Below are 67,166 nucleotides of genomic sequence, written 5' to 3'. Positions count from 1 at the left end.
GGCAGCAACAAAAACCATCCCAATGAAAAAGAAATGCAAGAAAGCAAAGTGGCTGTCCAACGAGGCCTTACAAATAGCGGGGGAGAGAAGGCAAGCAAAATGCGAGGGAGATAGTGAAAGATACAGGAAATTGAATGCAGATTTCCAAAAAATAGCAAGGAGAGACAAGAAGGCCTTCTTAAACGAGCAATGCAAAGAAATATAGGAAAACAACAGAATGGGAAGAACCAGAGATCTGTTCAAGAAAATTGGAGATATGAAAGGAACATTTCGTACAAAGACTACCATAATGAAGGACAAAAGTGGTAAGGACCTAACAGAAGCAGAAGACATCAAGAAGAGGTGGCAAGAATGCACAGAGGAATTATACCAGAAAGAAATGGATGTCTCTTACACCCCAGGTAGTGTGGTTGCTGACCTTGAGCCAGACATCCTGGAGAGTGAAGTCAAATGGGCCTTAGAAAGCACTGCTAATAACAAGGCCAGTGGAAGTGATAATAGTCCAGCTGAACTATTTAAAATTTTAAAAGATGGTCTGTTAAGGTGCTACACTCAATATGCCAGCAAATTTGGAAAACTTAGCAGTGGCCAGAGGATTGGAGAAGATCAGTCTACATCGCAATCGCAAAGAAGGACCAAAGAATGCTCCAACTACTGCACAATTGCACTCCTTTCACACGCTAGCAAGGTTATACTTAAAATTCTACAAGGCAGGCTTAAGCAGTATGTGGACCGAGAACTCTCAGAAGTGCAAGCTGGATTTAGAAGAGGCAGAGGAACCAGAGACCAAATTGCAAACATGCGCTGGATTATGGAGAAAGCTAGAGAGTTCCAGAAAGACATTTACTTCTGCTTTATTGACTATGCAAAAGCCTCTGACTGTGTCGACCACAGCAAACTGTGGCAAGTTCTTAAAGAAATGGGAGTGCCTGATCACCTCATCTGTCTCCTGAGAAATCTCTATGTGGGACAAGAAGCTACAGTTAGAACTGGGTATGGAACAACTGATTGATTCAAAATTGGGAAAGGCGTACGACAAGGCTGTTTATTTATTGTCTCCCTGTTTATTTAACTTATATGCAGAATTCATCATGCGAAAGGCTGGGCTGGATGAATCCCAAGCCGGAATTAAGCTCTCTGGAAGAAATATCAACAACCTCAGATATGCAGATGACACAACCTTGATGGCAGAAAGTGAGGAGGAATTAAAGAACCTTTTAATGAGGGTGAAAGAGGAGAGCACAAAATATGGTCTGAAGCTCAACATCAAAAAAACAAAGATCATGGCCACTGGTCCCATCACCTCCTGGCAAATAGAAGGGGAAGAAATGGAGGCAGTGTGAGATTTTACTTTCTTGGGCTCCATGATCACTGCAGATGGTGACAGCAGTCACGAAATTAAAAGACGCCTACTTCTTGGGAGGAAAGCAATGACAAACCTAGACAGCATCTTAAAAAGCAGAGACCTCACCTTGCCAACAAAGGTCCGTATAGTTAAAGCTATAGTTTTCCCAGTAGTGATGTATGGAAGTGACAGCTGGACCATAAAGAAGGCTGATCGCCGAAGAATTGATGCTTTTGAATTATGGTGTTGGAGGAGACTCTTGAGAGTCCTGTGGACTGCAAGAAGATCAAACCTCTCTATTCTTAAGGAAATCAGCCCTGAGCGGTCACTGGAAGGATAGATCCTGAAGCTGAGGCTCCAATACTTTGGCCATGAGAAGAGAAGACTCCCTGGAAAAGACCCTGATGTTGGGAAAGATTGAGGGCAAAAGGAGAAGGGGATGACAGAGGACGAGATGGCTGGATAGTGTTCTCGAGGCTACCAGCATGAGTTTGAGCAGACTGTAGGAGGCAGTGGAAGACAGGAGTGCCTGGCGTGCTCTGGTCCATGGGTTCACGAACAGTCGGACACGACTAAATGACTAAACAACAGCAAACAACAACAACAACAAAGGTTAATCAGGGGCCATGTATGTATGTTGATTTCCATTAACCTCATTATTATTTAATAAGTACAAATCCTGATGTGCTTTCTAATTTTGCATCACATGTTTTTTGGCCCCGGGAGATAGTACCGTATTTTTCACTCTATAAGACACACTTTTCCCCCTTCAAAAATTAAGGGGAAATGTGTGAGCTTCATATGGAGCGAATACAGGCTCCTTGGTTTCAGCGATAGCAACGCGAAGCCTCCAAAGTGCAGAGGGAGCGCTTCCTCCGCGCTCCGGAGGCTATGTGTTGCTTTCACTGAAGCCTGGAGAGCAAGAGGGGTCGGTGCGCACCGACCCCTCTCGCTCTCCAGGCTTCAGGGATAGGCACCTGAAGCCTTTGGAGCGCAGCAGGACCTTGTGCTGCGCTCCAAAGGCTTCGGGTTCCTTTTGGTGAAGCTGGGAGAGCAAGACTCTCCTGGCTTCAGCAGAGAGGGAGAGCTGTGCAGCGCCCCATCAGACAAGCGGGAGGAGAAATGGAAGGGGCTCCATTTCTCCTGCCGCTTCGCTGAAGGGGTGCTGAGCAGAGAGGGGGAGATTTTTTTTCCTTGTTCTCCCCCACTAAAACAAGGTGCGTCCTGTGATCGGGTGTGTCCTATAGAGCGAAAAATACGGTAATTGAAAAACACCTTAAATATCAACCAAATGCAATTTTAAAATACGTAAAAAGTCAAAGTGTTCATCTACTGGCAATGCAATAAGGAAATCTATCCTTCCCCATCTGAAAGAGGAACACAAAGAAGAGAACAGAGCTGGTCCACCCATGAGGCAAGGTGAGGTGACTGCCTCAGGCGGCAGGATGTACTGAGGCAGCAGGGGTCAATATTTCTTCCTCCCTTGTCCCTGATGTACATCTTCCTTCACCCATTCTTCCCTGGTGGAAATGGGGGGGCTGCTATTCTGAGGCACACCTCAGATGCCAAAATGTCTCAGGCCGTGAAACATGATGACCAGCACAAACACCATGAACACATGGTATCACTGTTAAAAGACCTCCACCGACTTTGCATCAGCCACGGGCTTGGTTCAGAGTTGTTATACTCAAGGTTCTTGTACTCGTGTACAAATCCCTGAATACTTTACATCCAGAATACCTCAGAGATAGCCTGAGGTATCCCTGAGGTCACTGGGGGAAGCATGATTAATGCTTCTCTATGGACCACAATCGTGTCTCGTGTCAAAAAGGAGTTGTGCTTTCAGTTTTGTGGGCCCAACTCTATGGAACTGCTACAAGAAGTTAGGCAGACACTCACCCTACTGACTTTCAGAGGTGTCATCAAAGCTGTTTTATTTCAGAGGGCCTTTGCTTCCTGAATGCTTCTCAGAAGGTTTGCTTGCAAAGAGAAGCTCTTTGTACCTCTCCCTTGTTCAGGATATACAAGAGAGTGGGCCTTCAGTACTCAAGCCCCATTAAATGGAGAGGCTGAGCCAGTGAATTTCAAGGGGATATTTACTGAGGCCTTTTGTGAGCACCATACGAGGGCACCCAGGCACTCATGAGTGCCATGCTGGTAACTGCTGTTCTAATTAATTTCCTATCTCAGCTGTGATGGGAGGAGACTGCCTAACAGCTCAGAATATCTTGGAAAGAGGAGCAAAATTCAGATCTGAAGCTGCTTATCTCATTGTGTGCATAAACTGACACCATCCTTTCACCCATACAGCACTGGAAGGGGCAGATAAACTTGTGTGCATGAACCGACACCACCCGTTCTCCCATACAGCAATGGAAGGGACAGATAAACTTACTTGCCTACCCTCAACCTCAGTACAGCAACTACAGCAATAGTACTATAGTGCCAGACTGTTGAGCTTCAGAGCTAGGAGAGGATGGAAGGACACATCCATGGGGGCTGTGGGGGAAGAGAAGAGATTCCCCAATTCTTTATTCCTCCTCATATTTTCTTGTGGCGTCTGATTTGTTCCTTCTAACACCAACGTGTCCAGGAGGTGCAGATTGTTAAGACTAGATGAGCATCCCTGCTTGGGATTGCCATGCTGTAAGATCTGTACCCCCTCCATGCAGACTGAAGGTTTAAATATGTGTATAAATCATATTTCTTAAAGCTACAACAGTCTCTACCATGTCTTCAATTTTCCAAAGGAGCACTGGGTGAGTCCCTGGAACACCTTGGGATCTTGCTACAGCTCGGCAGAGAAAAGTGTTCTTGAATATGCATGAATGTCATTTTTAAATTCAAACTCAGCTGCTGGAATACGTGGTTTGTTTTAGTAGAATGGTTGTTGTATTATTAAAAGGAACTTCATTTAACTTGTACTGTTATTGCTTAAATAAAAACCTTAGAGTGACGTATACATCCTGTGTTCTTGGGTCTCTTCCTCACTCTGCACAAGGAGGGCTGGTAGTCTGATCAGCCACTAAATTCCACCTTTTGGGTGTTTTTGATTCAGGAATATAAAAATAGGGGCATAATAGAAGTTTATAAGATTATGCGTGACACTAAAGAAGTGGCTATTCCTCACTCCCTCTTCTGGTGCCATAACTCTAGAGCTCAAGAGCTCAAGAGGACTCAGCCTGACAGCAGAGTCAGTGATAGGCAAAAGAAGATACATTTCCACACAATGCAAAACCACTTTATGAAATAAATTATCACAAAGCATTGAGATAGGCATGGTCTCCTGGTGACTATATGCAGCCGTACACCTTGCTATTCAAGAAACACCCAGTTTGTATAGGATTGCACTCTGAAAGAGATCTGGAGGTAGGGATGGATTTTCCTAATATAAGAAATACTTTATAAACTATTTACAAAAGAAATGTTCCAGGGAGCTCTGGCTTCTCTGTTGCTGAATCCTTCCCCTACCCAGAGGCCCCTTCCAGTCCCATCTGCGTTCTCAAAGATACCCATGGGCCCCTTCCAAACCCAAGATGTTGCATATGAGTTCAGAATCTGGTAGGAATGGGGATTCTGCCTCTGGATCACATCATGATCTCATCCTGCAAGGTGTTTCATGACATTTAGAGGAGACTGAGTAAATGAAGGGAGTTCTGGTTGCTGGAGGGACCAGAGATACCAATCCCTAAAGCCTTTGGGAAGCCAGTGGCGAAGGAAGGAGAACAGGCACCCAGGGTAGGGGGGCAGGGCAAACTGCTCATCGGCACATGCGCAGGTGCCGCTACGTACCACGTGTGCGCTGCTATGTACCATGCATGTGCGCACACCGTATGTATGGCAGCGGGATCCTCTGCTCGCAGCTGCAGCGGAGTCAGTGGGATCCTTCGCTCGTGGCTGCAGCAGTGGTGGAGGGTTAGGGCACACTGTATGGCACTTGAGCGGTGCTGCGCATGCGCCACTGGTCGGTTTGCCGATGGCACCGCTCAAGCGGAGGAGAGTGCAGCTGTGAGCACAGGATCCTCCACATGCGTCTGCGGCAGCACGATGGCGGTGCGTGCCTGGGGGTGGCAGGGCGAGACCCCTGAGGTGTGCCTTCTTGTCACACCTCCTGAGAGATGGCACCCGGGGGGCCCGCCCCCCTTCCTCCGCCACTGGGGAAGGCCCCATGTCACTTCAATATCACACAGGGATCCTTCGCTCGCAGCAGCAGCAGTGGTGGAGGGTTAAGGTACACTGTATGGCGCTTGAGCGGCGCCACACATGCACCACTGGTCGGTTTGCCGATGGCACCACTCGAGCGCTGTACGGACGGCGGAGGAGGGTGCAGCCGCGAGCAGAGGATCCTCCACACGCGTCTGCCGCAGCACAATGACGGTGTAACTGGTGTACCTTGAGGTGGTCACACTATATTTAATTGAGGGCTGGCCCAATGTGAGGTTGAGAAAGTGCTGTTGCACTGTCGCTCACTGCTGGTGGTTGTTTTTCTTTTCTGAGAGAGATATGTTAAATTCTTGAGGTTTTAGATTTTGGAAGTTAAATTGATGTTTTAAATTGTGTATATGGTACATTTTATTGTTAAAGACAACCTGAGGCCTATGATGTGGAAAGTGGGATATTATTTCTTAAAATAAATAAATAAAAGGAATGGATAAAGATTGCATTGATTCAAAGAATCAGAAGCCAGGAGAAAAATGTATTTGCCTGGCATTCAAAAGCTAATAACATCAGCGGTGGGCAAGCCTGATGAGGGAGAGCACTACACAACCAGGGGCTACCACTGGCAAGGCCTCCTCTCTTGCTGCCCCCCTCAGCACCTCCGTTGGAGGGGGTACACAGAGAAGGGCTTCAAGTGATCACTGCAGAGCTCAGGTAGGTTGATATGGGAAGGGGAGGTCCTTGAGGTACTGAGAGTCTGAACCACGTAAGTCGAAACCAGCATTTGAATTGGGGCTAGTAATCAATTGGTAACCAGAGTAAAGAGAATGTTCCTTCTTGTGCCTCTAGGACAGGGTGGGGGCGGGGTTAAAAGAGCTATTGCTTTTAGCAATAAGGGCACATTCACCTTAGGCATCCTTCCAGGACCAGCATGTCATTGGTGAGTGACCCAAAGTGGCTGTGGTCACCTCACACTCTCACACCTGTGAACACAGGACACATGCATAAATCTCTCTGACCACCTGAACACTGTGTCTGATCTTTAGATTTGTTTTGCTGCCGCTGAATTAGTGGGATCTTGGGTTGGGAAGGGGACATAAAAAGTTGCTGAGGGGGCCTGGATTAGGCCCCTGGACCCTCCCCTGCCCTAGGCCAACCCTCAAATCTTCTGGAAAAGGAAGAAGGTATTTGTGTCTTCTGGAAAATATATGTTGAAAATCATTTTGTTCACAAGTGTGAAAAGTGCACGGAACACATTTTTAAACCATTGATTCTTCATTTTATTTGATTTGTATAACAACAGTGGGACAGGTTGCAGAGTTCAGCAAATACAAAGCAAAATGAAGGAAGAAATTTAGCAAAGGGATTTATAGCTTATAAATAGTACCTCATCCAGAAGTCATTCAGCCTGGGTCACCTGCATTGTGCACAAACTAGGACAGGGGTAGGCAAACTAAGGCCCGGGGGCCGGATCTGGCCCTATCGCCTTCTCAATCCGGCTGGCAGACGGTCCGGGAATCAGTGTGTTTTTACAAGGATAGAATGTGTCCTTTTATTTAAAATGCATCTCTGGGTTATTTCTGGGGCATAGGAATTTGTTCACGCCCCCCCAATGTAGCCCTGCCCACCACATGGTCTGAGGGACGGTGGACCGGCCCTAGGCTGAAAAAGGTTGCTGACCCCTGAACTAGGATATGCTTTTCTAGCTGTAGCCTAAGGAGTTTTGCATAAACTTGGACAAGTATATCTATGTAGCCTATCAAGATGTATATGTGTATATGAGAGTATATAATATGTCTAATAATCATTAATCTCACTTGGTCTTTAGCTTTTGCATCTCTAGTGACATAGCTGTCAACGTTTCCCTTTTCTTGCGAGGAATCCTATTCGGAATAAGGGAAAGGTTGACAGCTATGCTCAGCGAATTCCCCCTTAGCTCAGGAGAGCTCTATATTTTCTAAATATAGTAATCAATAGTAATCAATCATAGTAATCAATCAGATTTTATAATAGAGAGGAAGCGTTTGAGGGTGCCTTTCGGTCTAACATTTTTCACTTATCAGAAGGTGGTAAAGGAATATCTGTAGGTGGAGTAGAATTATCACTAAATTTCATATCGCGGCAGAACAAGACCGCTTCCTTGCCCAAGCCCATCTCAAACTGCCATATGTACATCTTCTCATTGGGCTGCACAGTTACACTAATAGCTTCTTCGATCTCAGTGGCTTCATTCCAGTTTTCCTGCTCTGTGTTGACCCTCTTCCCACCATACTCAGCAGTGAGAGAGAACTGATACTTGGCAATGGCTTCAGTGAGCGCACCTGACTGATATGAGGCAGTCATGGAAACCTTCCAGTTGTGCTCCACACTGGTCATCTTCTGCTTGTTGTATCCCACTTTCTTGGTGATCTTCTTATTCCATACAATGGGAGTGCTGGAGTCATTGGAGATGGTCTTGATAGGTTCCCATCTACCATAAGCTGGACCATAGGTAATAGCCATTCCTCCAGGGAGCATGTTCACAACATCCCTATGGAAGGAGTATGTAACAGCATCCACATTTTCATGGAGGTTGGTGCATCTATAGTACTGGACCCCCCATTCATCATGGGGTTTTACAAAGTAATAGTAATCCTTGATGCCCCAGTAATAGAGACCATCCTTGCAAGCTGGGTGTAGTGTGTATTCAACTGCATCTGTATCTTCATGCATATTACTGACCCGACGGTAAACACCTCTTTTCTGGAAAATGATATAGAAGGATCCAAAGGCTGAGAGGTAATGGTCCCCTCCGCGGCAGTTGGGATGGAGGCTGTATACTACAGCACCTAAGTCTTTATTCATGTTGCTGACACGGCGATAGTTGTCTCCTTTGATGATGTAGAATAGGTCATCCTCATGGGCTAAGTAGTGTTCTCCTCCTGTGCAGGAACTGTGCAGGCTAAACACTTCAAGGTCTTTGCCCTCATGGAAATTGGTGGACCTCATGTAGCAGCCCAGGTCTGAGCGGACAATGTAGTAATATTCATCTACCCCACAGAAATCAACCCCTGGGGCTTTGTTCTTAGGGACTATCTCTGGCATGGTGCTTGATTCTAGGAAAAGAAAGCAATGTATTCAGTTAGATCAGAAGATTTCACAAATTGATCATTTATTTACTCTATTTACTTATTTTATTGTTTATGAAAATGAAATAATTAGCAGAATTTGCTGACGTCTTGGAAAATTGTCTCAATGCTTTAACACAATATACCTGCCAGTGCCAAATATAATTCCAAAGGTAAATGATTACTAATTAATTGTGAGGTGCTTTAAAGACAAAGCAAACACCTTCTCGTTGTGAAGACATATTTCTCTATCTATTTCTCTCTCCATTTGATAGGAGACCCACCCACCCCTTCTAAGGAATATAAATTGCGTTTGACAGGCTGGCCAGTTTTAAAAGTAGTTTGCCTTGTGATTTTAGGGAATGGCTGTTTAGGAAATGAAAGATCCAGATTTTGCTGGAAATCAATGCTTTTTTGAAGGCTCAGTGTGGCAAAAACATCGACATCCATCACTGCTGTGCTTGCTCACAAAGAGAAGCTCTTTGCACCTCTCCCTTGTTCAGAACATCTGAGAGAGTGGGCCTTCAGTACTCAAGCCCCATTAAATGGAGAGGCTGAGCCAGTGGATTTTGTTTGTTTTTTGGTTTTGTTTTTTTTTATAATATTTTATTAATTTTACAATACAAAATTATAAGAACATAACACGTTTTTTCACAAATACATTCTTTTATGGACTTCCCTCAGCTCTTCTGACAATCCTCCGTTTTGATTCTTTTTTACGCATTTCCTAATTTTATATTGTCTTATAATGATAACCTTCCTCCTCCCTACTCCCTTTTTTACAATATTTTTAATATTAATTCTTCACTTGAGCCTCTTGCAAAGCAACAAACGTTATTTGTTCATCGCATCTACTTTTCAAATAATCTACAAATTTACTCCAGTCCTCGGTGAACCTATGGTTCCGTCGGTTTCAGATCTTTCCTGTTAATTTGTCGAGTTCTGCATAGTCCATTAATTTCATTCTCCATTCTTCCATCATTGGTATCTCTTATTGTTTCCATTTTTTGGGCCAATAATGTCCTTGCAGCTGTTACCAAGTATAAAAAAAGCTTACGTTCTTTTCTATTTCTTTCACTTCCAACCATGCCTAACACAAATGCCTCTGGTTTCTTTACAAATGTATATTTCAACATTTTTTTCAATTCATTATATATGATTTCCCAGAAGCATTTCACCTTTTTACACTCCCGCCACATATGATAAAATGTTCCCTCTTTTTCTTTACATTTCCAACATTTGTTACACACTTTGTACAGAGCCAGTGGATTTTGAGGGGATATTTACTGAGGCCTTTTGTGGGCACCATACGAGGGCACCCAGGCACTCATGAGTGCCATGCTGGTAACTGCTGTTCTAATTAATTACCTATGTCAGCTGTGCTGGGAAGAGACTGCCTAACAGCTCAGAATATCTTGGAAAGTGCAGCAAAATTCAGATCTGAAGCTGCTTATCTCATTGTGTGCATAAACTGACACCACCCTTTCACCCATACAGCACTGGAAGGGGCAGATAAACTTACTTGCCTACCCTCAAGCTCGGTAGTTAATGCTCTACAGCAATAGTACTATAGTGCCAGACTGCTGAGGTTCAGAGCTAGGAGAGGATGGAAGGACACATCTATGGGGGCTGTGGGGGAAGAGAAGAGATTCCCCAATTCTTTATTCCCCCTCATATTTTCTTGTGGTGTCTGATTTGTTCCTTCTAACACCAACGTGTCCAGGAGGTGCAGATTGTTAAGACTAGATGAGCCTCCCTGCTTGGGATTGCCATGCTGTAAGATCTGCACCCCCTCCATGCAGACTGAAGGTTTAAATATGTGTATAAATCATATTTCTTAAAGCTACAACAGTCTCTACCATGTCTTCAATTTTCCAAAGGAGCACTGGGTGAGTCCCTGGAACACCTTGGGATCTTGCTACAGCTCGGCAGAGGAAAGTGTTCTTGAATATGCATGAATGTCATTTTTAAATTCAAACTCAGCTGCTGGAATACGTGGTTTGTTTTAGTAGAATGGTTGTTGTATTATTAAAAGGAACTTCATTTAACTTGTACTGTTATTGCTTAAATAAAAACCTTAGAGTGACGTATACATCCTGTGTTCTTGGGTCTCTTCCTCACTCTGCACAAGGAGGGCTGGTAGTCTGATCAGCCACTAAATTCCACCTTTTGGGTGTTTTTGATTCAGGAATATAAAAATAGGGGCATAATAGAAGTTTATAAGATTATGCGTGACACTAAAGAAGTGGCTATTCCTCACTCCCTCTTCTGGTGCCATAACTCTAGAGCTCAAGAGCTCAAGAGGACTCAGCCTGACAGCAGAGTCAGTGATAGGCAAAAGAAGATACATTTCCACACAATGCAAAACCACTTTATGAAATAAATTATCACAAAGCATTGAGATAGGCATGGTCTCCTGGTGACTATATGCAGCCGTACACCTTGCTATTCAAGAAACACCCAGTTTGTATAGGATTGCACTCTGAAAGAGATCTGGAGGTAGGGATGGATTTTCCTAATATAAGAAATACTTTATAAACTATTTACAAAAGAAATGTTCCAGGGAGCTCTGGCTTCTCTGTTGCTGAATCCTTCCCCTACCCAGAGGCCCCTTCCAGTCCCATCTGTGTTCTCAAAGATACCCATGGGCCCCTTCCAAACCCAAGATGTTGCATATGAGTTCAGAATCTGGTAGGAATGGGGATTCTGCCTCTGGATCACATCATGATCTCATCCTGCAAGGTGTTTCATGACGTTTAGAGGAGACTGAGTAAATGAAGGGAGTTCTGGTTGCTGGAGGGACCAGAGATACCAATCCCTAAAGCCTTTGGGAAGCCAGTGGCGAAGGAAGGAGAACAGGCACCCAGGGTAGGGGGGCAGGGCAAACTGCTCATCGGCACATGCGCAGGTGCCGCTACGTACCACGTGTGCGCTGCTATGTACCATGCATGTGCGCACACCGTATGTATGGCAGCGGGATCCTCTGCTCGCAGCTGCAGCGGAGTCAGTGGGATCCTTCGCTCGTGGCTGCAGCAGTGGTGGAGGGTTAGGGCACACTGTATGGCACTTGAGCGGTGCTGCGCATGCGCCACTGGTCGGTTTGCCGATGGCACCGCTCAAGCGGAGGAGAGTGCAGCTGTGAGCACAGGATCCTCCACATGCGTCTGCGGCAGCACGATGGCGGTGCGTGCCTGGGGGTGGCAGGGCGAGACCCCTGAGGTGTGCCTTCTTGTCACACCTCCTGAGAGATGGCACCCGGGGGGCCCGCCCCCCTTCCTCCGCCACTGGGGAAGGCCCCATGTCACTTCAATATCACACAGGGATCCTTCGCTCGCAGCAGCAGCAGTGGTGGAGGGTTAAGGTACACTGTATGGCGCTTGAGCGGCGCCACACATGCACCACTGGTCGGTTTGCCGATGGCACCACTCGAGCGCTGTACGGACGGCGGAGGAGGGTGCAGCCGCGAGCAGAGGATCCTCCACACGCGTCTGCCGCAGCACAATGACGGTGTAACTGGTGTACCTTGAGGTGGTCACACTATATTTAATTGAGGGCTGGCCCAATGTGAGGTTGAGAAAGTGCTGTTGCACTGTCGCTCACTGCTGGTGGTTGTTTTTCTTTTCTGAGAGAGATATGTTAAATTCTTGAGGTTTTAGATTTTGGAAGTTAAATTGATGTTTTAAATTGTGTATATGGTACATTTTATTGTTAAAGACAACCTGAGGCCTATGATGTGGAAAGTGGGATATTATTTCTTAAAATAAATAAATAAAAGGAATGGATAAAGATTGCATTGATTCAAAGAATCAGAAGCCAGGAGAAAAATGTATTTGCCTGGCATTCAAAAGCTAATAACATCAGCGGTGGGCAAGCCTGATGAGGGAGAGCACTACACAACCAGGGGCTACCACTGGCAAGGCCTCCTCTCTTGCTGCCCCCCTCAGCACCTCCGTTGGAGGGGGTACACAGAGAAGGGCTTCAAGTGATCACTGCAGAGCTCAGGTAGGTTGATATGGGAAGGGGAGGTCCTTGAGGTACTGAGAGTCTGAACCACGTAAGTCGAAACCAGCATTTGAATTGGGGCTAGTAATCAATTGGTAACCAGAGTAAAGAGAATGTTCCTTCTTGTGCCTCTAGGACAGGGTGGGGGCGGGGTTAAAAGAGCTATTGCTTTTAGCAATAAGGGCACATTCACCTTAGGCATCCTTCCAGGACCAGCATGTCATTGGTGAGTGACCCAAAGTGGCTGTGGTCACCTCACACTCTCACACCTGTGAACACAGGACACATGCATAAATCTCTCTGACCACCTGAACACTGTGTCTGATCTTTAGATTTGTTTTGCTGCCGCTGAATTAGTGGGATCTTGGGTTGGGAAGGGGACATAAAAAGTTGCTGAGGGGGCCTGGATTAGGCCCCTGGACCCTCCCCTGCCCTAGGCCAACCCTCAAATCTTCTGGAAAAGGAAGAAGGTATTTGTGTCTTCTGGAAAATATATGTTGAAAATCATTTTGTTCACAAGTGTGAAAAGTGCACGGAACACATTTTTAAACCATTGATTCTTCATTTTATTTGATTTGTATAACAACAGTGGGACAGGTTGCAGAGTTCAGCAAATACAAAGCAAAATGAAGGAAGAAATTTAGCAAAGGGATTTATAGCTTATAAATAGTACCTCATCCAGAAGTCATTCAGCCTGGGTCACCTGCATTGTGCACAAACTAGGACAGGGGTAGGCAAACTAAGGCCCGGGGGCCGGATCTGGCCCTATCGCCTTCTCAATCCGGCTGGCAGACGGTCCGGGAATCAGTGTGTTTTTACAAGGATAGAATGTGTCCTTTTATTTAAAATGCATCTCTGGGTTATTTCTGGGGCATAGGAATTTGTTCACGCCCCCCCAATGTAGCCCTGCCCACCACATGGTCTGAGGGACGGTGGACCGGCCCTAGGCTGAAAAAGGTTGCTGACCCCTGAACTAGGATATGCTTTTCTAGCTGTAGCCTAAGGAGTTTTGCATAAACTTGGACAAGTATATCTATGTAGCCTATCAAGATGTATATGTGTATATGAGAGTATATAATATGTCTAATAATCATTAATCTCACTTGGTCTTTAGCTTTTGCATCTCTAGTGACATAGCTGTCAACGTTTCCCTTTTCTTGCGAGGAATCCTATTCGGAATAAGGGAAAGGTTGACAGCTATGCTCAGCGAATTCCCCCTTAGCTCAGGAGAGCTCTATATTTTCTAAATATAGTAATCAATAGTAATCAATCATAGTAATCAATCAGATTTTATAATAGAGAGGAAGCGTTTGAGGGTGCCTTTCGGTCTAACATTTTTCACTTATCAGAAGGTGGTAAAGGAATATCTGTAGGTGGAGTAGAATTATCACTAAATTTCATATCACGGCAGAACAAGACCGCTTCCTTGCCCAAGCCCATCTCAAACTGCCATATGTACATCTTCTCATTGGGCTGCACAGTTACACTAATAGCTTCTTCGATCTCAGTGGCTTCATTCCAGTTTTCCTGCTCTGTGTTGACCCTCTTCCCACCATACTCAGCAGTGAGAGAGAACTGATACTTGGCAATGGCTTCAGTGAGCGCACCCGACTGATATGTGGCAGTCATGGAAATCTTCCAGTTGTGCTCCACACTGGTCATCTTCTGCTTGTTGTATCCCACTTTCTTGGTGATCTTCTTATTCCATACAATGGGAGTGCTGGACTCATTGGAGATGGTCTTGATAGGTTCCCATCTACCATAAGCTGGACCATAGGTAATAGCCATTCCTCCAGGGAGCATGTTCACAACATCACTATGGAAGGAGTATGTAACAGCATCCACATTTTCATGGAGGTTGGTGCATCTATAGTACTGGACCCCCCATTCATCATGGGGTTTTACAAAGTAATAGTAATCCTTGATGCCCCAGTAATAGAGACCATCCTTGCAAGCTGGGTGAAGTGTGTATTCAACTGCATCTGTATCTTCATGCATATTACTGACCCGACGGTAAACACCTCTTTTCTGGAAAATGATATAGAAGGATCCAAAGGCTGAGAGGTAATGGTCCCCTCCACGGCAGTTGGGATGGAGGCTGTATACTACAGCACCTAAGTCTTTATTCATGTTGCTGACACGGCGATAGTTGTCTCCTTTGATGATGTAGAATAGGTCATCCTCATGGGCTAAGTAGTGTTCTCCTCCTGTGCAGGAACTGTGCAGGCTAAACACTTCGAGGTCTTTGCCCTCATGGAAATTGGTGGACCTCATGTAGCAGCCCAGGTCTGAGCGGACAATGTAGTAATATTCATCTACCCCACAGAAATCAACCCCTGGGGCTTTGTTCTTAGGGACTATCTCTGGCATGGTGCTTGATTCTAGGAAAAGAAAGCAATGTATTCAGTTAGATCAGAAGATTTCACAAATTGATCATTTATTTACTCTATTTACTTATTTTATTGTTTATGAAAATGAAATAATTAGCAGAATTTGCTGACGTCTTGGAAAATTGTCTCAATGCTTTAACACAATATACCTGCCAGTGCCAAATATAATTCCAAAGGTAAATGATTACTAATTAATTGTGAGGTGCTTTAAAGACAAAGCAAACACCTTCTCCTTGTGAAGACATATTTCTCTATCTATTTCTCTCTCCATTTGATAGGAGACCCACCCACCCCTTCTAAGGAATATAAATTGCGTTTGACAGGCTGGCCAGTTTTAAAAGTAGTTTGCCTTGTTATTTTAGGGAATGGCTGTTTAGGAAATGAAAGATCCAGATTTTGCTGGAAATCAATGCTTTTTTGAAGGCTCAGTGTGGCTAAAACACCTGTATCCATCACTGCTGTGCTTGCTCACAAAGAGAAGCTCTTTGCACCTCTCCCTTGTTCAGAACATATGAGAGAGTGGGCCTTCAGTACTCAAGCCCCATTACTTGGAGAAGGTGAGCCAGTGGATTTTTTTTTTTGGTTTTGTTTTTTTTAAATAATATTTTATTAATTTTACAATACAAAATTATAAGAACATAACACACATTTTTTCACAAATACATTCTTTTTTGGACTTCCCTCAGCTCTTCTGACAATCCTCTGTTTTGATTCTTTTTTACGCATTTCCTAATTTTATATTGTCTTATAATGATAACCTTCCTCCTCCCTACTCCCTTTTTTACAATATTTTTAATATTAATTCTTCACAGAGCCTCTTGCAAACCAACAAACGTTATTTGTTCATCGCATCTACTTTTCAAATAATCTACAAATTTACTCCAGTCCTCGGTGAACCTATGGTTCCGTCGGTTTCAGATCTTTCCTGTTAATTTGTCGAGTTCTGCATAGTCCATTAATTTCATTCTCCATTCTTCCATCATTGGTATCTCTTATTGTTTCCATTTTTGGGCCAATAATGTCCTTGCAGCTGTTACCACGTATAAAAAAAGCTTACGTTCTTTTCTATTTCTTTCACTTCCAACCATGCCTAACACAAATGCCTCTGGTTTCTTTACAAATGTATATTTCAACATTTTTTTCAATTCATTATATATGATTTCCCAGAAGCATTTCACCTTTTTACACTCCCGCCACATATGATAAAATGTTCCCTCTTTTTCTTTACATTTCCAACATTTGTTACACACTTTGTACAGAGCCAGTGGATTTTGAGGGGATATTTACTGAGGCCTTTTGTGGGCACCATACGAGGGCACCCAGGCACTCATGAGTGCCATGCTGGTAACTGCTGTTCTAATTAATTACCTATGTCAGCTGTGCTGGGAAGAGACTGCCTAACAGCTCAGAATATCTTGGAAAGTGCAGCAAAATTCAGATCTGAAGCTGCTTATCTCATTGTGTGCATAAACTGACACCACCCTTTCACCCATACAGCACTGGAAGGGGCAGATAAACTTACTTGCCTGCCCTCAAGCTCGGTAGTTAATGCTCTACAGCAATAGTACTGTAGTGCCAGACTGCTGAGGTTCAGAGCTAGGAGAGGATGGAAGGACACATCTACGGGGCTGTGGGGGAAGAGAAGAGATTCCCTAATTCTTTATTCCCCCTCGTATTTTCTTGTGGCGTCTGATTTGTTCCTTCTAACACCAACGTGTCCAGGAGGTGCAGATTGTTAAGACTAGATGAGCCTCCCTGCTTGGGATTGCCATGCTGTAAGATCTGCACCCCCTCCATGCAGACTGAAGGTTTAAATATGTGTATAAATCATATTTTTTAAAGGTACGACAGTCTCTACCATGTCTTCAATTTTCCAAAGGAGCACTGGGTGAGTCCCTGGAACACCTTGGGATCTTGCTACAGCTCGGCAGAGGAAAGTGTTCTTGAATATGCATGAATGTCATTTTTAAATTCAAACTCAGCTGCTGGAATACGTGGTTTGTTTTAGTAGAATGGTTGTTGTATTATTAAAAGGAGCTTCATTTAACTTGTACTGTTATTGCTTAAATAAAAACCTTAGAGTGAGGTATACATCCTGTGTTCTTGGGTCTCTTCCTCACTCTGCACAAGGAGGGCTGGTAGTCTGATCAGCCACTAAACTCCACCTTTTGGGTGTTTTTGATTCAGGAATATAAAAATAGGGGCATAACAGAAGTTTATAAGATTATGCGTGACACTAAAGAAGTGGCTATTCCTCTCTCCCTCTTCTGGTGCCATAACTCTAGAGCTCAAGAGGTCCTTTTAAAATAGCCTGACAGCAGTCAGTGATAGGCAAAAGAAGATACATTTCCACACAATGCAAAACCACTTTATGAAATAAATTATCACAAAGCATTGAGATAGGCATAGTCTCCTGGTGACTATATGCAGCCGTACACCTTGCTATTCAAGAAACACTCAGTTTGTATAGGATTGCATTCTGAAAGAGATCTGGAGGTAGGGATGGATTTTCCTAATATAAGATATACTTTATAAACTATTTACAAAAGAAATGTTCCAGGGAGCTCTAGCTTCTCTGTTGCTGAATCCTTCCCCTACTCAGAGGTCCCTTCCAGTCCTATCTGCGTTCTCAAAGATACCCATGGGCCCCTTCCAAACCCAAGATGTTGCATATGAGTTCAGAATCTGGTAGGAATGGGGATTCTGCCTCTGGATCACACCATGATCTCATCCTGCAAGGTGTTTCATGACGTTTAGAGGAGACTGAGTAAATGAAGGGAGTTCTGGTTGCTGGAGGGACCAGAGATACCAATCCCTAAAGCCTTTGGGAAGGCAGTGGTGAACGAAGAAGAACAGGCACCCAGGGTAGGGGGGCAGGGCAAACTGCTCATTGGCGCATGCGCAGGTGCCGCTACGTACCACGTGTGCGCTGCTATGTACCATGCATGTGCGCACACTGTATGTATGGCAGCGGGATCCTCTGCTCGCAGCTGCAGCGGAGTCAGTGGGATCCTTCGCTCGTGGCTGCAGCAGTGGTGGAGGGTTAGGGCACACTGTATGGCACTTGAGCGGTGCTGCACATGCGCCACTGGTCGGTTTGCCGATGGCACCGCTCAAGCGGAGGAGAGTGCAGCTGTGAGCACAGGATCCTCCACATGCGTCTGCGGCAGCACGATGGCGGTGCGTGCCTGGGGGTGGCAGGGCGAGACCCCTGAGGTGTGCCTTCTTGTCACACCTCCTCAGAGATGGCACCCGGGGGGCCTGCCCCCTTCCTCTGCCACTGGGGAAGGCTCCATGTCACTTCAATATCACACAGGGAATTTCATTGGCACTCAATAATTATAAACAAGTAGTTAGACTACAGGTCCACAAAGAAGCACCACCTGGAACCCCCTGGGATTTTTCTTCAGCTGTGCAAAGAGAGATTCTCCTTGAATATGCATTAATGTCATTTTTAGATTCAAGATTTTTTGCTAGAATACATGGTCTGTTTTAGTAGACTGGTTCGATTATTAAAAGGAACTTCATTTAACTTGTACTGTTATTGCTGAAATAAACACCTTAGAGTTTATGATTATATCCTTTATAATTATAAAGAGGTAGTTAGACTGCAGGTCCACAAAAAGCATTCCCTCCCTTATGCCCCAAATTCTAAAGTTATCTCTCTCCACTCCTGCCCAGTAGCCCTCCAAGACTTACCAGTATTTGCACAAAAACTTTTGTAATAGGTGGCAGCTGCTTCTCTTGGTGGAGAATGAGGGAAATGTGTGAACACTTGCTGCTTAAATAGGATAGAAGAGGCTATGGGTTAATGAGAAACTACGTACCGCTCCTCCTACATTGGAACTAAAAAAAAATTTATTGATAAGCAGAGACACAACCACAAGAAAACCCTCCCACTCCCCTTCTCAGCGTGCAGAGTCTTCCAGGAACAAAATATAGCATCAGCGGAACTTAGAATATCTATCATTTTCTAGTGCTGTGAGAGCTCTATATTTTCTAAACTTTAGCCCACAATAATCATCCAAATTTAATAAAAGATCCCTAAATTGGGAGGAAGCCTTTGAGCGTTCCTGTTGACCTACCATACAGTGGTACCTCAGGTTTCATACGCTTCAGGTTACAGACTCCACTAACCCAGAAATATTACCTCGGGTTAAGAACTTTGCTTCAGGATGAGAGCAGAAATCTGGCTCTGCCAGCGCAGCAGCATCAGGAGGCCCCATTAGCTAAAGTGGTGCTTCAGGTTAAGAACAGTTTCAGGTTAAGAACAGACCTCCAGAATGAATTAAGTACTTAACCCGAGGTACCACTGTATTTCATTTATTAGAATGTGGCAAAGGAATATCTGTAGGTGGAGTAGAATCACCTGTAAATTTCATACCATGGCAGAACAAGACCGTTTCCTTGCCCAAGCCCAGCTGGTATTGCCATATGTACATCTTCTAATTGGGCTGCAGGGTCACATAAAGAGACTCTTCAATCTCAGTGGCTTCATTCCAGTTTTCCTGCTCTGTGTTGACCCTCTTCCCACCATACTCAGCAGTGAGAGAGAACTGGTACTTGGCAATGGCCTTAGTGAGCGCACCTGCCTGATATGAGGCAGTCATGGAAATCTTCCAGTTGTGCTCCACACTGGGCATCTTCTGCTTGTTGCATCCCACTTTCTTGGTGATCTTATTCCATACAATGGGAGTGTTGCGAGTCATTGGAGATGGTCTTGATAGCTTCCCACTTACCATAAGATGGGCCTCGGCTAATAGCCATTCCTCCAGGGAGCATGTTCACAACATCCCTATGGAAGGAGTATGTAACAGCATCCATATTTTGGCAGAAGTCAGTGCATCTATAGTACTGGATGCTCCACTCATTAATGGGTTTTACAAAGTACAGTGGTACCTCAGGTTAGAGATGCTTCAGGTTACAGACGCTTCAGGTTACAGACTCCGCTAACCCAGAAATAGTACCTCGGGTTAAGAACTTTGCTTCAGGATGAGAACAGAAATCGGGCGGCGGCAGTGGGAGGCCCCATTAGCTAAAGTGGTACCTCAGGTTAAGAACGGTTTCAGGTTAAGAACAGACCTCCAGAACGAATTAAGTTCTTAACCCAAGGTACCACTGTAATAGTAATCCTTGATGCCCCAGTAATAGAGACCACCCTTGCAAGCTGGGTGAAGTTTAATTCAGTTGCATCTTCATCAGTATTGATATTCTTGTTCCGATGGTAAACACCTTTTCCTGGAAAATGATATAGGTATGCTGGACCAAGGCAACTTCCTGGGTGGGGGGTGGGGGGAAGCACCATTGCTGGCCACCTTTGCATTGGTGTGCTGTTCAAATATTAAAATATGCCTTAGTATATTTGGTGTGTGAAACATGATAGTACATTTGAGCTCATTGCTATTAATAGCACTAGCAGCAATACATGCTTTATAAAGGGTCAGCAAACCCTTCTGCTAAAAAATAAAATAAAATACCAGTTACACTCACTCAATGACAGCACTCACAAATAAAAACATTTTTGGGGCCAGCCTGAATAATACTGGTCAAAGTTTAACTAAGATTTATCAAGACTGGTTCACACACATGGATGATTTGAACACTATGGATGCTTTAGTTGAGATTCCTGCATTGCAGGGGATTGGACTAGATGACCACTGGGATCCTTCCCAACTCTACAATTCTTTGATTCTATGTGATGTCTTGTGTGTCTGAATGGGATCACTGTGAATAAAACCACCAAAGAACTCTCGTCCCACTTCAAAGGTAGTGCTTTAGAATTAATGACTCCTTTAGAACACTTACACCCCACTTCAAAGTCCCAAGCCACTCTCAAAATAAGTTACAAAAAAACTACACTCAAATCTGGTACCAGAAACAGAACTGACATTGTTTCTTTGTATTGCCATGATTATTCTGGTGTTGATCTTTGGTCTCCGTCATTCCTTTAGCGCATAGCACCTGCACTGGGGGAATGATTGGTGCTAGTCTGGACTTTCAAGTTCAAGTTCAAGTTTATTGCGGCCAAAGCCAGTGACACTAAACACCACAAGATCAGACAACAAGAAATCAGCAACAACTTCAGAAAAGAAAAAAGGTTACACAAGGGAACTTCGCAGTGTGCCATTCAACAGAAGAGATTTACGCTTCTTAATTACTAAAGTGCAAAATTTAGTCACCTCATATGATATTGAGCTTGAGGAATCTTCCAGGAGGTATTTTCGAAGAATTTCAGGGGAGGATTCCAAATAATATTGAAGGGGTATAAATTTTGATAGAAGCGGTAAAATAAGTTGAACTCGTTCTTCACTATAAAATTCTCAAGATAGAAGAATGTGTGTGACAGATTCTACCTTATTAGACATACAAGGGCAGAGACGCGCATGCATTGGAACCCGCGTGAATTTGCCGTACAGCACTGCTGAGGGCATTGTCTCAAAGCGGGCTCTAGAGAAAGCCCATCTATAGGCTTCGTTAGTGATGTTAGTTAAGTAAGGGGCAGCTGCAAAATTAGGCCAAGCTTTTAAACATCTATACGTCTCTGGGAGTAGGGCGCCTTCTTGTTGTAATTCGATATCATAAAGTCTCCGAGTGATAGTAGCCTTTGCCTTGTTCAGAGTTCCAATAAAAAGATTTTCAGGGTTTAGGCCAATTTGTTTGATCTTGTTAGTTATTTGCATAAGCCAAGGAGGATAGGGAACTGCGGCCAGGAAGCAAGGTAATAGACCCTTAGGATTGTAATGGATTTTCAGCCAGAGGGATATTGCTTGTTCCCAGACTCTGGGCAGTCCTGCCTCTTGCCTTAAGACTGCATTAGGTGTACACTTAGGGGTAGCAAATAATGATCTTAAGAATTTAGATTGTACTGTTTCAAGGGTCTTAAGGTTGGCAGAGGGGCTAATTTGAGAGCCATATAGAAGTTGGGCTAAAGATTTTGCCTGAAAGACTGTTAGGGCCATCGGGAGGAAGCCAGCTCCTTTCCTTCTGAATAATCTAAGGATAGCATTTGCACTTCTTTCTGCTGATATAGCTGATGTGGTCAAGTGTGTTGAGAATTTAGCATTATAAGAGAAAGTAATGCCTAAGTATTGGAAGGTCTTAGTCTGTTCAATGGCGTTTCCCTTTACGCTCCAATTATCCTTCCTGAAGGAGCGGTTAAAATGTACAATTTTGGTTTTGGCAAAGTTAATTGTTAACAGTTCAGTGTTACATTGGTCACTAAACTTTCCTAAGGCACGTTTCAGACCCACTTTGGTTTGAGAGAGAAGAACAGCGTCATCCGCATACATTAAAATTGGTACTTTTCTGCCATTAGAGAACACAGGGGGGTGGGTTTCAATTTCATGGCAGCATGTGACCAGGGAGTTAACATAGATGTTAAATAGGAATGGGGCTAATAGGCATCCTTGTCTAACTCCTCTTTGGACTGGGATTTCTCTAGAGAGTCTGCCGTCCTGTGCAAGTCTTATCTGGAGGGTATTGTTCTCATGAAGCTTAATCATCAGAAGTAATAACCTTCTGTTAATACCCATATTGGCCAATTTGGCCCAGAGCCTGCTCCTGGATACAGAATCAAATGCTGCCTTTAGGTCCACAAAGGCCGCATATAATGACTTTTTCCAATATTTCGCATACTTATAGACAAAGTAATCTAACACTAAGCAGTGATCAATGGTGGAACGTCCGGATGTAAACCCTGCTTGTTCAATTTCTAGCAAGTTATTAGTCTGGACTTTATAGATGGTTTATATTTGTAGAGCATGGCATTAGTACAGATGACACAACTTTAGTATAAAACATACCCCTCAAATTGGTTCATGGAGGAGATTGCAAGCCTTGTTGCTTTAATCCCAACAGGAACACAATATAGTCTCCTGAGGAAACACTCCCGCCCCCGCGCTGCCCAAACTGCTTCATTTTACAAAAGGAAGAAAGGAAATCTAGTCACAGGCCACATCTATTACATCTGTCATTTTGTATATGAAAAATGTGAAAAATATTTTGCTATGAAGAAATCCGTTAAAGATTCGCCTAATTCTCTTTGAACAGAACAAGCTCTTCTGATTTCCTGCTTTTACTCATAAATAGCTTGTAAACCATCAGAACCAGTGAAGGCTGTGAAGGTCCGGTGTGAGTGCCTGAAGGCGGTTGGAGGATGGATGGGGCGGCTAACAGATTCAGGTTAAATCCTGACAAGACAGAAGTACTGTTTTTGGGGGACAGGGGGCAGGTAGGTGTGGGGGATTCCCTGGTCCTGAATGGGGTAACTGTGCCCCTGAAGGACCAGGTGCGCAGCCTGGGAGTCATTCTGGACTCACAGCTGTACATGGAGGCGCAGGTTAATTCTGTGTCCAGGGCAGCTTTCTACCAGCTCCACCTGGTATGCAGGCTAAGACCCTACCTGCCCGTGGACTGTCTCACCAGAGTGGTGTATGCTCTAGTTATCTCCCGTTTGGACTACTGCAACGCACTCTACGTGGGGCTACCTTTGAAGGTGACCCGGAAACTGCAATTAATCCAGAATGCGGCAGCTAGACTGGTGACTGGGAGTGGACCACATAACACCAGTTCTGAGAGATCTGCATTGGCTCCCAGTATGTTTCCGAGCACAATTCAAAGTGTTGGTGCTGACCTTTAAAGCTCTAAATGGCCTTGGTCCTGTATACCTGAAGGAGCGTCTCCACCCCCATCGTTCAGCCAGGACACTGAGATCCAGCGCCGAGGGCCTTCTGGTGGTTCCCTCACTGCGAGAAGTAAGGTTACAGGGAACCAGACAGAGGGCCTTCTCAGTAGTGGCGCCCACCCTGTGGAACGCCCTCCCTTCAGATGTGAAGGAAATAAGTGGCTATCCTATCTTTAAAAGACATTTGAAGGCAGCCCTGTTCAGGGAAGCTTTTAACATTTAACGCTGTATTGTTTTTAATAATTGATTGGGAGCCACCCAGAGTGGCTGGGGAAACTCAGCCAGATGTGTGGGGTATAAATAATAAATTATTTATTATCCAGCCTGGGGGCTGGATCTGGCCCAATCGCCTTCTAAATCCAGCCTGCGGACAGTCTGAGAATCAGTTTGTTTTTACATGAGTAGAATGTGTGTTTTTATTTCAAATGCATCTCTGGATTATTTGTGGGGCACAGGAATTCTTTCATTCCCCCCCCCTCAAAATATAGTCCAGCCCCCCACAAGGTCTGAGACACAGTGCACCAGCCCCCTGCTGAAAAAGTTTGCTGACCCCTGTTGTAAACTGTTCATAGACATAATGTAGGTACAGAGCCACACTTTTTTTGCTTCTGATAGAATGAGCTTGATTGAGAGAATAATCATTAAGAGAAACCAACCGAATACTTAGTTAGAAGCTTGGCGTCATTGCTCTTAGAGCCACAGCTCCCAAGGTCCCCTGGAAAGGGCAAATGACTGTTAAACTAGGAAAAGCCAATAATGTGGATGTGTTGCAGGTAGAAATGGCCAAATGAGCATTCTGGCTTCAATGGGCAGAGCGTGGCTTGCGTGGTTTTCTGCCTATCACAGCAGCTTTGCCAGATGAACGGGCTTCTTGTTTTCGCAGGTGACACGAATGCGTCTGGAGGTAACTGTGCCTTTGTATTTGCAGTCATTAGGAGGTTTACCATTGATGAACCTGCAGATGGTCATGGAGAACGGATTGTTGCTGTCATATAATTTATCCTTGAACTGCTTCCCGCCATTGCCACAGACATCTTGGACAGAATCCGTGGGGTTGTTGATGAAGGTATTGGTGAATTTGCACACCGCTGGATTCAGCTTCCTCTGCACCATCATGAGGTTGCAGTAGGCATTGAGGTTGGGGGCTGAGGTTTTGGGGTAATTGATGTGCTTGTTTTGAAAAGCAGCCCAAGACTGCCCTTCGCAGGACTGCACCAGGAGGACACTGAGAAGGATGGCCAGACGAACCAGCAGGCAGTGAGAGACCAGCATGGCAGCGTCTAAGAATCTACTGGGAGGAAAAGGAAGAGGAAGAAAAAAAGGAAACGTTGAAGAGATGCCTATTTCTTAAGGGAGGGACGACAAGAACCTTTATACACCTTACAGATAATGTAGTGGTAGAATTTGGAGTGTTTGTGGGAAGCTTCTATGGAAACAAAATTAAATATGATTGGCACGAATGGGAGGTCCTGCCCCCTTTGACTCAAATATCAGGTGTGTTATGTCACGGCTAAAAATTGGCCGCTGTTTCTTTAATGCGAAAAGAACTAAGTAAGCGACCTACAATGACTCATGCAACCTTTGACATAATTGTACCTGTATATATAGAGTGGTCAATGTTAGTGTTGGGTGTGGGTTGGTTGGTTAGAGAAAGCTGGTGGTGTTGATGTCTGTACAGTTGGTTGGTCGTTTTTCAGATAAAAGACTTCTAAGAATTCTGCAAAGTACTCTGCAAAGTACTCTTTTTCAAGGACTCTTTGTGCTGACTAGGGTCCGAGGACCAAAGAAAGGAGGTCAGAACATTTGCTTTTTTCTAACACTGACCTGTTATGCGTGTGAGCGAGATTTGGACCAGGACCAGACTGGAGGAGGGAGAGATAAAGAGCCCCCTGCCTCTGCTACCATGATCACAGTCCAGATACCCCCCCCCCCAATGCCTAATTTTTATAAACCAATTTACTTGATTCTGAGCTCAATTCAAAATATTCGTGCTGACCTTTAAAGCCCTAAATGGCCTCGGCCCAGCATACCTGAAGGAGCATCTCCATCCCCATCATTCACTGAGGTCCAGCTCCGAGGGCCTTCTGGCGGTTCCCTCACTGTGAGAAGTGAGGTTACAGGGAACCAGGCAGAGGGCCTTCTCGGTGGTGGTGCCTGCCCTGTGGAACACCCTTCCATCAGCTGTCAAGGAAATAAACAACTATCTGACTTTTCGAAGACATCTGAAGGCAGCCCTGTTTAGGGAAGTTTTTAATGTTTGATGTTTTATCGCTTTTATTATTATTAATAATAATATTCTGTTGGGAGGCACTCAAAGTAGCTGAGGAAACCCAGCCAGATGGGTGGGGTATAAATAATAAATTATTATTCTTATTTGCTAATTACAGAGCCAATGTGGTGCAGTGATTGCTGTTAACTTCAAGTGAGCAACTGTGATGTTAACATATGAGAGTGCTGGAGGTGAAATAGTTAAACAGGTGACCCAATCAGGACCCAGTGGTGGAGTCAGAGGGACTATAAAACCAGCTTTGGGAGGGGTAAAGGGAGGAGTTAGTTGGGAGTTGGGTGGTTGGTTGGAGTGGGAGTGAATTGGGATAGAGTTTGTGGGTAGGTTGAGTAAGTGTAGCAAAATAAGCTGAGTCAGGAATATTTAGGGGCTAGGAAGACAAGTAAATATCTGAGAGGTGGGTTAGTGAGTGAGAGCAGGTAGTGGAAGTTATAGGTCTGGATAGGCACCCCGTGTTTGTAATTGACTGATACTGTTTATGAAACCACACGCTTGTTAAACTGCAATAAATAAACAAAAGTTTATGTTCCAATTTAACCCTGACTGGACTCAGTATTATACCAGGTAGGGCCTGGGTGGTGGCAGCGAGAAATAAAGTGGTGGCACAGGGATCAATAGATGGTGAAACATCTGGGGACCATGTGTGATCGCCACAACAACATGCATGGGGGTCCTGATCACACATCTCCCACATCTCATTTGGCCCCATGTAGTTCACCTCTTACCCTATATCACCTTACAATCTGGCCTTTACCCTGAGACATTCCTGCCTCCTTCAAATTTCATGCTATGCCCATCAGCTGCATGCACATATTAATGGATGTCCCTCCCTCATTCTCTTACAATGGCGATGGTGCCCAGCAGCAGTCGAGGAGGATGCAGCAAGGCAGACAAACATCCAGTTGGACTGATTGGAAGGGTGCATGCCTGTTGCGTCTTCCTGCCACCCTGCCAGTCTCACCCTGTCCATGCTACGCCTCTGGTGTCCACCTGAAAGGTGCCGGAACTGAGTTATGGCTGGAAAAAGCCCTGGATGTAGCACTGGGCAAGGTTTCACTTACCTGCCACTGGGTTCAGCTCCACGTCAAAGAAATGGATCACACTCCGGTTGGAAGGAGCTAGTTGCCTCTGACTCTGGTCAACAAGGAGCTTTCTATACAGTAAGCAGCTAGGCAGGGCAAAGAGGGCAGAGGGAAGAGACCAGGAAGTGATTTGTGTCGAAATCAATGCCTATCCCAATGCTTCCCAGTAATTACTGACAAGCGACAGTCTCATATTCAAAGTAGTAGGGCATGTTGAAACGTGAAATCCCATTGTCTTAGAGCTGTGTTTTCCAAAACAACACAATGAGATGGTGGCCTCATCTTAATTGTTGCCTCAGATAGAAAGAGCTGTGTTCCCTTTTGTAGTACGACTCATGCAACACATTGGTGACTAATATACACACAATACAGTGGTACCTCTGGTTACGTACTTAATTCATTCCGGAGGTCCATTCTTAACCTGAAACTGTTCTTAACCTGAAGCACCACTTTAGCTAATGGGGCCTCCCGCTGCTGCTGTGCCGCCGCACGATTTCTGTTCTCATCCTGAAGCAAAGTTCTTAACCCGAGGTACTATTTCTGGGTTAGCGGAGTCTGTAACCTGAAGCGTAAGCAACCTGAAGCGTATGTAACCCGAGGTACCACTGTAATTACCAAAATGATTATGCATTCTTTATCAATCTTCTTTTTTTAAAAAAATATAATTTTTATTAACAGGCCAATCAAATCACATTATTTCCAAATCACATTAGTTCCAAATTATACAGCCAGATTTTTAATTTTTTGTTGGGGGTACCCCTACTTCAAGCTCCGAAAAGGGGTCCAAACATCACTTATATTGCTGCTTTAATTAGACAGTTCTATCCAGTTCTGTCCAGATAGTCTCTTTGTTACTTTCCTCATCTTCTTGTTCTTATAATATATTCCTTTCTTTGTGATCTCCAATAATCTTCACAAGCGGGTTAAAACAAACATCCTTGGGATTCCTACTGTGGAGGGGCAAGGGAGGTATGGCGGTGGGGGCAGATGTCATAGGCGAAGGGGATCGAGATACGGATATGCTCGTACCCCTTCCAATCTGCGTCCCATCCCGAGAGACGAGGGTAGGGTGAGCAAGGCTTACTCACCTCCATCACTGGTGTTGTGCAATGCCAGGTCTATAGGCAACAAAACCGCCTATCTCGCAGGGGGTCGACCTGGCTTGTGTGACGGAGACCTGGGTGCGCGAAGGGGATACTGTTACCTTACAAGAGATGACGCCCCCGGGTTTCTCCGTCCTCCACCAGTCGCGGACTGTGGGCCGGGGGGAGGGGTGGCATTATTGATCCGGGAAGATTGTTCTTTCAGGGCTCTACCATCGCCATCGATCCCCGGCATTGAATGTGTTGGCCTAGTGTGGGGCTCCGAGGTGAGCTTGGCTGTCTGGCTGGTGTACCGGCCACCTAGCGCACCAGCAGCCACCCTGTCAGGCCTGCTGGAGGCGGTGGCCGGCTGGGCCTTGGAGTTCCCTAACCTATTGGTATTGGGGGACTTCAACATCCATGCTGATGCCACTCCCTCCTCACAGGCTCTGGACCTGGTGTCTTCCATGGCGACACTAGGGCTCTCCCAGCTTGTTTCGGGCCCCACACATCAAGCAGGCCACACGCTGGATTTGATCTTCGGTATAGATGTGATCATGTTTCCTTTGATGAAGGTGCCATGGTCTGACCACTACGCTCGGAAAGCCAGGATTGACGTTCCACCCCCACCCTGCTTAGGTGGCGAGCCGATTTGGGCTCGCCCGCAGAGGCTGATGGACCCTGATAGATTCCATCAAGCCTTGCGGGACCTTTCTCCCCCTGGCGACTCATTGACTGAGCTTGTTGAGGGCTGGAATACCCAGCTCCTGGCAGCCATCAATGAGATCGCACCTAAGCGCCCTCTGCGACCCCGCAGAAACCGGGCTCCCTGGTTTACCGAGGAGCTCCGGAAAATGAAGCAGGACCTCAGACGGCTAGAGCGAGTATGGCGGGGTGCCCATGACGGAGCCTCAAGAACATCTTATAGGGCTTTTATGAAAACCTATGAGATGGCAGTGAAGGCCATTAAGAGGTCCTACTTCTCGGCCTCCATTGCATCCGCTAGCTCTCGCCCGGCGCAATTATTTAGTATAATTCGGTCTTTAACGTCCCTCGAAGGACAGCCAAATTTAAATAACAATTTGACACACAGCTGTGAGGCATTTGCAAGCTTTTTTGCGGAGAAGGTCCTGTTGCTCCGCCATGACCTCCCTGCCAATTTGGATACAATAAAGGAACTGGAGGCCCCTCGACTGTCCTCGGGTCCAGTATTGGACCACTTTGACCGGATATCCCCAGCCGATGTGGACAGACTCCTCCGAGCTGGAAAGCCCACCACTTGTCCTCTCAACCCCTTGGCCGTCCTGGCTGATTAGAGCGTGTCCAGACGAGGTGCGGGCCCCCCTGGGGGATATCATCAATTTGTCCCTTGGCACCGGGACATTCCCAGGGGAACTGAAGGAGACAGTGGTGCGCCCGCTTTTAAAGAAAACATCATTAGATCCCTTAGATCTATCCAATTACCGCCCGGTTTCGAATATTCCATTCCAGGGTAAGGTGATTGAGAGAGCGCTTGCTGAACAGCTTGGTAGGTTTCTGGATGAAACATCGGCTCTGGATCCATTCCAGTCCAGCTTCCGCACCGGTCATGGGACCGAGACGGCTCTGGTCGCCCTAACAGATGATCTCTGCAGGCAGCTGGATCGAAGCGGGTTGGGGCTGCTGATTCTTCTAGACCTGTCAGCAGCCTTCGACATGGTCGATCACAAACTCCTGGACCACCGCCTTGCCAACGTGGGGATGCCGGGCACAGTCCTTCAATGGCTGCACTCGTTTCTCGCTGGTCGGGGACAGAGGGTGGCGCTTGGGGGGGGAATTGTCATCCTGCTACTCCTTAGTGTGTGGAGTGCCCCAGGGTGCGATACTCTCCCTGATGCTTTTTAACATCTTTATGCGCCCCCTCGTCCAGCTTGTCTGGAGTTTTGGGCTGGGCTGCCATCAGTATGCTGATGACACCCAACTCTATCTGTTGATGGATGTTGATGGCCATCCTGACTCGGCCCCAGACAGACTAATCAGATGCTTGGAAGCTGTGGCTGGATGGTTACGTGGGAGCCGGTTGAAGTTAAATCCTTTGAAGACAGAGGTCCTCTGGCTGGGACGGGATGATATGGGATTGAGGGGGCAACTCTCATCTCTTGCGGGGGTGCAATTAGTGCCAGCACCGTCCGTTAAGAGTTTGGGTGTAATCTTCGATACCTCCCTCTCCATGGAGGCGCAGATTGCAGCTATAACAAAGGCGGCATTTTTTAATCTCCGCCAAGCTAAGCAGTTGGCTCCTTACCTCTCTCACCCTGACCTAGCCACTGTGATCCACGCAACGGTCACCTCCAGACTGGTTTATTGTAACTCGCTCTACGTGGGGCTGCCCTTGAGACTGACCCAGAAACTCCAGCGGGTGCAGAATGCCGCAGCGAGACTCCTTACGGGGTCTTCGCTGCGAGATCACATTCATCCGGTGCTATACCAGCTGCACTGGCTCCCGGTGGAGTACAGGATCAGGTTTAAGGTGCTGGTTTTAACCTTCAAAGCCCTATACGGCCTAGGACCCTCGTACCTACGGGACCGCCTCTCCTTGTATGCCCCACAGAGGAACTTACAGTCTTCAAATAAAAACATATTGAAGGTCCCAGGCCACAGAGAGGTTAGGCTGGCCTCAACTAGAGCCAGGGCTTTTTCGGCTGCGGCTCCAACCTGGTGGAACGCTCTGTCACAAGAGACAAGGGCCCTGCAGGACTTGACATCTTTCCGCAGGGCCTGCAAGACAGAGCTGTTCCACCAGGCCTTTGGTCAGGGCGCAGCCTGACTCCCTCCTTTGGCAATCTTTACAAAACTTTAATTTTTTATTTTAATTAATTTTTATAATGTTTTTATAATGTTGCACTATTTTAGTGTTGTTTGCCACTCTGATCCCGGCTTTGGCTGGGGAGGGCGGGATATAAATAAAATTTATTATTATTATTATTATTATTATTATTATTATTATTATTATCCTCTGTGTGGGTTTTACACTCTCCAAAAATCATATCACATAAGGACAGACGCCATTTCCACACCTCCGTAAAGAACTTTCCCTCAGTCTGTCCGTTGATTTTCCCAGGCTTGCCAAACATATCTCAGAGGGCTTTGCCAGGTCTAGATCACATTCCGATAACCATTCGCATTCCGATGACCCTGGTCCTCCTCCCCCCGTCCTTCTTAGGCAAGCCTGTCTTGGCGAGACGCCATTTGAAACTGTGTCATAAAACTTTCCTCCGTTCTCCGATGTTTACCAATCCTCTCTTTGATCAGTAATTCACTCCACACAGTTCTTGAATTCCTGCTTGTGATTAATAAATTGCAACGATTCTTCTCTCTGGGGTGGAGGGTTATTAATACTCACATAAGGCAAAAAAAGGAAGTTTTTTCCTCCACCCCCTTTCCGTTTCACTCCAAACATACCAGTCTTTTTATGCTGATTCATCACTTGATTTATTTGTCCCGCCCGTCACTCCGCTCACAGAGATCCATTAATCAGCAATCTTTACTCCCGATCTTCGCTTGATGTATGTGCTTTAGCTTCTTTCCAATTATGTATTTCCAATTATATATTTCGAGCCAAAGCGAACCAGTGCGCTGATTGGAGACAGCGTCAGGAAGAGCTGACTTCACACGAGGGCTTGTGCCAAGTGTCCACACCCCCTTCTTTCAAATCCGGGGGTGAATTATGGACACTGCTGGCAAGGCAGTCCCCCCCCCATCCCCTTGGGGGGCCCGGGAAGGCTGCATACTTCCCATAGCAGCCTCTTAATTACCTCATGTGGGTCGGAGAGATGTTATTGTCAGCCATCTTCCAATGCGCCCCCTGGTGGCCCCCCATTCTTTATCAATCTTCTGAGAAAAATACAAAAACTGATGCAAAGCCAAAGAGACTTACGAACTACCCAACCTAAGATGAATTTATAATATCTTATTTCAATGGATTTTTCAAGTACTTAGCTCAGTCTTTTGTTTTCTTTATCTTTTTGGGTAAGTTCATGAAGATACCAACAAAAGGTAATTTCAATGTTGTTCACAATACCGAGAGATGCTAGTGAAGTTGTAGATGGATGTTAATAAAGTTGTAGACAAGGTGCCGGCATTTTGCACCTGTTTCACTCTGGCAGTCCAAGTAATCAAGAGGCCGCTGTTCGCCCCCAATGGGGCCCTTTTACTGGGGCTTGCAGGTAACACACTCCCAAGGTATTTTTCTGGGTTTCTTCAGTGGTCTAAACTCAAAGCCTTGATACGTATATTGATATTGAATTTCATAGAGAATACTATTTCTTGGTTTAAGCTTAAGAGACTGAATTGCTTAGATTCACTGGCATCTCCAGGTATGGATGGGAGAAACCTTAGTCAGAAACCCTCGAGAATGACTTCCACTTGGTGCAGACAATACTAAACTAGATAGACCAGAGTTCTGACTCAGCCTAATGCAACTTCCTGTGTTGTTGCTTTTTATGGGATGGGCCCTGTCTCTTATTAAGCCCTGGATTTTTTCAAAATCCCTCTTGGTTTCTCACTTTCTCCCTGTCATTCAGGAATTCTGAACCCTTTGATGTGAATTTGAGGAATTTGCAGCACATTCGTTCAAATATTCGTCATTGAGTGATGTGCTGCTAGCTTGTCCCATGTTCTCATATAGTAGGGGGCCAGGAATCAATATTCTTTCAATAGCAACAGTGCCCAAGGGCTCTGACTAATTGTTTTGAACCTCCTTGGAATGCTTGGATGCAACTTCCAAATAGGAATAGGGAATTCCAACACAGTTTGGCTTTGTTGGCTTGTCAGCCTCAGGGAGAACTGCTTCCTGGGAGCAAGGAGACTGCAATCAAGCCATCTGCCAAGTTTGCATCACTTTTCCACGAAGTCAGCCTTCTCCTAACTTGCTGCTCTTTGGATGTTGTTGGACTCCAACTCCCATCAGCCCCAGCCAGAATGACCAATGGCCAAAGATTGTGGGAGCTGTAGTCCTGCAATATCTGGAAGGCCAGTTGTGTCCCATCTGTACTAAGATGAATGGATGGAAAAGAAAAGCTAAAAAGGATTTGTGCATTATTATTATTATTATTATTATTATTATTATTATTATTATTACTATTATTATTACTATTATTTGTATACCGCCCTTCATCTGAAGATAGCAGGGCGGTTTACAACATAAAGATACAAAATGAGAACACAAAATACATAATAAAACAAACAAAACAAAACAATAACCCCCCTTACCACAAACACATTTAAAAGGACATAGAATGTTAATCTGCCTAAAGCCTGGTTATAGAAAAATGTTTAAATTAAGATTTCTTAAACTAGTATGCCTAAATCCGAGAGGGAGCAGGAGTGTTTAAGAACATTGAAAGATGGGAAGAAGGTCGAGAGTTCTCCAGCACAGAAAAAGTGGATTTGATGATAGCAGATTTCTGTGACTTGAAACCTGACTGATGCCTGTCCTGAATGTCATCAACTAAGAAAAACTAGATCTGGGTGAAAATACATGCCACAAAATGAATGATTAAGAAACAAACTTGAGAGCCTTTAATTTGTTCATATGCAATGTTTTATTCACTTCTAATTTAAAGATAATGAATAAAAAAGGTTTGTAAGGTTTTTAATGTGTATTTATATAGTCCTTACTTTTCTTTTTACATGTGCAGCCAATATATGTGTAGCATATATATACTGTGAGCAGTGGCTCACAATAATCACAACAGCGTTGAAAATAAAACATCACAATCATTATAACACCAAACACAAAAGCACAGAAATAAAGCAAACAGCAGCAAGAAATTCTTCAAAGCGATACGATTCAATAATGTCATGGTAACTCGTAGCGCTGCCAGGATACTTCCCAATCACATGTGCTGAATAACAGTATATTCCAGCACATTGTCACTTATTTCTGTAAAATGATATTACAGTGGTACCTTGGTTTTCGAACGTCATCTGTTCCAGAAGATGGTTTGAGTTCTGAAACGTTCGAAAACCAAAAACTCAATAGCTGACAGCTAGGCCACAGGATCTTGCATTCAGTGGAAGCTGTGTTGCATGTTCGACTTCCAAGGCATATCCGAAAACTGAAGCATTTCGAAAATCGAAATGTTCATCAACGGAGACGTTCAAAAACAGAGGTACCACTGTGTAAACTTGTTGGATCAGATTCAGTCTCATTCATATTTAGGGTAGTCTCCTTACTGTTTGGAATACCAGTGATGACTCAGTGAAGCCCTATTGATTTCAGTGGGCCTAATCTGCATATGATTCAATCTTGATCCCATGGTGGTGGCCATGATTAACAATGACAATATTAGCGTTGAAACAGTGTCATCCGTATACACAGCACTTTGCAGAGCAACAAACATTAAAGGCAACTCCTTGCCCCAGTGAGCTTACAATCTATTTGAGAATGGGGGAGGTGAGAAATAAAGAGGGAAGGAAAAGTCGAGGCAAGGGAAGGTTTCAATGGATTAATGTGAACACAGCTATTTCATGTACTTGGGCTTTGTTTTGACTGGGATACTGGGATACAGAATTTGATGAATACACAGGGAAGAGAGATTCCTTCAGGTCTACTAATGGTGCTTCAAAGAGAGGTCACAATCTGGCTTTCGTCATAGTGCACCGGCCAGCCGCCTTCGCAGCCAATGACGATGTACCTGGGCGAAATGTTCTCCTTGTATTCGCATGGTGGGCGAGTGGAGCCCCCCCGGAGCGTGCAAGTGGTGACTCTGAAGTGCTGCCGGCTCTTCCGCAGCTCTCCCGAGGGAAGCCCTCCTTCGGCACACACGGCCCGGATCTGCCGCTTGGAGCCGTGGATGAAAGTGTTCACCTCCTTGCACTCGGGTTTGGTCAGGCCACGGCTGCCCATGAGGGTGTTGCAGTATCGGCCGTGGAAGCGGCTCCTGGGCTCATCTCGGTGCTGGTTCAGGAACTTCTCATAGCGGGGGTTGTTGCCGCAGGATGACTCAGGGAGTAGATCAACCAGCAGGACTGCAAGGAATAGGCAAAAGACGTCTTCGGACAGCCTCATTCTTCCTAGCACCTAGGATTGTAATATAAATTATAATGCATAATATAATACATAATACATATTATAATGCATAAAATAAGTTATGGCAGCAGATAAAGAAACAACAAAACAACAACAACACCACAAACTGGCTTATAAGCAGAAAACCAAATTTACTAGAATAATAGCTAGAATAGAGATAGACTTATAACCATTCAAAAAACAAACATACTAAGGTGCCATGTGCAAGACAAAGCCTGGAGATAATGTAAACATGGAGTGGATAAGTGTACAACTTTATCTTAACAAATTACATGTACACTAAACGTTATACGGACTGGATAAATGAACCATTCAACAAGTATAAGTCCAATCACAGAACGGCAACCCCATACTGCCACAACGGCAAGGGTAGCACTCTGGAGAATATGAAAAAGTTTTTCAAAGCTGTTTTTCAAAGATTGAGCTGGGTGAGATGTTCTTCAATGGGTCTTGAGTTGGAAACACAAAGCCGGGTACATGGATCAATCACGGGAAGGCAAATCAAAGCCACCACCCTGGTGAGAATAACGCAAGTGGGCAAAAAGAGACCTGTTCTCCGGATTTATTACAGGTTTCGCTACACGCTTCACCAGTCTGAAAAGCTGCATGATACAAAATAGCACTCCAATTACAATGTGTGGTAAACCATAAAAATTAGAAAAGATCAGTCTTATACTATACCTTACCCAATCATACAAAATGGTTTGCTCAGGATAAAGAAAGTATTCACAGGCACAACTAATGTTCAGCAGTTAAATACAATACAGGAGTATAGAATCAATCATCACATGATTACATGGTTAAAGCTGCAGCATCACTTTTCTGTTACAACCAAACAACAGTACACTCATATATAGCATTCTAGATCGAATTCAGTATTCAAACCCTTTGCATATAAGGTTCCTAATTGAAATATTAATTTATACTCTTTCTGTAACAAGGCTCTTCGTATATCTACAGTTCTAAAAGGTTGTTTTTTTAAAGGTCCACAAGATTAAAAAAACTCAGATTATTCTCTGTATGGGCTGCTTGCTGGAAATGCTGGACTAATGGGGCGTCTAAACATATGTTATGTATTTTGGACCTATGCTCAGAGATTCTGGTCCTAATTGCACGAGTGGTACTGCCTACATATAACAGCCCACAAGCGCAGCGGATACAGTATACACAGTTTTTAGTAGAACAATTTGTGTGTCCTTATTTTTGCCACAAGAGGGCAGCGCGGTGACAGAATTGCTAACCTGGCATTTGCACAGTGAACACAACCTCTCCCTCTGTGCCCAGAACAGATGTGATGTGCAAATTCTAATAAGCATTCATATAAATCGGACATAGACATGGAGAAGAGAGGGGTACTGCTTTGATAACTGAACACGTCATTCCCCTTCCCCCTGCAGTAAGGCTATAGGTGATTCAGAGGAGGATGGGCATGTGATGCAGGAGGAAGGAGTCTGGTGCTCCAATGGCAGCCCTGAGTTTCAGATATGAATAGGGGTCTCACACCATGGGCTCTTCCAGATGAGCTGTTTATTGAGAATCCATCCTGATTTGCTGGCACAATGCTTAGACCAAGACTGTGGCCACGTTCCCGATCACTGCATTCACTGTATTACCAGTGTCATGTTTTTATTGTGTTTTCACAGGACGTTACCCAAAATGCATTGTGTATCCTGCACTTTGTTATAAATTGAGGTGTTGTTTCTCAACCCAGCTTCATGCCAAAAGGAGTCCTTAAGTCACTCCTAATTTTTCTCTAGCAAAAATGTGAACATGTTTGCCAAGGGAATCACATCCCTCACCCCCATCAATAATAAAAAAGGTAAAGGTAAAGGAGCCCTGGACGGTTAAGGTGACTATGGGGTTGCTCATCTCGCTTTAGGTCGACGGAGCCGGCGTTTGCCCACAGACAGCCTTCCGGGTCATGTGGCCAGCAGGACTAAACCCCTTCTGGCACAACGGGACACCATGACAGTAACCAGAGCGCGTGGAAACGCCGTTTACCTTCCCGCCGCAGTGGTACCTATTTATCTACTTGCACTGGCATGCTTTCGAACTGCTAGGTTGGCAGGAGCTGGGACAGAGCAAAGGGAGCTCACATCGCATGGATTCGAAATGCCGACCTTCCAATCAGCAAGCCCAAGAGGCCCCGTGGTTTAGAGCACAGCGCCACCCGCTCCCTACCCCCATCAATACCCCCTGGTTAGTACAGAAACAGAAATGAACAGCCTATGTGAACATCAAGGAGGAGGTGGCAGAACTGTGAAATGTAGTAGTGAAAAAAATAACTTCACTGTTCTCTAAGGTGGTAATGGGAACACTATGCCTGAACTTTACTGAGCATTTGTTCTGATTTATTTGGAGGGGGTTATATGGCAAAGAGCATTCCTCCTGAATCCACCCTAATTCACAACTTCCCATAAAGTCCATTATTGTGTTTGAAGTAGATTTGCAGCACCATGGTTGCAGTGTGCCTTGTATGAATTTAATTGTGCTGACATTCTGGAGGCAACCAAAATTATGTTTTGCATATCACCGCATAAGGATCGCTAATTGGACCGGGCAGGATGACAGGCTGGTGAGTGGAAATGGATTGATCTGCTCTTTCAACATTTGAACAAAAGCCAAAATCTGCATATGAAGTGTTTTTAGGCATGGGGTTAAACAGTTCACGTGCAGATATTTCTTACAGGCACAGCTGCAGCAGCTGGTTGAAAAACTGGCAGCCCTACCGCCATCCTGGTTGCTCCATGCCTGACCCACACCCATTTCTGTAGGTTAGGAATGTGAATTTGAAGTCCATTGCAGGAAAACTAGAAAACAGTGGGATCAGCTTTGGTCTACTTGCTACACGGTGTGTTTAAATCGAATCACATGGTATTCCTGGTGCTCTGATGAAAATAGGCAGAGGGGTTGAAAGTTAGTGCTGTTCCTGGAATCCTTATGGCAGTCTCACCCTCCATTTTCTCTTTCACCAGTTAGGAAAGAAAACAGCAGCAACTGGGTGTGGCAGGAGACAGGAATCCAAGAACTGGTCCACACGACAATGGAAGAAAGATGCAAATCAGGTTCCTTCAGATAATGAGGAAAAGACAAAACAGCAGAGGGAAGGAGAGAAATGAATGCAAAAAGGACTCACTTTTTCCAGGGGGACCGTATTGGATTCAGCTCCACACAGATCAAGCTGCTGATTTACCACTCTGTTGTGCTTTTGAGCCAATGAAAAGTTTGCCAAAAGTTTCATAACTTTTTCCTAGGAAGAAATCCATGGATTGTGCCAGACTGGGTTTTATATAAACCATGCCTCTCCCTTCTGGCTATCATATTGCTTTTTTGGCACTCTCTCTCTCTCTCTCTCTCACACACACACACACACTTACATAACAAACCTGTTTTTACTCTGTTTCAACTAAGGAAGGAAGGATCTGTCAATTTTTGTTCTTTCAGTTCTCATTCTCTCCTTCTTTAATGTCGTTCCCCACATTTCTTAGCCTTTTTCATCTCATGAAAATTCACTAGCATTTCAATGTAGATTTATTTTAATCAATAAATTTTTGACGGGAGCCAGAGTGCACGGAAACACCATTTACCTTCCCACCAGAGTGGTACCTATTTATCTACTTGCACTTTGATGTGCTTTTGAACTGCTAGGCTGGCAGGAGCTGGGGCAAAACAATGGGAACTCACCCCGTTGCAGGGATTCAAACTGCAGACCTTCCGATTGGCAAGCCCAAGAGGCTCAGTGATTTAGAGCACAGCGCCACCCGCTGTTTATAGTGCTATAAACAAAGTTTATAGTGTTGCCCACACGACACACACCCACAGGCTTCCATTCGTGTGAGGGAAGAGAAGCTTGTGGAGTCCATAAGTCACTGGACTCCCATCAGCATAGCTAATAATAATAATAATAATAATAATAATAATAATAATAATAATAATAATTTATTTATACCCCGCCCATCTGGCTGGGCTTCCCTAACCACTCTGGGCGGCTTCCAAAAAAATATTAAAATACTGTAATACATCAAACATAAAAAGCTTCCCTAAACAGGGCTGCCTTCAGATGTCTTCTAAAAGTCTGGTAGTTATTGTTTTCTTTGACATCTGGTGGGAGGGTGTTCCGCAGGGTGGGTGCCACTACTGAGAAGGCCCTCTGCCTGGTTCCCTGTAACTTGGCTTCTCGCAGTGAGGGAACTGCCAGAAGGCCCTCAGTGCTGGACCGCAGAGTCTGGGTAGAACGATGGGGGTAGAGACGCTCCTTCAGATATATGGTCAGGGATGCGGCCAGCAAATTGTTACTGCCAATTACATTGTGCATGTTAAATGCATTTATTGCTTAGATCAGACAGGCTTTATTCCCAAATGGAATATTGCTGACTTGATCCAAAGGGCATTCAGTATGATATACTGTGACTTCAGAAAAATGTGGTATCTCTAGACACAGACAAAACTTTTAATGGTGTGTTGTGGGCATTTTTAAAAATGTTGTTTAAATACATGGCATTTGGAAAATGATTTTTGCACTATACATGAGGTTGTTGGCAATAATAGTGATGAATGGGTTGTCTTCTCTGAGGCTACACCTTAAGAGAGGAATGAAGGAGGGCTCTCCCTTGTTGCATTTGCAATGGACACTGAAACTTTGAAGAATAAAATTAGACCCAATTTTAATATCAAGGGGGTCTGCATTTTGGGGGTGGAACATTCCATCAATTTATTTGCCAAGAACATCCTTTTAATATTTTCGAATCCTGAGCAAGCAGTGTCTCTGTTTTGTGAAACAGTTGCCTGCCTTGAAATAACTTGCTCTGAAACTATTATGTGCTTCAGTCTTGCCACAGGAGAACAAAAACATATCTTTGCTTATACAGGGTTTTGTTCTGAAGAATCCTGGGAATTATAGTTTATTAAGAGTGCTGGGAATTATAGCTTTGTGTAGGGTAAACTACAGCTCCCAGAATTATTCGCTTTAAATCATGTGCTTTAAATCTATAGTATGTACACAGCTCTTTGTCTTCTGAAATATGCTCCCTCCGTTTGTAAAGGCCTCCCTGAATTTCCTGCAACTCAGAAAAGGGGAAGCACACAATACTTTACACGTCACCTAAAGCATGCTTATCTATTTCTCTCTGCCAAATGCTGGTGACTTTATAATATACTGTGCTGCAAAGAACAAGGATGTCTCTATTAAGGGTACTCGTCTCATTACTTTCTCTGAGTGGCCACTTGTGGCTGTAGAGGGCTAATATTGCTCACCTGTAGTATTCGCAGAAGACCTCTTGCCTCACAAAACTATAAGTGTCCTCCTGAGATTTCTCATGTGCAAAAATAGTCATCTGGGAGTGAGATCCTGCAAGGGCTACCCAGGCCTTGGGCAGCTTCATCCCTGTTTTGTTCACCACCCTATCCAATTCCAAACCTACTTTCCAGTTGTTCTTCACCTCCTTGGCCATTGAATTCGCGACATCCATATCCAAATTCTCAATGGAACTGCTGACACCCTGATGATATGTATGAAGTACTTGCCAGTCCGTGCCAGCTAAAAGGAGTTTCTGCAGCTGACCCTTCCTCAAGGGATTCTGGCAGAGTTTGCACGTCCCGTCTGGGTGCTGCCATTGGCTGGTGTCCACCACAAATGCTCCTTTTCTCTTCAGGGTACTAATGTCAACTCCCTAGCCAATGAAGTACCATAATGGCCAGGCACAAAAGTGTCCTGCTTCTTGCAGATAGAGCTGTGGAACCAATGGCATTGGCTTAGATGTTGTTGGAGGAAGTTGGAAGAGAAATGAGAGGAAGGCTGCTAGGAAGAGGCGCTGTTTGGACATGATTGATCTGATGGGATCCTTCATTCCAGAGGGGCTGGCAGCTTGTAAATTACCCTGGGAAACAAAACAGAGAGGGCTTGTTTGTACCATCTAGGCATGTAGGTGTCATTAGGACTGTAAAGTGAGGTATAAATTCACTCAGAATGAATCATCAGCAGCAACCTTACCTGCTTCCTCCTTTCCAAGCCTTTTCTATTTCTTCTCAGTGTATTACTACTTTGGCTCTCATCCATGAAATATTGCTAATTGGACACGGTAGGATCAGAGGATGCTGAGTGGAAATGGACTTACCTGCTCTTTCAGCTTTTAAACAAAACCCAAAATCTGCACATGGAGTGTTTTATGGTCTGGGGAGAAACAGTTCACATGCAAATATCTATAGAACAAGCATCTTTTGCAGGCATCGCTATAACCCCTGGCTGAAAAGTCGACAGCCCTACATCCAACCTGGTTGCTCCCACACCCATTTCGGCAGCCATGTAAAGTCAAAGGACCTTGATAGATTTGTCTTTAAATGAGTACAGAATTGAACTTCTGTCGCATTTCTAGTCAACTGAAGTTTGCATGGGCAACTTGAAAGCATGCACTCCACCAGAAAAAAATGCCTTGCCTCCCTGGAGCCATTTTGTTTCCTTAATTCCTAGCCAGTAGAAGAGCACTGTGTCACCCAAAAGCTTGTATAACATGCTGTGGTTTTTTTCTAGCTTGTCATTTATGTTTGGCAACCGATTAAGAGCTGGAGAAGCCTCCTGGTCTGCTGCCTGCTACATTTAGAACTGATACATTTAGAAGTGCCACAGAAAGTTCATTTCACATTTGCAAGGTTTGGGTGCTTTTAATGTGGAAGCACCTATGTATTTTCTGGAACTCTACATCATTGATCGTAGGCAGGTCTACTTTATATTGGTATGTGTAAGAAAATGCCAAAATTGATTGATCACTTAATAACCCACCGTTCCACAGCAGCTTTAAGTATAAAATAGTATATTATTTTATGTAAACTGTTCACAGAGCTTTCTCTCTCTCTCTCTCTCTCTCTCTCTGTGTGTGTGTGTGTGTGTGTGGGCTGTCTGTGAATTTTATTTATTTATTTCATAAAATTTACACGCCACTTGACTGTAGAAAAAACCTCAGTTTTCAAAAAAGTTTCTTTTTTGTTAGATAAAATAAATAAATAAATGTAATCCTAGAAAGGTGGGCCATAAAAGCTCAAATATACATATACAACAAATAAGGCCACCCCATCTCTGTCCTTGTTTGTGAAATTCCCCTGGTGAAACATTGCAGGATGAGGCCCCCTCTCCTGTGCTGTGGTAACAGGTCTTTGAGGTTATTATCCCCTCTACATGTGTGTCTCAATCTATTAGTCAGTTGGTGGTTTGGAAGCACATACAGAAGACAGTTACAAAATACGATTGCAGGACCAAGGAGATCATGGCCATTTGCTCAACAGGAAAGATCGGGAAACTGGAGGCGGTTCGGACAAGTTGGTGCATCTCCTTTTTTGGAAGCTTGTTCCAGCAAGAGCCTTGATCTGTTGAAGAAACCCAGACTGTCTTCACCCACCCCATTCAACAGCATTATATTATATTATACCGCATTGGCCCGAGTATAAGCTGCACCTGAATAAAAGTCGCAACTTTAAAATTGAGGAGGGAGAGGAAAAAAAGAAAAAAATATGCAAATATAAGCCGCTGTTCCTGGCTGCATACTGGGGTGGGGGTGGGGGGTGGGATCCGCATTGCTGACAGCATATTCCCCTTCCTCGCTCTCCCCCTTCCGGCCTTGGGGGAGAGGATGGGGGACTACGCATGGGGCGGGCGTCACTTTGCCGCTCTCCTAGCACTGTTTGCCCCACGCTCCTGGCTGCATACCGTAAGGTCGCGAATATAAGCCACACTTGAACTTTCTATGGTCAGAATTTGGGGGGATAGTGAGGCTTATATTCAGGCCAATACGTTATTAGCTTCCCCTGCTCCGTGTGGTATTGGGCCCAAAGAAAGTCAATTTGTACTTCTGCCAAATGCCAAGTGCTACAAGCACCACCTCTGGCAATAGCTGCTCCAGTTTTAAACTTCGTGACTGGAAGAAATTCAGCTGTGGAACATTTTGTGGGGATGAAATGAGGAGAAAAGCATGGCCAGTCTAACTTCTGAATTTTGGCTTCCCACATCCTAGTCTGAAACTCTAACCAATTCACCACACCAGCCCTCTCTTTGTCTTTCTTTTAAAAGAAGCAGCAACTGTGTGCAGGTAGAATTAGATCAGGGGCACAGTAAGGGGAGATTAACATCAGGGATGGCAGCCTGAGGTGGTTGCCTCAGGTGGCAGGATCCCAGTAGAGTCTAGGAGCAGCAAATCCTGCCACTGCACCTGCCAGTTACCGAGGCTGCTACACTGCCACAGCAGCTGCCATGGCAACCTACAAAGATGGCACTGAGGTTGCTTTCTGCCTCCCTCCCTCAGCTAATGTTGCCATGCACAACAGCAAGGCAGCCTCCAACACTCCTCTCTCATCTTCTCCCCCACCCACAGAATGCTACCTTGCACAGTTGGATGTGGGTGGCGCTGTGGTCTAAACCACTAAGCCTCTTGGGCTTGCTGATTGGAAGGTTGGCAGTTCGAATCAGTGTGACGGGGTGAGCTCCCGTTGCTCTGTCCCAGCTTCTGCCAACCTAGCAGTTTGAAAGCACGCCAGTGCAAGTAGATAAATAGGTACCACTGTGGCAGAAAGATAAACGGTGTTTCTGTGCACTCTGGCACTTGCCACAGTTCTCCGTGCACCAGTAGCAGTTTAGTCATGCTGGTCACATGACCTGGGAAACTGTCTGTGGACAAGCACCGGCTCCCTTGGCCTGAAAGCAAGATGAGCGCCGCAACCCCATAGTTGTCTTTGACTGAACCTATCCGTCCAGGGGTCCTTTACCTTTTACCTTTTTTACCTTGCACAGTAAGGCAACACCCAACCTTTATCTCATTTCTTTTTCATGTTTACACATAGGCTTGCAGACCCTCGAAATGTCCCTATTTTCAGATTTGACCCCAGAATGTCCCAATTTTCTTTGGGATGTCTCTATTTCCATCAGAGAATATGGAGTTATACGACCCCTGAGCCAAGGAGATAAGTAACTATACAACCTTAAAAAAAAGAAAAAAAAAGGTAAAGGACCCCTGGATGGTTAAGCCCAATCAAAGGCAGCTATGGGGTTGCAGTGCTCATCTCACTTTCAGGCCAAAGGAGCCGGCGTTTGTCCACAGACAGCTTTACAGGTCATGTGGCCAGCTAGGTTTCGAACTGCTATGTTGGCAGGAGCTGGGACAGAGCAACAGGAGCTCACCCCATCACAGGGATTCGAACCGCCAACCCTCTGATCGGCAAGCCCAAGAGGCTTAGTGGTTTAGACCACAGCGTCACCCGTGTGCCAACCTAGCAGTTTGAAAGCACACCAGTGCAAGTAGATAAATATGTACCAATGCAGTGGGAAGGTAAATGGCATTTTTATGTGCTCTGGTTTCTGTCATGGTGTTCCATTGTGCCAGAAGCATTTTAGTCATACTTATGGGCTTCCCAGGAAAACAGATCCTGGGTCTAAATCCTGGTGGTGATTGCCTGAAGTCAGGCACTGATCATAATGAAGAAGGGCTGAACACATTCGTTTCCAAAGATGGCGGTGTAGGTTGTCCACCTAATTTCATGCTATATAACTCAGCAACCTTCTGCCAGAAAGTTGCTATGTGCAGGATTACTTAAACAGGGAACTCATAGGACAGCTTAAACTTCTTAATATGACAACAGGCTTGCAAGCTCTATATAACAGGAACTCTGAGAAGAGGAAGGTTGTTCCTGCTGGAGTCCTCAGCCCTGTTGACAGCTGCATTCATTCATCTAGGAGGAAGCCAAAAAGGGAGACGCTTGACAGGTTGGGTAAGTTTTCAGTAATGGATCGTGCCTCGTTTCCCCAGAAGGCTACAACCATCAGGGATGCATGGAGTTTAGGAATGGAATGGATGAGTCTGTGTGACTGAGAAAGCGCTTTAGATTTAGATGCACATGTGTCCCTCTAGCCAGAACTCCTGGTTTCTGCCCATGAGTAGTGCTCAGAGGTGAAACACAACTGAAGATGTCAAAGGACTCGAGTCATCTGGTTTGAAATATAAAATAGGGACATTAAAAGGTCTGAGCTGATTTGGCTTGCCTTGGATTAAGCCAAGCTATTTCCTAATGTTTTCACAGAAATAGTCCTGCTTAATCACCTCAGTCACTCTGAACTGAGCCTGTGGAAGCTCACTTGTCACTAGATGCAAATATTGTTTTGTATGAATTACTCAGTCCCTAAAAAGGTAGCCCTTCTGGTTTAGTATGCTCACCTTTTTATTGCTGGAAAATTCATTTCTTCACAGCACGACTTGCCAAAATCTAGTAAGACAAGTTCTTTCCAGCACATTATCTCCACGCAAGGAAGCTTGTCACCTGCTAAATTTCCACACATTAAAGGTTCGGTGTTCCTGCCAGGAATAAAACTAGCAACGCTTATGCAGGCATTCATATTCCGAATCACCGGGATCCTCAAGGGACCCACAAGAATACTGCAAGTTTACGGGGAAGAATACTGCAAGTTTAGACACTATAAATGTGACTATGAAAGGGCAGTGAACGAATGTTATGAGGTAAAGATGGATGGATCTGTCAGTATTGGTTCTCTCAGTTTCTTATTTTTTTAACCTTAAATTTAGTTCTCCACATTTCCACAGCAATTTGTAGGTTAATAAAATAAAATTAAATAAATAAAATAAAATTCACCAGCAATTTAGTTAGGAGTAAATAGTCCATGTTTCTGCTGTGCTTTGAGGGGATTGGAAATGGAAAGGGATGATAGAGACAGCAATGGGGTGAGAGGGACATGGCAGCAGTGGTCTCTCAGCAGCGACAATATGACATTTGCCAGGATGGGGTTAGGATGCTCACTCTGCGGCCTCGGCTCATCCCCTTCCTGTCTTTCTAGCATGAGCCATAGCTCAATGCAAGAGCATGTGCTTCAAGGAACTGTGCTTAGTCCCCAGAATCAGATACTCCAATTACAGCTGCAGGAGTCTCCTGCCTGAAGCACTGGAGTACAGTTACTAGTCAGTGTGGACAGAACTGAACTAGATGGACTGATGGTCTCGTTTGGTCTAAGGCAACTTCCTTTAGTGCACTGATGGGGAACCCTCCATCCCACAGCCTTTCGACAAAATAATATTTTATACAAACGAGTCAGCTAGTATACTGTAGGTTTAGGAGACACACAAGATGACAACAGCTTGGTGACAGTTCAATGTGGTGATCATAATGGTCACACAGACTTCTTGGGACACTCCTGTCATCCTCAGTGGAAAAATACCTTGACAGAAAATATAATGTCTGTGATCTCTTTTCTGGAATTCACAAGTTTAAAAGGAACAACCTGCCACTCTCCAAACGGTCACAGATGCACAAAGACAGACCAAAAATGGGTATATTATTGTCAGGCAAGGATCACAATGGAATATAAAACCCTATTTTAAAAACAAATCTTGCAGGGGAAATCTTTCCAATGGCCAATTCCACAGCCAAAAAGGCACTGCCATTTCCCCCACAAGTAGTGCCCCATCCATTGTGGGGCAGATAGCAAAGGAGCTCCCTGGCAAAGGGATTGTCAGGTGACTGACAGCTGGGCTGCCCTGCCCACCTGTCAAAGTGACCAGCTTTGGCTGGGGTTGCTCAGGATCTGGTCCACACTAGGCAAAAAATGTTCCTCACTCCTGCTTTAGCATATAGTGCTTAGCATGTGTGTTGCTTTATTATTGCTTGCCTTTGCAGATACCCAGCACAAAAGGACGCTGCCATGTCTCCCAGGAGCCCTCACCGTAGGGCCCTTCTTCTCCTGCTCGTCGTCATGGCCACCACCCTTCTCCCATGGAGCCAGGCTACATCTTACACTGACTTCCTGAAGAGGCACCAGGACAACCCGAAATCTGACTTGCAGAGTGACAGCACCTACTGCAACCTGATGATGCAACGGAGACACCTGAACTGCCAGCGAGGCAACACCTTCATCCATGCCAGCGAACAGCAGCTGACTTCCATCTGCAATTCCAGAGGGAAGATCCTGGATGGGAACCAGACCAGCAAGACCCTCTTCCCGATCACCATCTGCACCCGGGGGAAAGGCCTCCGAAGAGTCTTCTGCAGGTACAAGGGGAAAAGCAAAATCAAGAGGATCCGGGTCACCTGCAAGAAGGGTCTCCCTGTCCACTACATTTCTCATGCTTAAGCCTAGCAATTGGAACAGGCCAGGCTGCTGAAAGAATCCTGCTTTGCCTTGGCCTTCAAGCTCATCTACCCAGAGCAATTTACAAAGCTGGGCCCCATCTTGGCTGCTCCCTCCTGCGTGCTATGCAAATTACACCCTTCCTGATGTGTCCTGTTTCTCTTTATTCTGCACAGCACATCACACAACTTTAATTCTCAGTTTAAAACAACAGCAGTGGTGTTTCTTTAAAACTCCAGAACGTGTCGATCCAAAAGAGTCTGCAGCTTGCTTGCTAGTTTCCATTATACTAGTTTCCAAATCAAGGGAAGGAACCCCCACTGCCACCTGCCTATGCAGGGTGGTTCAAGAAGGAAGGAAGGAAGGAAGGAATGGAGGAAAAAAGGAACAGAAAAGAAGAGAGGAGAGGAGAGAGAAAACACACACACACACACACAGAGAGAGAGAGAGAGAGAGAGAGAGAGAGAGAGAGGGAGAGGAAACAGACACTATATTCATAAATCCGTATCAGAATGTAGCAAAGCTTGGGAGAGCTCAATATTTGAAGGGTTCACCAGCGTTTGCCAAACCCTTAATGCTTTGAGTAATAGAATAATAGAACTGTAGAACCCTGAGGATCCAGTCCATCTTCGACAATGAAGGAATCTCAACTAAAGCATCCGTGACAGATGACCATCCAACCTCTGTTTAAAAGCCTCCAGTGAAGGACTGTCCATCACCTTACAAGGTAGTCTGTTCCACTGTCAAATAGCTCTTACTATCAGAAAGTTCTACCTAATGATTAACCAGAACCTCTTTTCTTGTACTTTGAATCCATTGGTTTGGGTTCTACCCTCTGGAGCAGCAGAAAACAAACTTGCTGCATCTTCCATGTGACAGCTCTTCAGTTGTTTAAATATAGTTCTCTTCCCTTCTCCAGGCTTCTGTTGAAACTTTTTAGCCAGCTAGCTTTTAATTAGGTTTTGATAAGGTGACAGGCACATATTCTGGATTATCTTCTTCCATGCCTGAATTTACAGCTTTGCTAAAATAAAACTGGGCTTCATTCAAGCATGAAACTGAGTCCTTGGTTATTTAGAAAGCTCAATCTAAGTATACACAAGATCTCCTGTGTTGCTGGGTGGGCAAGGGAGGAATTAAGGGATGGATGAGAACCTACATTTTTCTTCCGTGACAGTGACTATATTACATTGATTTTTTCCACCTCTCTGCTATGGTTTTTTTTAAAAAAATAACTACCCAAAGAATAAGAATAATAATTTAATATTTATACCCCGCCCATCTGGCTGGGTTTTCCCAGCCACTCTGGGCTGCTTCCAACAAAATATTAAAATACAATATTCTATTAAACATTAAAAGCTTCCCTAAACACGGCTGCTTTCAGATGTCTTCTAAAAGTCTGGTAGTTGTTTTTCTCTTTGACATCTAGTGGGAGGGCTTTCCACAGAGCGGGTGCCACTACCGAGAAGGCCCTCTGTCTGGTTCCCTGTAACTTGGCTTCTCACAACGAGGAAACCACCAGAAGGCCCTCGGCACTGGACCTCAGTGTCCGGGCAGAACGATGGGGGTGGAGACGCTCCTTCAGGTATACTTATGTATACAAAGAAAGGTATACAAAGAAAACTGATGTATCCGGGAAGATTGATTGCAAGGAGCTTCCAAAGGATTACTCCAAATTGGTTGAATGGGCAATAAAATGGCAATTGCAATACACCATTACCAAGCGTGAAGTGATGCACATTGGATTCAAATATCCCGATTTCACATGTGTGCTATTAGGCTCTGAACTGGTGGTGGTTGATCTGGTACAAAAGCTTGGGGTTGTGGTGGAGAGCTCAATAAAGATGTTGACACAGCACATGGCAGCCATAAATGATGAATTTCATGTTAGGAACTTTATGTCATGTCTCAGAAATGACTGGACTTACCAATCAAGGCACTGAGTACCAAATCACTGATTCATAGCAATCATAACCATACAGTGGTGCCTCGCAAGACGAAATTAATCCATTCTGCGAGTCTCTTCGTCTAGCGGTTTTTTCGTCTTGCGAAGCAACCCTATTAGCGGCTTAGTGGATTAGCTCTATTAGCGGTTTAGCGGCTAGTAAAGGCTTAGCGGCTATTAAAGGCTTAGCGGATTAGCGGCTAAAAGGCTATTAGCGGCTTAGCATCTTAGAAAAAGGGGGGGAGCGAAAAAAAATCGGAACACTCGCAAGACGTTTTCGTCTTGCAAAGCAAGCCCATAGGGAAAATCGTCTTGCGAAGCAGCTCAAAAATGGAAAACCCTTTCGTCTAGCGGGTTTTCCGTCTTGCGAGGCATTCGTCTTGCGGGGCACCACTGTACTGGAAGGAAATCCACCATGTGTTTTGTATTGGGCACTAATTCCCATCAATGGCTTCCCAGAACACTCATGTAAATCACAAAACTGGCTTCAGTTTTGGAGGGCTAGCACTGTTTATTTGTTTAGCAGCAGGCCAGACATAATTTCAAGTGTACCCCTTTATAGTAGAACTGATGTAAGACAGCAGAAAGACAAATTATCTGCCTGAGAGCCAGAAACACACTCATTCGTAAATTGCTGACATGCTCTTAAGCCCCATTCTGTGCCCAGGAAGCACAGGATGCCTTTTCCCAGAGGCTCTGTGGCCCATAGACTGCAGCACAATGCTGGGCAAGGTTTTGCCCAGTATACCCTCTTTGTGTTATGGGCTCATGGGAAAAATCTGTCCCATGAGCCCTTGCTGCAGGGGGGAGGGGAAAGCCCCGTCTATGTCCAGCGTGGGTGGGCTAGGGCAGAGTGACAGATGCCACTGTCAATATCTGATTCACCGACTATGAATGCCTAAACTGGGCAGTGCATGTTGGCAAGAGCTGCTACTGCCACCTAGTTAAACATGAAAATTTCCTGAAGGCAGATCTTGAAAAGGAGCCCAGGATAGCATTTCTGAGCCTCCAACCTATGCTCAAAGCGTAGTTAGACCCACCCCAAAGCAATGTGCAATTGGTTCCCTGCCCCATGCTGACCTTCTCTGCCGTGATTAGAATCCCCACAGGCGGCATTTCAAGAATGAGTCCATGATGCGGCTACGACTAGCTATACTATCTCAGAATACAGTGATCTCTTGGGCCGATAGGGAGCAACAGGTATGATTGCTACTTTCTCTTGTCGCTCCTTTTTCGGCACTCAAACCAGAAAAGGAGTTGGAAGGAAAGAGTAGAGGAGACCTGCTGGCCACGATCTGTTCAGCACATCCATGCCTTCCACCAACTGTGAGGTATAAAGCCTTCAGCATCCCCTTGTAGTCTCCTGAATCAATTATGTGGGTGCCTTTTTCAGGAAACATTACTCCATGATGCCTCTTCAGCAACAGACACACATTTCTCCTCTTCAAGCTGGATCACTAAGCAATGGCATAGACCAGGCATAGGCAAACTCCGGCCCTCCAGTTGTTTGGGACTACAACTCCCATCATCCCTAGCTAACAGGACCAGTGGTCAGGGATTATGGGAATTGTAGTCCCAAACATCTGGAGGGCCGGAGCTTGCCTATGCCTGGCATAGACTGCTGGGCCAGCCTCAGTTGGCCTCTTGGAACATTATATGGAACTGGGGAGAAATGCACCTGAGCAGAGATAAAGTAAGACACAGGAACTCACTGAGCAGAAAGAACAGGATTTTGGACTAGTTGGCCCTTTAGGCTGATCCAGTGGGGCTTATTTTATGTTCTTAATGTTTCTGGGAAAGGCTAAAGATTGGATCTCCCAAATAAGGAAATGACATTCTCTTGTCGTTGCAGCAATCAGACTGCCCCAGCTCCCATTTGTTACCTGAAAAACTGGCTCTTTACTTTTATGGAGGGATGTTACTAGAATGCCATAGCTTTTTCAGCATTCATCTTGATCCCAATCTTTGATTTGCACAAACACACATAGATGGACACACAACTGAACAAATGTCACCTCCTACCCTCAAGGCCTCGATCAAGCACAAGGAAGAAGCTGTAGCTCTCCAGACATCTCCAAAGGCTGAAACTCGGAATAAATATGCTGTATTTTTCCGTATATTAGACAAGGTTTATTTTACTCAAAAATCATGTAAAAAAACTGTGGTCATCCTATACATGGATAAGTGGGGGTGGGGGATCCGTGTGCCGCCATCCAGCTGGTTGGCAGGCTCACAACTCCCCCCCCCCATGCCTCTGTGGGAGGCGTGCACTCTAGGGAGCATTTCCCGCAGTGGCATAGGGGGAGCGGCTGCCCACTTTGCCAACCCCCAGCAATGGCCCTGCTGGGGTGATGGCGCATGTGCAATTCCCCCTAAAAAAAGCTCAACAAATTTGGGCACCCTTCCTTATTTTCATTAAATTTAGTCCCCCAAAATAGGGGGCGTCTTATACCTGGGGGGCATCTTATACATGGAAAAATACGGTATTTACCGCAGGAAGATCGCATGAATAGCGGAAGGGTAACCTTGCAAAGAAACCCAAGAAACTCACGGTAAAAGGGTAAGTATTTGTGGTTATGGGTGTCCTATCAATTAGTCAAGTATTGTACCATGATGAAATACCCTTTACTTGAAACGAAGCAGGAGGTTAAACTACCTAATTAGGCCTCAGACTTCTGTGAAGGTTATTTGTTCACAACTTATAATGAACACTGGTACAAGCTGTCAATTGCTTGTGTGAAAGAGTGTACACTTGTTGATTTGCACGGTTTCACCATAAACTCATCAAACATTGTATATGAATACAGGGCTTTTTTTCATCTGGAACTCGCCGGAACTCAATTCTGGCACCTCTCAGGTGTGTGCCATTGCCATTATAAGAGAACAGGGGAGGTGTTCATGATGAGTTAGGTAGGAAGGTAAACGGTGTTTTTGTGCGCTCTGGTTTCCATCACTGTGTTCCATTGCACCAGAAGCAGTTTAGTCATGCTGGCCACATAATCCAGATGCTGTCTGTGGACAAATACCACCTCCCTCAGCCGGAAAGCAAGATGGGCGTCGCAAACCCCATAGCCGCCTTTGACTGGACTTAACCATCCAGGGGTCCTTTACCTGTACCTTACGCAACCTCTAGGTTAGATTACTGTAAGGTGCTCACCTCAGGGCTGCCTCTGAAGACAATTTAGAAACTTCAGTTAGTGCAGAACTCAGTGGCCAGTTCAAGACTGTTTGGTCGTATTACACCAATCCTGGCCTGACTGCAGTCACTTCCAGACCCAACTTAAAGTGCTAGCTATGACACTGTGTCATGGGATGGGGGTTATTGATTTATTTTTGTTCTCATTTTTATTTTATATTCTGTGTTTTCTTAATACTGTATTATTACGCATGATTATTTTATTAAAGTATTATTTCTAGAGGTAAAAGCTGTATCCACCAAGAAGGGGTGGTCTTGGTGCCCCAAATCATAAGACTTTCCAATTAAAACAGTTGACACACGTGATTAACTCATCTTCAACGGGTCAAAATGGAACTGGAACCTTCACAGATCTCTCCTAATGCTTTATCCTTCTTGAAAACTTCATGTGCTTGCATTAGCAAAATGGTACAGTTGTACCAAGGTTTTCAAATGCCTTTGTACTTGTACGTTTTGGCTCCCAAACGATCAAAACCCGGAATTGAGCCTTCCGGTTTTTGGACTTTTTTTGGAAGCCGGACAGCCAATGCGGCTTTCACTATTGTTTCCAGTGCGCCTGTGCAATCAAAGCCAATCGGAAGCTGTGCCTTGGTTTCCGAACATCTTGGCACCCACTGTGAATGTAGCAAAATAAACATTGGAGTCCGTTCAGGTCCTCAAGCTAGTTTTGTGAGTCATGTGACTGTTCTGAGAAGCCACTGACAAGAATTAGCTCCCAGTACAAAATGCAAAGTAGATTTCCATCAGGTAAATATGGCTGCTTTTTTTTTTTTAATCGGTACACATCCATGTTTTGGAACTCAATGCATTGATTGATAACTCCAAGCAATAGTGTTTCCAGATATAGAATGAGCCTTTTCCTAACATGGAATTCAGCTCTATAGCCTGAGGGGATAAACTGGAAAGTGTCAGATGATTCTGGAAGCTTCTAGAAGGTTCACTCCTGCTCTGCCTGTGGCTGAAGTCCCTCCTCTCCAGAGTTGGACTCTGGCTCCCTCTGTACTGGCATTCCTGTGGGATATAAAGCTGTCAGTCAAGCCCAACATTCTGAGAGAACTAACTGCCTCTATGTGGCAGGCAGTTTTGTCAGTTGGTTGGTTGGTCGGTTGCTGCTAGGAGTGTTAACTGGTAACTGCTCAGATGCAGTCTTTTCATGATTCACTACTATCTAGTACAGTGGTACCTCGGGTTAAGTACTTAATTCGTTCTGGAGGTCCGTTCTTAAGCTGAAACTGTTCTTAACCTGAAGCAACACTTTAGCTAATAGGGCCTCCTGCTGCCGCCGCGCCGCCACCTCAAGATTTCTGTTCTCATCCTGAAGCAAAATTCTTAACCTGAGGTAATATTTCTGGTTAGCAGAGTCTGTAACCTGAAGCGTATGTAACCTGAAGCGTATGTAACCTGAAGTGTATGTAACCACTGTATATAGTTTATCTGTTATAAAACCTAAGCCTAAGCCTGCCTTCAGGAACAACTATGTAATGCAGAAGGAATCTGAAACTAAAGTAGTTTCTGTTAATATGCTTCAGATTCATGTGTGTTTTCTTTAAGAGGGACAGAAAGGGATTATCGACCAGGAAGGTATAATTATTGGTAGGATTCAAGCAAGTTAGCAACCCACTTGTCACTGCATAAACTCAAACAGGGGATCATTTAAACTCTGCTAAATTATATAAAAATTCCCACAATTCCTTCCTTTCCAGAGTCAGACTCTTCCCAGGCATTCAATTCAGCCACATCCCTGACAAGTAGGGAACAGGAGAACCTGAGACTTCTGTAGGTGCCGAAATTTGGGGTTTTTAGTAGAGTAGCCAATACAACTTGAAATCTAAAATTCAGGTACTTGGAAGGAATTTGGAAACATTATTTTGGTGAATGAGCAAAGCACGGAACTGGTAGTGCTGTGAGAAAAACAAATGGAAGTGGACCAGAAAGCCACAGACAGTTTCATGGATTTTTAATGTTCATATTTTATTGACATAATTTCAGTTTTAAAAGAACTAGATTGATACAGAGAAAAAAAGGGGGGAGAACAAAGCTGAATATAAGCTGTCTGCTTATCTGAGACACAAGGTGGAAGAGTTAGAAAAGAGGCTGGGTTTTAATAAGCAACCAGGGATTCCACAAATAACTGCTTGATCCTACAGCAGCAAGAATCATGAGAAAAGGAATGAGATCATACATATATATGATGAAAAGCGAGGTAGGAGATGTGCGGTGGGACAAAGTGGAGGCCCAAAGTGATCAGAGTGGCCTTTTCACCCTCAAGAAGGAAGGAATCCTGGTGGCAATCCAATGGTGACTGTGAGCAGGTAAAACAGATATTTGCTTATGTAAAAGCACTTCTTCAACTCCGCCTTCTTGCAATCCTCTTGTCTTTGCCCAGACCTGTCCTGGAAGATTGGGGGACTACCTTGAGAGGTTTCTTGAGAGGGATGCAGTGCAGGAGGGGGAAAGTGTAGGGGGCTGCTGAGTGTCGGAGAGGATGGTAGCTTACGTTTTTTGCCTGAGCAGAAGTCTGCTTGTGCAACAATGGCATTCAAAATCTTAATTCAGTTGGGTATCCATTCTCACATGAAAGGGAAATTTCCCTAGTAAGGTCAAATGCGAGGTATCTCAAATAATATTTTAAACACATGGTGGTTGGAACAGGAGATGAGCTCAACATGGGACCAGTTACTGGTATGTCCGAAACAGTGCAGATGTTTTTAAGATCCTGGTCGGAGACATGAATGAAAGTGTGTGATTGTCAGTATTTCAGGCCTCTTTCGCTTCTTAAATAGTTGCAGTAATCGTTGACTTCAGTCTTCGGGTAATCAACATACTCGTCTTTGAAGGATTGGAAGTCCCAGGAGGCTTCAGTCCCCAGCACCATCCAGGAGAGCAAAACCAAGAGCAGCCATAAAGGACAGGGCCCCTTGGCAGCCATGGCTCGCTGTGGCTCTTGGTGGTTGTTCTGTGTGGAAAAAACAGGAAACGGTGTAAAGTTCAACAGGGCATTTTCATGCTTTCCCTTTTTCCATCAGACTTATTATATAACCCACTTCCCAGGAAATATCAAGGGAAAATCTGAAAAGGGCTATGACAGCCTTGCTCAAATTGTAATCCTAATTCCCTCATTAGGTAGTTATGAGGCTCCCCAACACTGCCGTCAGACACTGCCCCATCTACTTCAGTACTGTGGTACCTCAGAAGTCAAACAGAATCCTTTCCAGAACTCCGTTTGACTTCCAAAATGTTCAGAATCCAAGGCACAGCTTCCAAGTGGCTGCAGGAAGCTCCTGCAGCCAATCGGAAGCTGGGGAAGTTGTGTCAGACGTTTGGGTTCCAAAGAACGTTTGCAAACTGAAACAATCACTTCCAGGTTTGCGTGCTGAGGTCCCCCAAATCATCCCTACCCCAATAACTCACACATCACACATAATTTTTGTTTAAGGTTTTTGGCATAATTTTGGCCACAACTTTTATTATCATACAAAATTGTGAGTGGTTGCGTAGGCATTGGTTATGACTAGCTATCCCCCCTGCCTTGGGGGATAGCACTGACTCCCGGATTCCAGCGTAAGTCAGTGTGGAGGAACAAGCAGGGCAACTGGGGCTGCGTTACAGACCCTTCAGTTCCTCCCTGCATGCGCCTTGGGGTCTTACACGGCCCGCACCCGATTCCAGGGGTTTGGACAAGGGGGTGGTAAGCCCCAGAATTCCTTTAACGGAATTCCCATTCCGCAGCAGCATTGGAGGGGTAGGCACAGCCAATCCATACCCCTCCACCAACCAATTTAACCAATGCCTAACCGCCAACCTTACAAGTTGTGACGATTTGCTATGTAGTAGGCAAAACCCAATTGGCACACACTAATCAGCCAAAAGGAAAAATTCCTACTAGGCCCCCGCACCAAGGCGGACGACCCCATGAAAGGCAATAGCAAGGTCAGAGCGAAGCCCAAACAAGGGAGGGCGGGCGGGTGATCCGGTGTCCACAGCGAAAGAGAAAGGAACAAGCTGTGGACCCAGTATAAATAACCTCTGACTCCACCCCTTAATTGGCAACATCAAATTTACCCCAGTAACAACAGTCACCAATCAATTCAATTCCCTTGCAACAGCCTGGCTGGCAACTGAGGATGTTTTGTCTGGCCCCATCCGCAACACGTGCTCTCTCTTTAATGAGAACACGCTTTGCGTGCTGAGGTCCCCCAAATCATCCCTACCCCAATAACTCACACATCACACATAATTTTTGTTTAAGGTTTTTGGCATAATTTTGGCCACAACTTTTATTATCATACAAAATTGTGAGTGGTTGCGTAGGCATTGGTTATGACTAGCTATCCCCCCCGCCTTGGGGGATAGCACTGACTCCCGGATTCCAGCGTAAGTCAGTGTGGAGGAACAAGCAGGGCAACTGGGGCTGCGTTACAGACCCTTCAGTTCCTCCCTGCATGCGCCTTGGGGTCTTACACGGCCCGCACCCGATTCCAGGGGTTTGGACAAGGGGATGGTAAGCCCCAGAATTCCTTTAACGGAATTCCCATTCCGCAGCAGCATTGGAGGGGTAGGCACAGCCAATCCATACCCCTCCACCAACCAATTTAACCAATGCCTAACCGCTACCCGAGCCCTTATGCTCGCCGCCAACCACTCACAAAGCAAACCACACCCTCAACTTGGACACCACTGCATCCAACCATAAATCATTCCCAGACGTGGAAAGATGAACCCCATCAGCCCTGTATAAGACTTCCTCCTTAAAGGAAATACGAGGGTGAGGAATCACGCATCCGCCCAAGCTCACCACCAACTTGCCCACCGCGGAATTAATCCACTTCCTAACTTTCTCAGTGGACGCTGGGCAAGGACTGCCCCACCAAATGCGGCGCTGAAGCAACTGTGACCAAATCAATTTTGTATTAGGCACCATAGCCGCTAACTCCCTTAGGTCCTGTAAAATAACAGTATGCAGCGTATAGCAAGGAAAAGAAACCATATCATTTTCCCCAAGCTGCACCACAATCACTGAAGGTGGGCTAAGCAGGAGGACACGCCTTTTCATGAGTGGCAAGAATTCCCTCCAACGCATCCCCCTTCTGGAGATCCAGGACACCTGCACGTGCTGTGGAAGGCCCAGGCCATCTCCCAATCCAGACTGACGAGCTCTGTCAGCGGCCCAATGCACAATACTGTGGCCCACTATCCAGATACGGATAGTGCCCGGACCTAGGGTTAAAACAGAAATGTAAGTACACAGCCACATTATTTCCTCACATATGTTTTGAAAGCATCCGAACTCCATCGACCCAAGTCCTTTATCCTCTTCACGGATAAACCCCAATGGGCGGCTGTAGTTGCAGCACCAATCCGGAAGGAGTGAGGCGCGAACTCCGAAGCCTCAAGCCCACACGCTACAATGGCTTTACGCATCACCTTAGTGAATTGATGCCGTACTAATGGGTGCCCATCTTCGTGAATAAACAGGGGCCCTTCACCCACTGGTCGCAAGGCCAGGTACCGCTTAAGGTCCCTTACCGGACAAGGGCCACCTTCCCCAGACGCCGGGAGCCTGATAACAGCTCCCCTACCCAGCTGATCCGTCTTTGAGTTTCTGATATTAATTTGCAAGTCAGACGGAGACATACTCACGTCCTGCAACAACAAGCCCCTGGAACCTCCATCCCGCTTTGGCTCAAGGACCACCTCTCCTACTCTCAGGGCCCCAAAGAAAGCCAATGAGAAAGCTGCAGAAAACAAACGGGCCTCGAATTTAGACCAACAGATGCTACGCAATTTAGTATGCATCTGCGCCAGCAACTCTAATGTAATAGGCCGTCTAGGAATAGGCTTAGAGGGAGTGAGACGCCCCCAACCTTCCAAAGCTCTGCGCACCACAAACTTCCCACACGGATCCTTGTTAAAAAATGCCCTGCTAAAAAAGGAAATGACTGCCGAATGAAGTCGCAGCGTCCTGGCCGCCCGGCGCATCTGGAATAGATGTGCCAAATACTTGAGCACCTGAGAGGAAGAATGGGGGGCAGTAACCTCCCCAACCGTCTGTCCATTAAATAATAAAAAATCTGCCCAGGCCTTTTTATAAGACCTCAAAGTAGAGGGGGCAACAGATGCAGCTACTCCCTGTAAAACTAAGTGCTGCCAAGGTTCCAGAGATGATCCGGGAAAATTTCCGGACGGTCTCGAGCCACTGGCGCCAGGGATCTGAATCGCTCCATCTGAAAACGGGACAGAGCATCAGCAATCTCATTAGATATGCCCGGAACAAAACGAGCAGAAAATACAATATTAAAACGCAAACAAGGTAGAACAAAAACCCGTAGCAGGGCCGATACCCTTGGAGAACGTGACGCCTGCTTGGCTAGTATTTTCACCACAGCTTGGTTATCGGACCAAAAACAAACTCGGTGGTCCTTGAAATGCTCAACCCACAAGTGCACGGCCACTACAATGGGAAAAAACTCAAGAAAAGTTAAATCCCGAGTTATAGCTTTCCCACGCCAAGCGGGAGGCCAACGCTCGGCACACCATCTGCCATCCCAAAACAGACCAAAACCAAGGGACCCCGCTGCATCCGAATGCACCTGGAAGTCATTGTGGAGGTTCAAAGTGTCCTGCCACAAAGACACACCATTGAATTCCTCCAGGAATTCCATCCAGATACTGAGGTCCGCACGCACCTGGCTAGACAGGCGCACCCTATGCTGCGGGGCCTGTAAACCCGATGTGAGTCTAGCCAGGCGGGAGCAGAATGGCCGCCCAGGGGCGACCACCCTGCAGGCGAAATTCAAATGACCCAACAGCGACTGCAGCTGTCGTAGGGTGACCTTCCTCAAGGGAATTAATTCCTCGATGACACGTCGTAGGGTGATTATCTTATCCGCCGGCAAGCTGGAGGTTTGGGCCACGGTATCCAACAAGATACCCAAATAAGTAAGCTGCGTTGAGGGACCCTCAGTCTTCTCTGCTGCCAACGGAACACCCAGCTCTTCCGTTAAGGAAGCAAATGCCTGCAACAATACAATGCAGTCCCCCGTATTGCTCGCTGAGGCGACCAAAAAATCATCGAGATAATGGGTGACCCCATCCAGGCCAGTTTTTTCACGCAAGGCCCACTCCAAAAAAGAACTAAAGCGCTCAAAATCTGCACAGGCCACAGAGCAGCCCATAGGCATGGCCTTGTCAAAATAAAATCCTCCTTCGAACTGAAAACCTAGCAACCAGAAATCATCAGGATGGATCGGAAGCAGCCGAAATGCCGATTCAATGTCGCATTTTGCTAGAAGGGCACCAGGCCCAAACTTCCGTATCATCTTGATCGCGTGATCAAGAGAAGCATAGCGCACCGAACAAAGTTCCAGAGGAATCACGTCATTTACTGACGTGCCTCTAGGATGAGAAAGATTATGAATGAGGCGAAATTCCCCCGGGGCTTTCTTGGGAACTATACCCAAGGGTGACACATGCAAATTAGGAAAAGGAGGAGCTGAAAAAGGACCGGCCATACGATGCAAAGCCAGTTCTTTTTTAATCTTTTTCCGCGCCACCTCTGGCATGTCTTTAACAGATTTCTGGTTAACCAAATTCCCGGCTATCGGGGGTGATGCCACCGGAATCCTGAATCCCAAAGAAAAACCCTCACGCAAATAGGACGCCGCCTCCTTGTCAGGATATGAATCCAACAAGGACAACAGCGGCTGCAGCCTCACCGGAGTGTAGGCTAATGAGAACAGGGCACTACTTTCCGGCTCCAGCGACTGGCACCTGGGGAGCGGGTTTTGGGGGCTGCTGAGAGCCCCCACCCTTGCGAAAGGGTCGCCGCGCCCCTGTACAAACCGACGCCGAGTGGCTCCCTGAGCACTTCTCACAAAGGTGTGAGTACCTGCAGGGTTGCCGCTGGCAGGCACCCTTGTTGAAATCCCAACAATACAACCGGCGACCTGCCCTTTGAGGGAGCGCCTTAAACTTCTGCTGATCAGGGGCCTTCTTGTCGATGCGAGGGGCAACGTAAGTGGTCCAAACATCCAGGTCTTTTCGATCCCAGCGGGCAGTGGGGATCTTGGCTGCTCTACGCCTGAAATTCTGATCATAAGCCAATGCAGCAGTCTCTCCGGCCATCGTGAAGGCCGAGCGGACTATGGACAGGTAAACCCATAAATGCAAAGACCTCCTAGGATAGGCTGCGGAAACTACGCCGGCAAAAACTTGAAAACTGTCCAACCAACGCTCAAAGGTCCTATCCGCTTTAGCTATAGTTGCCCGCTTTTTTGAAGCAGCATAGTCCTTCTCTAAAGGCTCTTGACCATCAAGCGGGGGGGCTAGGCTAAAGATATCAACATAACGACCATTCAGAATCCTGGACCGCAATTTGGCAGACAAATGGGCACCAGGAATAAGGTCCCTAGCTGAGTTGGTGGAGACTTTAACGTCGGGCACCAAGACCCCTTCCTGACAGTCCTGCACTGCCCCATACTTAGCACGGTGTGAGTTTGCCCTCCGCTCCCAAACCCACTTGGGGAGCCCAGAGGTCTCACCAAAGCCCCAGTAAAGCTTCAGGGAAGCTTCCTCGTCACTGCTAGAGCTCTGGGAAGAAGTACCTGTAGAAGAAGACGAAGTGTCCTTCCGTTTGCGCTTGGAGCGCCTCTTGGAGCTCTTCTTGTGGCGGCGGCGCCCACCGGAAGAGGCCCTTGGAGGAAGAGGGAGGCTGTCCTCAACCGATGACTCCGAAACATCGCCTTGCTGCACAGCGCCTGACTGCGACGCAGGTAAGACCGGGGACTGTACAGCACCTGGAACTGACTGAAAAGAGACCACCTGTGAATGCCCCATAGTCGGACTCAGTGCCACTGAAGACTGCCCAGGAGAGGCCCGCTCAGGGCGGCCCCGCGTTGATGTCCGTCTCCTGGCCCCAACCCTGGTACTCTCCCGCCCCCTTTGCGTGACGACCTGGGACCCAGGCAAGACCTGGGACCGGGCCGGTTGCGTGTCAGGTAAAGAACCACCGGCTGACAAATATACTCTCTCATCTTCGCTAGATGACGATCCAGGCGAAGAAGCTCCCCCAAGAGGAGCCGGCATCGCTGATGAAGTCGAAGGGGTTGAGCAACGACGCATCAGGCCCTCCATCTCAGCCTCCGCCCTTGCCAGAGCCACCGGGTCACCAGCCAAGCTAGAAACCATGGATTGAAGACGTCTCAACGACTGGCCAGGCACAGGAGAACGTAAGGCCTGGGACGGGCCCTTTATAGGCCGTTTTGCGGAGGGGGTAGGCGCAGCCTTCCTTGCTGCCTTCTTAGGAGCCATTCCTAGTACTGGTGGGAAATAAGAAAATTAATTACCAAATATATAGCAACCAACAAGGTTGAGTCACGAACTATAATAAAATAAAATAAAATAAAATAAAATAAAATAAAATAAAATAAAATAAAATAAAATAAAATAAAATAAAATAAAATAAAATAAAATAAAATAAAATAAAATAAAATAAAATAAAATAAAAATAAAAATTTTAAAAACTAAAATTAAATTAAATTCACCAGCCGGAAATGACAATCCAATCGCCACTAATGTTTTAAGGTTCAGCAACCAAATAACACAGCTAAATTAGCAGTCAGCAAGCAGCAAAGCAAGCAAAAAAAATCACTTGCAAATACGCAGTCCACCACTAGAGGCCACCACCAAGGGTCGACTATCTCTGTACCTACTGCAATATCAGCCAGCCCTGCAATTACAGGGTCTGGCCAGTAGATGTCGCCACTAACTCAGGAAGGAGGCAAGATGGCGCTCCCGCCAAAATGCCTAAAATGGCGGGCCTCCAACCGTTCCCCCCCCCCGCAGGCCGAGCGCCCTACCCGCGCCGGCCTGCTGGGCCTCGACCCTGCCCCCCAACACACGCTGAAAGCGGGGGCCAGCGGGAACCCACAGCCGCCACCCGCGCTATCCCGGGAGAGGGCGGAGGAGGAAGAAACGCCCTAGCCGCCCCTCCCCAGGCCACCGAGCGACGCCCGGAGCCCGCAGGCCTCCACGCGGCAGGCAGGCGGCTCCCGGCGCGGCGCAGTAGGCGCGGGCCCCCCCGGCCCGCGATCGACGGCGGAAGCGCCGCCGACCACCGAGAACCCACAGCTGCCGCCGCGCAGCACCAAGCAAGCGGCCAGAGAGGACCACCTCCACGAGGTAAGTCACCCGCCGCCCTACGGACCCAACCCGGCGCCCAGAAGGCCCGGGAATTGAGGGGGGAAGCAGAAGGGGGAAGGCCCCAAACGCCCTCTAGGCCGCGGAGCGGCCCCCAGAGATCGCAAACCCCCACGCGGTGGGCAGGCCCACGCGCGGCACGGCTCTAAGGGGCCCCACAGCCCTGCGCACTCCCTACCCACGATGCAGCCCCAGGTAGATCCCCTGGCCCAGGCCCTGTAGCCCGGCCGGGCACCGGGCCTTAGGCCACCCGGGCCAGGAACCCATCCACTGCCCAAGGGGAGAGATAGGCCAAGAGGGATAAGCCAGGTGAGAGACTAAGATAAAGGAAAGAAAGGGAATTAAGGAATCAATAAGGAACAAAGGAAGGATGAGAGAAGAGGAAGAAAAACCAAGGAAGATTATACAACCAATCTCTCGCTGCAATCACTCCGGTGCTGATCCGGTGTCCACAGCGAAAGAGAAAGGAACAAGCTGTGGACCCAGTATAAATAACCTCTGACTCCACCCCTTAATTGGCAACATCAAATTTACCCCAGTAACAACAGTCACCAATCAATTCAGTTCCCTTGCAACAGCCTGGCTGGCAACTGAGGATGTTTTGTCTGGCCCCATCCGCAACACGTGCTCTCTCTTTAATGAGAACACACTTTACAGCATTCAGGAGCCAAAATGTTTGACTCGCAAGGCGTTCGGATCCAAGGTACGCCTTTATTGTCTAGCATTGAGTTGTGGCCCTTCCCCATTCCCATCTCTCTTCCTCCACCCCATTACAAACCATGAAACTATAGTTTTGTTGACAGGCAGATTGAAGAAATGAATAAGACTAAGTTCCAGAGACTAATAACCACCTCAAAAATCACACAAAAATTAGCCTCTGCAAAGACAGTGAATGACACCATTATTCTTCATGTCACCACAGCAGAAATAAACAGGAGTGAGTTCCCCAAATTAGCATACTGAGATTCCCTAAGTGCCAAACTGTTAACCTGAGTCAGAGTGTGGTGGCCTCCTCAGGGAGCTGATTCAGGTTGTCATGAAATAATAACAATTTATTGCTTTTATTGCCAATGTATCTTTATTGCCAGAAAGAAGGAACAGTGTTTGACTCCCAGGGCAGGATAAGTACAACCAACTGATAAAAGGTAGTCCCTACTCGCGGCTGCAGATTGTAATGATACAAAAGGACAAAGGGATGAGTGAAGAAGAAAAAGACAGACCTCTGTGCCCATCCTTAAAGTCAAACAGACGAACTAAGAAATTCATAAAATTTATTCAAGTCAGACCCTGCTTTCTCTTTGAGACATCCCAATGATGACTTGGCATCTACTTTCTATATTTCTAGATAAATGTAAACACCTTTGAAATGGGCACATTTCATGACTGTAAAATTATCCTAAATCTCGGAATGTAGCTTTTTCCAATGAAGCTACATTTCCCTGTACATAGAGCTTTACTTCCTACTTTCTGCTGTTCATACCTTCTCAAAATGTACATTTGTATATGAGCACACTGGGCTTCCTTGTACAGGGGTGGTGTTACTTACATGACTTAGTCTTCCTCTATAAATTAAACAAATTCTGCATATAGAAATATTTAAATTCCGGAGAAAGCATTGTAACCTAAATTTCAGCATGGCTGTTACATACAGTCATCTCATCAGCCTTCTGTACTCTGAACTGATGCAGCCAATCCACAGCTCAGCCACCACATCTATTGTCAGAGAGCTTGTGCTCAAAGATGATTGGCTGCCAGTGAAATGCAGGTAAAGAATATGCTGCCATGACTAGAACTTAGGAGAAGGAGTCACACAGAGGTTAAATATTTATTCACAAAAATGAATATCTGCATACAGAAATAAAATTCCGGGGGGGGGGGGGGATAGAAGGAAAAAAGTGTTGTTAAACATGGAAAAGGTTTATTCTATCAAAGATGGAGGGAAACGGAAATCAAGTATGGAAGAAAAGAAATGACAGACAAAGTTTAGCTATTCAAAAGCTGGCTGATTTAAAACCTGCCTGAAGTGTGCCTTCTAGGCTACCTTTCCCACTCCTGAACAAAACAATGAACATAGCTTCGCAGATGAGCATGTCGAGGCCTTTTTCTTACCTAGTGTAATAGAAATTGGTCTCCCAAAGAGTGGATCGAAATATCTTCTTTCGCTCGTATGCGCCTCTGAGCATCCTTCTGGAAGAGACACCTTATATAGAGAGAATTCTGCTATGGTGGATGTCAGGGAACTGCCATCGGAAGGAAGGGAGGTGGAAGGGCTCACACAGGTTGGGAGAGACTCAGCAGCTGAAGAGGGAACCAGTAGGGGGAGAAGAGCTGAGCTGAGGGAAAGTGAGCAGGAGGGATGGCTCCGAGACACTTCCAGCGAAAACAGTGGGGAGGTTTCAGGACCTCCTGTAGGGACACCCACTCCTCGCCGGAAACTGTCACGCAGAGAGTCCAGAAGACGTGTTTCCGTTAAGGAGCTTTTATGTTGGAAGCGATTCCGAAAGCAACCACTGTCGGAATCTGCAAGCGACTGACAGAGGCATGTTTAAGGGGCTCCGTTACAGACAGAGGTTTGCAAACTTGACCAAACTCTGAGGGACTTGGATTTTACGCACAAGCAGCTCATCGTCCCATCACAGTGGATGATGATACGTGGAAAATTGTTACTGGATGTCCTGGAACAAAGGCTGGGAACCTATTTTTCCCCCAGTAGGTGATGAAAATGAAGCATCATTAGTAGAAAAATATGAAGGTCTAATTGCTAATTGGTCTTGAATATTATAGTAGCTCCCATATATTGTTTTACTGGAAGGATGCATTCTATACCCAACAGGTTGATGGTATAGCTGATGTCTATATTCTCACATGAATATTTTTACTCACTCCAGACAGGCATATTACATCATGCAATGCATGGGAAAGTGTTCACCCACCCATATTTATCAGGGCTAATCCTGATTCTCTGGAGTGGATACAGTGCTTATAGCATGAATGTTTCCCCTTGTTATTAAAGACTCACTGGAAGACCCAAGAGGCATATATCTTTTACTTAGGGGTAACTCTGGATGCTTTGCTGTCGCTTGAGGCTAAGGTGGCATCAGTGGCACAGAGTACCTTCCATTGACTTCAGATGATGGCCTAGCTCTACGCCTATCTGGACACAGACAGCCTAACTACTGTTGTCTAAGCTCTGGGTACCTCTAGGTTAGATTACTGTAAGGTGTTCTTCTAGAGCTCTGAAGACAATTCAGAAACTTCAATTAGTGCAGAACTCGGTGTCCAGGGCAAGATTCTTCGGTCATATTACACCAAGCCCAACTGCACTCATTTCCAGGCCCAGCCCATGGGATGGGGGATTATTTATTGTTCATTTATTTTTGGTTCTTATTTTCAGTATCTGTTTTGTGTTTTTTATACTGTATTCCTATGCATTATTATTGTATTAAGATATTATTTCTAGAGGTAAAAGCTGTATCCCAAATCATAAGTTGTACTCCAAGGCTTTCCAATTAAAACAGTTGACGCACAAGATTAACTCATCTTCAACTCTGTGGGCCAAAATGGAACTGGAACCCTCCGAAATCTCTCCTAATGCTTTATCCTTCATGAAAACATCACATGCTTGCATTAGCAAAATAAGGTTTCCATTTCTATAGCTGACCCCATTTACTCATATGGTGTAAATGGTCAAACACTTCAAGAATATGTCAGAACCAGAACTTCTACTAATTCCAGGCCGATAGGGCAGGCAGAAATATGCAGGTTCAGACATAAGCAAAGGAGAAGACCTCATTGACCTGTAGGTGAGAAAGACTCTCCTCCCTGAAAGAGAGGGGAGTGGTTGTGGGCGGGAGCCCGAGCACCGCCCAGCAGGGGGCGTGGTCCCCTGCCTCCAGCTCACCTGGCTGGCGCTCACGCCCCCCCCCCGTGGCCACCCAACCAGGTGCCGTGGAGGGGGCGTGTTCAGCAGCCTTTTGCTGCAGCGCCAGCCTCTCCCTGGCCTCATTCCTCGTCGTCGTCCCGTCGCGAGTCACCCACCCCCCACTCCCTTTTAGTTAGGGCTTAGGTCATTGGCCTTGCTATGGACCTTAGGTTGGTCGCCCTGGTTGCCCGGGGGGCCTGGTAGGAGTTTTTCCATTTGGCATTAGGCTTTTTGGTTTTTTCGCCTACCTCGTAGCAATCGTCACAACTTTTGTGGTATTGGTGGGTAGGTTAGGCATTGGAATAATGTGTTGTGGTGTGTCGAAGTGCTAGGTGTGGCCATCGCCTATGCCTTCAATCTATAGGGGTATTCCGTTAAAGGAATCTGGGGGTCGTGTATTCCGTCCGATGCCTGCTTGGCGGGAGGCCATGGCACGACCCTCGGTGACAGCAGGGGTGAGCCTATAGTTGGATTAGCATCAACAGGCTCCACCTACTGGTGAATAAACCCACTTGTTTCGATCCAATGCCTAAGCCAATACCTTTTCATTGCTGTAATCAATAAAGTTGTGGCCTTTTCTAGCCCA

General features: G+C 45.7%; 3 protein-coding genes and 2 pseudogenes across 7 annotated transcripts; 1 reads left to right on the top strand and 4 right to left on the bottom strand.

The window, feature by feature from the left end:
* Positions 1 to 13,154: 13,154 nt before the first annotated feature.
* Positions 13,155 to 18,850, bottom strand: LOC308460277 (uncharacterized protein). The gene is made up of 2 exons (XM_080976416.1): positions 18,702 to 18,850; positions 13,155 to 14,993 (listed from the first exon to the last, which is right to left on the bottom strand). Exon 2 carries the CDS (start codon positions 14,980 to 14,982, stop codon positions 13,951 to 13,953), a length of 1,032 nt encoding a protein of 343 aa, XP_080832542.1. The 5' UTR covers positions 14,983 to 14,993; positions 18,702 to 18,850; the 3' UTR covers positions 13,155 to 13,950.
* A 5,419-nt stretch (positions 18,851 to 24,269) lies between these two features.
* Positions 24,270 to 27,422, bottom strand: LOC308461794 (ribonuclease pancreatic pseudogene; annotated as a pseudogene). Of its 2 annotated transcripts, none has more exons than XR_013991524.1 (2): positions 27,034 to 27,422; positions 24,270 to 24,976 (listed from the first exon to the last, which is right to left on the bottom strand). The product of XR_013991524.1 is annotated as a ribonuclease pancreatic pseudogene (transcript). The 2 variants fall into 2 exon arrangements; XR_013991525.1 differs by having other exon boundaries at positions 24,270 to 24,973.
* Positions 27,423 to 33,694: 6,272 nt separating this feature from the next.
* Positions 33,695 to 38,535, bottom strand: LOC308461784 (ribonuclease-like). Of its 2 annotated transcripts, XM_080978950.1 has the most exons (3): positions 38,345 to 38,394; positions 38,181 to 38,241; positions 33,695 to 35,199 (listed from the first exon to the last, which is right to left on the bottom strand). In XM_080978950.1, the coding sequence occupies exon 3, from the start codon at positions 35,185 to 35,187 to the stop codon at positions 34,741 to 34,743; it is 447 nt and encodes a 148-aa protein (XP_080835076.1). In that variant the 5' UTR covers positions 35,188 to 35,199; positions 38,181 to 38,241; positions 38,345 to 38,394; the 3' UTR covers positions 33,695 to 34,740. The 2 variants fall into 2 exon arrangements, with proteins under 2 accessions (XP_080835076.1, XP_080835075.1); XM_080978949.1 differs by lacking the exon at positions 38,181 to 38,241 and having other exon boundaries at positions 38,345 to 38,535.
* On the top strand, positions 37,683 to 48,370 carry LOC308461795 (ribonuclease pseudogene; annotated as a pseudogene). Its single transcript, XR_013991522.1, has 3 exons — positions 37,683 to 37,783; positions 44,827 to 44,955; positions 46,870 to 48,370. The product of XR_013991522.1 is annotated as a ribonuclease pseudogene (transcript).
* An 8,733-nt stretch (positions 48,371 to 57,103) lies between these two features.
* Positions 57,104 to 61,770, bottom strand: LOC308461640 (uncharacterized protein; the record flags this gene model as incomplete). Its single annotated transcript, XM_080978712.1, has 2 exons — positions 57,104 to 57,678; positions 61,065 to 61,770. 2 exons carry the CDS (start codon positions 61,768 to 61,770, stop codon positions 57,104 to 57,106), a joined length of 1,281 nt encoding a protein of 426 aa, XP_080834838.1.
* Between the last annotated feature and the right edge of the window lie 5,396 nt (positions 61,771 to 67,166).

This window comes from Podarcis pityusensis (assembly GCF_964106645.2).
Source record: "Podarcis pityusensis genome assembly, chromosome: 13".
NCBI classification, from domain to species: domain Eukaryota; kingdom Metazoa; phylum Chordata; class Lepidosauria; order Squamata; family Lacertidae; genus Podarcis; species Podarcis pityusensis.
This window is presented reverse-complemented; position numbering and strand designations above follow the sequence as displayed.

Bases quoted from the DNA above. Each gene is read 5' to 3' on its own strand.
- LOC308460277 (XM_080976416.1), bottom strand. From the start codon at position 14,982: ATGCCAGAGATAGTCCCTAAGAACAAAGCCCCAGGGGTTGATTTCTGT.
- LOC308461784 (XM_080978949.1), bottom strand. From the start codon at position 38,449: ATGAAACTTTTGGCAAACTTTTCATTGGCTCAAAAGCACAACAGAGTG. The intron at 35,200-38,344 runs GTGAGTCCTTTT...TTACAATCCTAG, and splicing joins ATACGGTCCCCCTGGAAAAA to GTGCTAGGAAGAATGAGGCT.